Below are 72,089 nucleotides of genomic sequence, written 5' to 3'. Positions count from 1 at the left end.
AGGGTACCCTCCACCAGGCCCCCACTCATGTCCAACTCATGTCTCCCACCACCCCCACCCCCCAGCAGTGCAGGGCACCCTCCAACAGGCCCCCACTCATGTCCAAATCATGTCTCCCAGCACCCCCACCCCCCAGCAGTGCAGGGCACCCTCCACCAGGCCCCCACTCATGTCCAACTTATGTCTCCAACCACCCCCACCACCCAGCAGTGCAGGGTACCCTCCACCAGGCCCCCACTCATGTCTCCCATCACCCCCACCCCCCAGCATCCAGGGGCACCTTCCACCAGGCCCCCACTCATGTCTCCCATCACCCCCACCCCCAACAGTGCAGGGCACCCTCCACCAGGCCCCCACACATGTCTCCCAGCACCCCCACTCCCCAGCAGTGCAGGGCACCCTCCACCAGGCCCCCACTCATGTCTCCCATCACCCCCACCCCCAGCAGTCAGGGGCACCCTCCACCAGGCCCCCACTCATGTCCAACTCATGTCTCCCACCACCCCCACCCCCCAGCATCCAGGGGCACCCTCCACCAGGCCCCCACTCATGTCCAACTCATGTCTCCCACCACCCCCACCCCCAAGCAGTGCAGGGCACCCGCCACCAGGCCCCCACACATGTCTCCCATCACCCCCACTCCCCAGCAGTCAGGGGCACCCTCCTCCAGGCCCCCACTCATGTCTCCCATCACCCCACCCCCCAGCAGTGCAGGGCACCCTCCACCAGGCCCCCACTCATGTCCAACTCATGTCTCCCAGCACCCCCACCCCCCAGCAGTGTAGGGCACCCTCCACCAGGCACCCACTCGTGTCCAACTCATGTCCCCCTGCACCCCCACCCCCCAGCATCCAGGGGCATCCTCCGCCAGGCCCCCACACATGTCTCCCTTCACCCCCATCCCCCAGCATCCAGGGGCACCCTCCACCAGGCCCCCACTCATGTCTCCCATCACCCCCACCCCCCATCATCCAGGGGCACCCTCAACCAGGCCCCCACTCATGTCTCCCATCACCCCCACCCCCAGCATCCAGGGGCACCCTCCACCAGACCCCCACACATGTCTCCCAGAACCCCCACCCCACAGCAGTGCAGGGCACCCTCCACCAGGCCCCCACTCATGCCTTTCATCACCCCCACCCCCCAGCATCCAGGGGCACCCTCCACCAGGCCCCACTCATGTCTCCCATCACCCCCACCCCCCAGCAGTCAGGGGCACCCTCCACCAGGCCCCCACTCATGTCCAACCATGTCTCCCACCACCCCCACCCCCCAGCAGTGCAGGGCACCCTCCACCAGGCCCCCACTCATGTCTCCCAGCACCCCCAGCAGTGCAGGGCACCCTCCACCAGGCCCCACACATGTCTCCCAGCACCCCCACCCCCCAGCAGTGCAGGGTACCCTCCACCAGGCCCCCACTCATGTCCAACTCATGTCTCCCACCACCCCCACCCCCCAGTAGTGCAGGGCACCCTCCAACAGGCCCCCACTCATGTCCAACTCATGTCTCCCAGCACCCCCACCCCCCAGCAGTGCAGGGCACCCTCCACCAGGGCCCCACTCATGTCTCCCAGCACCCCCACCCCCCAGCAGTGCAGGGCACCCTCCACCAAGCCCCCACACATGTCTCCCAGCACCCCCACCCCCCAGTAGTGCAGGGCACCCTCCACCAGGCCCCACTTATGTCCAACTCATGTCTCCAACCACCCCCACCCCCCAGCAGTGCAGGGCACCCTCCACCAGGCCCCCACTCATGTCTCCCAGCACCCCCAGCAGTGCAGGGCACCCTCCACCAGGCCCCCACTCATATCTCCCAGCACCCCCAGCCCCCAGCAGTGCAGGGCACCCTCCACCAGGGCCCCACTCATGTCTCCCAGCACCCCCACCCCCCAGCAGTGCAGGGCACCCTCCACCAAGCCCCCACACATGTCTCCCAGCACCCCCACCCCCCAGTAGTGCAGGGCACCCTCCACCAGGCCCCACTTATGTCCAACTCATGTCTCCCACCACCCCCACCCCCCAGCAGTGCAGGGCACCCTCCACCAGGCCCCCACTCATGTCTCCCAGCACCCCCAGCAGTGCAGGGCACCCTCCACCAGGCCCCACACATGTCTCCCAGCACCCCCACCCCCCAGCAGTGCAGGGTACCCTCCACCAGGCCCCCACTCATGTCCAACTCATGTCTCCCACCACCCCCACCCCCCAGCAGTGCAGGGCACCCTCCAACAGGCCCCCACTCATGTCCAACTCATGTCTCCCAGCACCCCCACCCCCCAGCAGTGCAGGGCACCCTCCACCAGGCCCCCACTCATGTCCAACTCATGACTCCAACCACCCCCACCGCCCAGCAGTGCAGGGCACCCTCCACCAGGCCCCCACTCATGTCTCCAATCACCCCCTCCCCCCAACAGTGCAGGGCACCCTCACCAGGCCCCCACTCATGTCTCCCATCACCCCCACCCCCCAACAGTGCAGGGCACCCTCCACCAGGCCCCCACTCATGTCTCCCAGCACCCCCACTCCCCAGCAGTGCAGGGCACCCTCCACCAGGCCCCCACTCATGTCCAACTCATGTCTCCCACCACCCCCACCCCCCAGCAGTGCAGGGCACCCGCCACCAGGCCCCCACACATGTCTCCCATCACCCCCACTCCCCAGCAGTCAGGGGCACCCTCCTCCAGGCCCCCACTCATGTCTCCCATCACCCCCACCCCCCAGCAGTGCAGGGCACGCTCCACCAGGCCCCCACTCATGTCCAACTCATGTCTCCCAGCACCCCCACCCCCAGCAGTGTAGGGCACCCTCCACCAGGCACCCACTCGTGTCCAACTCATGTCCCCCTGCACCCCCACCCCCCAGAATCCAGGGGCACCCTCCACCAGGCCCCCACACATGTCTCCCTTCACCCCCATCCCCCAGCATCCAGGGGCACCCTCCACCAGGCCCCCACTCATGTCTCCCATCACCCCCACCCCCCAGCATCCAGGGGCACCCTCAACCAGGCCCCCACTCATGTCTCCCATCACCCCCACCCCCAGCATCCAGGGGCACCCTCCACCAGGCCCCCACACATGTCTCCCAGAACCCCCACCCCACAGCAGTGCAGGGCACCCTCCACCAGGCCCCCACTCATATCTTTCATCACCCCCACCCCCCAGCATCCAGGGGCACCCTCCACCAGGCCCCACTCATGTCTCCCATCACCCCCAGCCCCCAGCAGTCAGGGGCACCCTCCACCAGGCCCCCACTCATGTCCAACTCATGTCTCCCACCACCCCCACCCCCCAGCAGTGCAGAGCACCCTCCACCAGGCCCCCACTCATATCTCCCAGCACCCCCAGCCCCCAGCAGTGCAGGGCACCCTCCACCAGGGCCCCACTCATGTCTCCCAGCACCCCCACCCCCCAGCAGTGCAGGGCACCCTCCACCAAGCCCCCACACATGTCTCCCAGCACCCCCACCCCCCAGGAGTGCAGGGCACCCTCCACCAGGCCCCAATTATGTCCAACTCATGTCTCCCACCACCCCCACCCCCCAGCAGTGCAGGGCACCCTCCACCAGGCCCCCACTCATGTCTCCCAGCACCCCCAGCAGTGCAGGGCACCCTCCACCAGGCCCCACACATGTCTCCCAGCACCCCCACCCCCCAGCAGTGCAGGGTACCCTCCACCAGGCCCCCACTCATGTCCAACTCATGTCTCCCACCACCCCCACCCCCCAGCAGTGCAGGGCACCCTCCAACAGGCCCCCACTCATGTCCAACTCATGTCTCCCAGCACCCCCACCCCCCAGCAGTGCAGGGCACCCTCCACCAGGCCCCCACTCATGTCCAACTCATGACTCCAACCACCCCCACCGCCCAGCAGTGCAGGGCACCTCCACCAGGCCCCCACTCATGTCTCCCATCACCCCCTCCCCCCAACAGTGCAGGGCACCCTCCACCAGGCCCCCACTCATGTCTCCCATCACCCCCACCCCTCAACAGTGCAGGGCACCCTCCACCAGGCCCCCACTCATGTCTCCCAGCACCCCCACTCCCCAGCAGTGCAGGGCACCCTCCACCAGGCCCCCACTCATGTCTCCCATCACCCCCACCCCCCAGCATCCAGGGGCAACCTCCACCAGGCCCCCACTCATGTCTCCCATCACCCCAACCCCCCAGCAGTCAGGGGCACCCTCCACCAGGCCCCCACTCATGTCCAACTCATGTCTCCCAACACCCCCACCCCCCAGCATCCAGGGGCACTTTCCACCAGGCCCCCACTCATGTCCAACTCATGTCTCCCACCACCCCCACCCCCCAGCAGTGCAGGGCACCCGCCACCAGGCCCCCACACATGTCTCCCATCACCCCCACTCCCCAGCAGTCAGGGACATCCTCCACCAGGCCCCCACTCATGTCTCCCATCACCCCCACCCCCCAGCAGTGCAGGGCACCCTCCACCAGGCCCCCACTCATGTCTCCCAGCGCCCCCACCCCCCAGCAGTGCAGGGCACCCTCCACCAGGCCCCCACTCATGTCTCCCAGCACCCCCACCCCCCAGCAGTGCAGGGCACCCTCCACCAGGCCCCCACACATGTCTCCCAGCACCCCCACCCCCTAGCAGTGCAGGGCACCCTCCATGAGGCCCCCACTCATGTCCAACTCATGTCTCCCACCACCCCCACCCCCCAGCAGTGCAGGGCACCCTCCACCAGGCCCCCACTCATGTCTCCCAGCACCCCCAGCAGTGCAGGGCTCCCTACACCAGGCCCCCACACATGTCTCCCAGCACCCCCACCCCCCCAGCAGTGCAGGGCACCCTCCACCAGGCCCCCACTCATGTCCAACTCATGTCTCCAACCACCCCCACTGCCCAGCAGTGCAGGGCACCCTCCACCATGCCCCCACTCATGTCTCCCATCACCCCCACCCCCCAGCATCCAGGGGCACCCTCCACCAGGCCCCCACTCATGTCTCCCATCACCCCCACCCCCCAGCAGTGCAGGACACCCTCCAACAGGCCCCCACACATGTCTCCCAGCACCCCCACCCCCCAGCAGTGCAGGGCACCTTCCTCCAGGACCCCACTCATGTCTACTATCACCCCCACCCCCCAGCATCCAGGGGCACCCTCCACCAGACCCCCACTCATGTCTCCCATCACCCCCACCCCCGAGCATCCAGGGGCACCCTCCACCAGGCCCCCACTTATGTCTCCCAGCACCCCCACCCCCCAGCAGTGCAGGGCACCCTCCACCAGGCCCCCACTCGTGTCCAACTCATGTCCCCCTGCACCCCCACCCCTCAGCATCCAGGGCACCCTCCACCAGGCCCCGACACATGTCTCCCATCACCCCCATCCCCCAGCATCCAGGGGCACCCTCCACCAGGCCCCCACACATGTCTCCCAGCACCCCCACCCCCCAGCAGTGCAGGGCACCCTCCACCAGGCCCCCACTCATGTCTCCCATCACCCCCACCTCCCAGCATCCAAGGGCACCCTCCACCAGGCCCTCACTCATGTCTCCCATGACCCCCCCCAGCAGTCAGGGGCACCCTCCACCAGGCCCCCACTCATCTCCAACTCATGTCTCCCACCACCCCCACCCCCCAGCAGTGCAGGGCACCCTCCAACAGGCCCCCACTCATGTCTCCCAGCACCCCCACCCCCCAGCAGTGCAGGGTACCCTCCACCAGGCCCCCACTCATGTCTCCCAGCACCCCCACCCCCAGCAGTGCAGGGCACCCTCCACCAGGCCCCCGGGCCCCACTCATGTCCAACTCATGTCTCCCAGCACCCCCACCCCCCAGAAGTGCAGGTCACCCTCCACCAGGCCCCTACTCATGTCTCCCAGCACCCCCACCCCCCAGCAGTGCAGGGCACCCTCCACCAGACCCCCACACATGTCTCCCAGCACCCCCACCCTCCAGCAGTGCAGGGCACCCTCCACCAGGCCCCCACTCATGTCCAACTCATGTCTCCCACCGCCACCACCCCCCAGCAGTGCAGGGCACCCTCCACCAGGCCCCCACTCATGTCCAACTCATGTCTCCCACCACCCCCACTCCCCAGCAGTGCAGGGCACCCTCCACCAGGCCCCCACTCATGTCCAACTCATGTCTCCCACCACCCCCACCCCCCAGCAGTGCAGGGCACCTCCACCAGGCCCACACTCATGTCTCCCATCACCCCCACCCCCCAGCATCCAGGGGGACCCTCCACCAGGCCCCCACTAATGTCTCCCAGCACCCCCTCCCCCCAGCAGTGCAGGGCTCCCTCCGCCAGGCCCCCACTCATGTCTAACTCATGTCTCCCATCACCCCCACCCCCCAGCATCCAGGGGCACCCTCCACCAGGCCCCCACTCATGTCCCCCATCACCCCCACCCCCCCAGCATCCAGGGGCACCCTCCACCAGGCCCCCACACATGTCTCCCAGCACCCCCACACCCTGGCAGTGCAGGGCACCCCCCACCAGGCCCCCACTCATGTCTCCCATCACCCCCACCCCCCAGCATCCAGGGGCACCCTCCACCAGGCCCCCACTCATTTCTCCCATCACCCCCACCCCCCAGCATCCAGGGGCACCCTCTACCAAGCCCCCACTCATGTCTCCCGGCACCCTCACCCCCCAGCAGTGCAGGGCACCCTCCACCAGGCCCCCACGCATGTCCAACTCATGTCCCCCTGCACCCCCACCCCCCAGCATCCAGGGGCACCCTCCACCAGGCCCCCACTCATGTCTCCCATCACCCCCACCCCCAGCATCCAGGGGCACCCTCCACCAGGCCCCCACACATGTCTCCCAGCACCCCCACCCCCCAGCAGTGCAGGGCACCCTCCACCAAGCCCCCACACATGTCTCCCAGCACCCCCACCCCCAGTAGTGCAGGGCACCCTCCACCAGGCCCCACTTATGTCCAACTCATGTCTCCCACCACCCCCACCCCCCAGCAGTGCAGGGCACCCTCCACCAGGCCCCCACTCATGTCTCCCAGCACCCCCAGCAGTGCAGGGCACCCTCCACCAGGCCCCACACATGTCTCCCAGCACCCCCACCCCCCAGCAGTGCAGGGTACCCTCCACCAGGCCCCCACTCATGTCCAACTCATGTCTCCCACCACCCCCACCCCCCAGCAGTGCAGGGCACCCTCCAACAGGCCCCCACTCATGTCCAACTCATGTCTCCCAGCACCCCCACCCCCCAGCAGTGCAGGGCACCCTCCACCAGGCCCCCACTCATGTCCAACTCATGATTCCAACCACCCCCACCGCCCAGCAGTGCAGGGCACCCTCCACCAGGCCCCCACTCATGTCTCCAATCACCCCCTCCCCCCAACAGTGCAGGGCACCCTCACCAGGCCCCCACTCATGTCTCCCATCACCCCCACCCCCCAACAGTGCAGGGCACCCTCCACCAGGCCCCCACTCATGTCTCCCAGCACCCCCACTCCCCAGCAGTGCAGGGCACCCTCCACCAGGCCCCCACTCATGTCCAACTCATGTCTCCCACCACCCCCACCCCCCAGCAGTGCAGGGCACCCGCCAACAGGCCCCCACACATGTCTCCCATCACCCCCACTCCCCAGCAGTCAGGGGCACCCTCCTCCAGGCCCCCACTCATGTCTCCCATCATCCCCACCCCCCAGCAGTGCAGGGCACCCTCCACCAGGCCCCCACTCATGTCCAACTCATGTCTCCCAGCACCCCCACCCCCCAGCAGTGTAGGGCACCCTCCACCAGGCACCCACTCGTGTCCAACTCATGTCCCCCTGCACCCCCACCCCCCAGCATCCAGGGGCACCCTCCACCAGGCCCCCACACATGTCTCCCTTCACCCCCATCCCCCAGCATCCAGGGGCACCCTCCACCAGGCCCCCACTCATGTCTCCCATCACCCCCACCCCCCAGCATCCAGGGGCACCCTCAACCAGGCCCCCACTCATGTCTCCCATCACCCCCACCCCCAGCATCCAGGGGCACCCTCCACCAGGCCCCCACACATGTCTCCCAGAACCCCCACCCCACAGCAGTGCAGGGCACCCTCCACCAGGCCCCCACTCATATCTTTCATCACCCCCACCCCCCAGCATCCAGGGGCACCCTCCACCAGGCCCCACTCATGTCTCCCATCACCCCCAGCCCCCAGCAGTCAGGGGCACCCTCCACCAGCCCCCCACTCATGTCCAACTCATGTCTCCCACCACCCCCACCCCCCAGCAGTGCAGAGCACCCTCCACCAGGCCCCCACTCATATCTCCCAGCACCCCCAGCCCCCAGCAGTGCAGGGCACCCTCCACCAGGGCCCCACTCATGTCTCCCAGCACCCCCACCCCCCAGCAGTGCAGGGCACCCTCCACCAAGCCCCCACACATGTCTCCCAGCACCCCCACCCCCCAGGAGTGCAGGGCACCCTCCACCAGGCCCCACTTATGTCCAACTCATGTCTCCCACCACCCCCACCCCCCAGCAGTGCAGGGCACCCTCCACCAGGCCCCCACTCATGTCTCCCAGCACCCCCAGCAGTGCAGGGCACCCTCCACCAGGCCCCACACATGTCTCCCAGCACCCCCACCCCCCATAAGTGCAGGGTACCCTCCACCAGGCCCCCACTCATGTCCAACTCATGTCTCCCACCACCCCCACCCCCCAGCAGTGCAGGGCACCCTCCAACAGGCCCCCACTCATGTCCAACTCATGTCTCCCAGCACCCCCACCCCCCAGCAGTGCAGGGCACCCTCCACCAGGCCCCCACTCATGTCCAACTCATGACTCCAACCACCCCCACCGCCCAGCAGTGCAGGGCACCTCCACCAGGCCCCCACTCATGTCTCCCATCACCCCCTCCCCCCAACAGTGCAGGGCACCCTCCACCAGGCCCCCACTCATGTCTCCCATCACCCCCACCCCCCAACAGTGCAGGGCACCCTCCACCAGGCCCCCACTCATGTCTCCCAGCACCCCCACTCCCCAGCAGTGCAGGGCACCCTCCACCAGGCCCCCACTCATGTCTCCCATCACCCCCACCCCCCAGCATCCAGGGGCAACCTCCACCAGGCCCCCACTCATGTCTCCCATCACCCCAACCCCCCAGCAGTCAGGGGCACCCTCCACCAGGCCCCCACTCATGTCCAACTCATGTCTCCCAACACCCCCACCCCCCAGCATCCAGGGGCACTTTCCACCAGGCCCCCACTCATGTCCAACTCATGTCTCCCACCACCCCCACCCCCCAGCAGTGCAGGGCACCCGCCACCAGGCCCCCACACATGTCTCCCATCACCCCCACCCCCCAGCATCCAGGGGCAACCTCCACCAGGCCCCCACTCATGTCTCCCATCACCCCAACCCCCCAGCAGTCAGGGGCACCCTCCACCAGGCCCCCACTCATGTCCAACTCATGTCTCCCAACACCCCCACCCCCCAGCATCCAGGGGCACTTTCCACCAGGCCCCCACTCATGTCCAACTCATGTCTCCCACCACCCCCACCCCCCAGCAGTGCAGGGCACCCGCCACCAGGCCCCCACACATGTCTCCCATCACCCCCACCCCCCAGCATCCAGGGGCAACCTCCACCAGGCCCCCACTCATGTCTCCCATCACCCCAACCCCCCAGCAGTCAGGGGCACCCTCCACCAGGCCCCCACTCATGTCCAACTCATGTCTCCCAACACCCCCACCCCCCAGCATCCAGGGGCACTTTCCACCAGGCCCCCACTCATGTCCAACTCATGTCTCCCACCGCCCCCACCCCCCAGCAGTGCAGGGCACCCGCCACCAGGCCCCCACACATGTCTCCCATCACCCCCACTCCCCAGCAGTCAGGGACATCCTCCACCAGGCCCCCACTCATGTCTCCCATCACCCCCACCCCCCAGCAGTGCAGGGCACCCTCCACCAGGCCCCCACTCATGTCTCCCAGCGCCCCCACCCCCCAGCAGTGCAGGGCACCCTCCACCAGGCCCCCACTCATGTCTCCCAGCACCCCCACCCCCAGCAGTGCAGGGCACCCTCCACCAGGCCCCCACACATGTCTCCCAGCACCCCCACCCCCTAGCAGTGTAGGGCACCCTCCACGAGGCCCCCACTCATGTCCAACTCATGTCTCCCACCACCCCCACCCCCCAGCAGTGCAGGGCACCCTCCACCAGGCCCCCACTCATGTCTCCCAGCACCCCCAGCAGTGCAGGGCTCCCTCCACCAGGCCCCCACACATGTCTCCCAGCACCCCCACCCCCCCAGCAGTGCAGGGGACCCTCCACCAGGCCCCCACTCATGTCCAACTCATGTCTCCAACCACCCCCACTGCCCAGCAGTGCAGGGCACCCTCCACCATGCCCCCACTCATGTCTCCCATCACCCCCACCCCCCAGCATCCAGGGGCACCCTCCACCAGGCCCCCACTCATGTCTCCCATCACCCCCACCCCCCAGTAGTGCAGGACACCCTCCAACAGGCCCCCACACATGTCTCCCAGCACCCCCACCCCCCAGCAGTGCAGGGCACCTTCCTCCAGGACCCCACTCATGTCTACTATCACCCCCACCCCCCAGCATCCAGGGGAACCCTCCACCAGACCCCCACTCATGTCTCCCATCACCCCCACCCCCGAGCATCCAGGGGCACCCTCCACCAGGCCCCCACTTATGTCTCCCAGCACCCCCACCCCCCAGCAGTGCAGGGCACCCTCCACCAGGCCCCCACTCGTGTCCAACTCATGTCCCCCTGCACCCCCACCCCTCAGCATCCAGGGCACCCTCCACCAGGCCCCCACACATGTCTCCCATCACCCCCATCCCCCAGCATCCAGGGGCACCCTCCATCAGGCCCCCACACATGTCTCCCAGCACCCCCACCCCCCAGCAGTGCAGGGCACCCTCCACCAGGCCCCCACTCATGTCTCCCATCACCCCCACCTCCCAGCATCCAAGGGCACCCTCCACCAGGCCCTCACTCATGTCTCCCATGACCCCCCCCAGCAGTCAGGGGCACCCTCCACCAGGCCCCCACTCATCTCCAACTCATGTCTCCCACCACCCCCACCCCCCCAGCAGTGCAGGGCACCCTCCAACAGGCCCCCACTCATGTCTCCCAGCACCCCCACCCCCCAGCAGTGCAGGGTACCCTCCACCAGGCCCCCACTCATGTCTCCCAGCACCCCCACCCCCAGCAGTGCAGGGCACCCTCCACCAGGCCCCCGGGCCCCACTCATGTCCAACTCATGTCTCCCAGCACCCCCACCCCCCAGAAGTGCAGGTCACCCTCCACCAGGCCCCTACTCATGTCTCCCAGCACCCCCACCCCCCAGCAGTGCAGGGCACCCTCCACCAAACCCCCAAACATGTCTCCCAGCACCCCCACCCTCCAGCAGTGCAGGGCACCCTCCACCAGGCCCCCACTCATGTCCAACTCATGTCTCCCACCGCCACCACCCCCCAGCAGTGCAGGGCACCCTCCACCAGGCCCCCACTCATGTCCAACTCATGTCTCCCACCACCCCCACTCCCCAGCAGTGCAGGGCACCCTCCACCAGGCCCCCACTCATGTCCAACTCATGTCTCCCACCACCCCCACCCCCCAGCAGTGCAGGGCACCCTCCACCAGGCCCACACTCATGTCTCCCATCACCCCCACCCCCCAGCATCCAGGGGGACCCTCCACCAGGCCCCCACTAATGTCTCCCAGCACCCCCTCCCCCCAGCAGTGCAGGGCTCCCTCCACCAGGCCCCCACTCATGTCTAACTCATGTCTCCCATCACCCCCACCCCCCAGCATCCAGGGGCACCCTCCACCAGGCCCCCACTCATGTCCCCCATCACCCCCACCCCCCCAGCATCCAGGGGCACCCTCCACCAGGCCCCCACACATGTCTCCCAGCACCCCCACACCCCGGCAGTGCAGGGCACCCCCCACCAGGCCCCCACTCATGTCTCCCATCACCCCCACCCCCCAGCATCCAGGGGCACCCTCCACCAGGCCCCCACTCATTTCTCCCATCACCCCCACCCCCCAGCATCCAGGGGCACCCTCTACCAAGCCCCCACTCATGTCTCCCGGCACCCTCACCCCCCAGCAGTGCAGGGCACCCTCCACCAGGCCCCCACGCATGTCCAACTCATGTCCCCCTGCACCCCCACCCCCCAGCATCCAGGGGCACCCTCCACAAGGCCCCCACTCATGTCTCCCATCACCCCCACCCCCAGCATCCAGGGGCACCCTCCACCAGGCCCCCACACATGTCTCCCAGCACCCCCACCCCACAGCAGTGCAGGGCACCCTCCACCAGGCCCCCACTCATGTCTCCCATCACCACCATCCCCCAGCATCCAGGGGCACCCTCCACCAGGCCCCACTCATGTCTCTCATCACCCCCACCCCCCGGCAGTCAGGGGCACCCTCCACCAGGCCCCCACTCATGTCCAACTCATGTCTCCCACCACCCCCACCCCCCAGCAGTGCAGGGCACCCTCCACCAGGCCCCCACTCATGTCTCCAAGCACCCCCAGCCCCCAGCAGTGCAGGGCACCCTCCACCAGGCCCCCACTCATGTCTCCCAGCACCCCAACCCCCCAGCAGTGCAGGGCACCCTCCACCAAGCCCCCACACATGTCTCCCAGCACCCCCACCCCCCAGGAGTGCAGGGCACCCTCCACCAGGCCCCACTTATGTCCAACTCATGTCTCCCACCACCCCCACCCCCAGCAGTGCAGGGCACCCTCCACCAGGCCCCCACTCATGTCTCCCAGCACCCCCAGCAGTGCAGGGCACCCTCCACCAGGCCCACACATGTCTCCCAGCACCCCCACCCCCCAGCAGTGCAGGGTACCCTCCACCAGGCCCCCACTCATGTCCAACTCATGTCTCCCACCACCCCCACCCCCCAGCAGTGTAGGGCACCCTACAACAGGCCCCCACTCATGTCCAACTCATGTCTCCCAGCACCCCCACCCCCCAGCAGTGCAGGGCACCCTCCACCAGGCCCCCACTCATGTCCAACTTATGTCTCCAACCACCCCCACCGCCCAGCAGTGCAGGGTACCCTCCACCAGGCCCCCACTCATGTCTCCCATCACCTCCACCCCCCAGCATCCAGGGGCACCTTCCACCAGGCCCCCACTCATGTCTCCCATCACCCCCACCCCCAACAGAGCAGGGCACCCTCCACCAGGCCCCCACACATGTCTCCCAGCACCCCCACTACCCAGCAGTGCAGGGCACCCTCCACCAGGCCCCCACTCATGTCCAACTTATGTCTCCAACCACCCCCACCGCCCAGCAGTGCAGGGTACCCTCCACCAGGCCCCCACTCATGTCTCCCATCACCTCCACCCCCCAGCATCCAGGGGCACCTTCCACCAGGCCCCCACTCATGTCTCCCATCACCCCCACCCCCAACAGAGCAGGGCACCCTCCACCAGGCCCCCACACATGTCTCCCAGCACCCCCACTACCCAGCAGTGCAGGGCAACCTCCACCAGGCCCCCACTCATGTCTCCCATCACCCCCACACCCCAGCAGTCAGGGGCACCCACCACCGGGCCCCCACTCATGTCCAACTCATGTCTCCCACCACCCCACCCCCCAGCATCCAGGGGCACCCTCCACCAGGCCCCCACTCATGTCCAACTCATGTCTCCCACCACCCCCACCCCCCAGCAGTGCAGGGCACCCGAAACCAGGCCCCCACACATGTCTCCCATCACCCCCACTCCCCAGCAGTCAGGGGCACCCTCCACCAGGCCCCCACTCATGTCTCCCATCACCCCCACCCCCAGCAGTGCAGGGCACCCTCCACCAGGCCCCCACTCATGTCTCCCAGCACCCCCAATCCCCATCAGTGCAGGGCACCCTCCACCAGGCCCCCACACATGTCTCCCAGCACCCCCACCCCCCAGCAGTGCAGGGCACCCTCCACCAGGCCCCCACTCATGTCCAACTCATGTCTCCCAGCACCCCCACCCCCCAGCAGTGCAGGGCACCCTCCACCAGGCCCCCACTCATGTCCAACTCATGACTCCAACCACCCCCACCGCCCAGCAGTGCAGGGCACCCTCCACCAGGCCCCCACTCATGTCTCCCATCACCCCCTCCCCCCAACAGTGCAGGGCACCCTCCACCAGGCCCCCACTCATGTCTCCCATCACCCCACCCCCCAACAGTGCAGGGCACCCTCCACCAGGCCCCCACTCATGTCTCCCAGCACCCCCACTCCCCAGCAGTGCAGGGCACCCTCCACCAGGCCCCCACTCATGTCTCCCATCACCCCCACCCCCCAGCATCCAGGGGCAACCTCCACCAGGCCCCCACTCATGTCTCCCATCACCCCAACCCCCCAGCAGTCAGGGGCACCCTCCACCAGGCCCCCACTCATGTCCAACTCATGTCTCCCAACACCCCCACCCCCCAGCATCCAGGGGCACTTTCCACCAGGCCCCCACTCATGTCCAACTCATGTCTCCCACCCCCCAGCAGTGCAGGTCACCCGCCACCAGGCCCCCACACATGTCTCCCATCACCCCCACTCCCCAGCAGTCAGGGACATCCTCCACCAGGCCCCCACTCATGTCTCCCATCACCCCCACCCCCCAGCAGTGCAGGGCACCCTCCACCAGGCCCCCACTCATGTCTTCCAGCGCCCCCACCCCCCAGCAGTGCAGGGCACCCTCCACCAGGCCCCCACTCATGTCTCCCAGCACCCCCACCCCCCAGCAGTGCAGGGCACCCTCCACCAGGCCCCCACACATGTCTCCCAGCACCCCCACCCCCTAGCAGTGCAGGGCACCCACCACGAGGCCCCCACTCATGTCCAACTCATGTCTCCCACCACCCCCACCCCCCAGCAGTGCAGGGCACCCTCCACCAGGCCCCCACTCATGTCTCCCAGCACCCCCAGCAGTGCAGGGCTCCCTCCACCAGGCCCCCACACATGTCTCCCAGCACCCCCACCCCCCAGCAGTGCAGGGCACCCTCCACCAGGCCCCCACTCATGTCCAACTCATGTCTCCAACCACCCCCACCGCCCAGCAGTGCAGGGCACCCTCCACCATGCCCCCACTCATGTCTCCCATCACCCCCACCCCCCAGCATCCAGGGGCACCCTCCACCAGGCCCCCACTCATGTCTCCCATCACCCCCACCCCCCAGCAGTGCAGGACACCCTCCAACAGGCCCCCACACATGTCTCCCAGCACCCCCAACCCCCAGCAGTGCAGGGCACCTTCCTCCAGGACCCCACTCATGCCTACTATCACCCCCCCCCCCAGCATCCAGGGGCACCCTCCACCAGGCCCCCACTCATGTCTCCCATCACCCCCACCCCCCAGCATCCAGGGGCACCCTCCACCAGGCCCCCACTTATGTCTCCCAGCACCCCCACCCCCCAGCAGTGCAGGGCACCCTCCACCAAGCCCCCACACATGTCTCCCAGCACCCCCACCCCCCAGGAGTGCAGGGCACCCTCCACCAGGCCCCACTTATGTCCAACTCATGTCTCCCACCACCCCCACCCCCAGCAGTGCAGGGCACCCTCCACCAGGCCCCCACTCATGTCTCCCAGCACCCCCAGCAGTGCAGGGCACCCTCCACCAGGCCCACACATGTCTCCCAGCACCCCCACCCCCCAGCAGTGCAGGGTACCCTCCACCAGGCCCCCACTCATGTCCAACTCATGTCTCCCACCACCCCCACCCCCCAGCAGTGTAGGGCACCCTACAACAGGCCCCCACTCATGTCCAACTCATGTCTCCCAGCACCCCCACCCCCCAGCAGTGCAGGGCACCCTCCACCAGGCCCCCACTCATGTCCAACTTATGTCTCCAACCACCCCCACCGCCCAGCAGTGCAGGGTACCCTCCACCAGGCCCCCACTCATGTCTCCCATCACCTCCACCCCCCAGCATCCAGGGGCACCTTCCACCAGGCCCCCACTCATGTCTCCCATCACCCCCACCCCCAACAGAGCAGGGCACCCTCCACCAGGCCCCCACACATGTCTCCCAGCACCCCCACTACCCAGCAGTGCAGGGCACCCTCCACCAGGCCCCCACTCATGTCTCCCATCACCCCCACCCCTCAGCATCCAGGGGCAACCTCCACCAGGCCCCCACTCATGTCTCCCATCACCCCCACACCCCAGCAGTCAGGGGCACCCACCACCGGGCCCCCACTCATGTCCAACTCATGTCTCCCACCACCCCCACCCCCCAGCATCCAGGGGCACCCTCCACCAGGCCCCCACTCATGTCCAACTCATGTCTCCCACCACCCCCACCCCCCAGCAGTGCAGGGCACCCGAAACCAGGCCCCCACACATGTCTCCCATCACCCCCACTCCCCAGCAGTCAGGGGCACCCTCCACCAGGCCCCCACTCTAGTCTCCCATCACCCCCACCCCCAGCAGTGCAGGGCACCCTCCACCAGGCCCCCACTCATGTCTCCCAGCACCCCCAATCCCCATCAGTGCAGGGCACCCTCCACCAAGCCCCCACACATGTCTCCCAGCACCCCCACCCCCCAGCAGTGCAGGGCACCCTCCACCAGGCCCCCACTCATGTCCAACTCATGTCTCCCAGCACCCCCACCCCCCAGCAGTGCAGGGCACCCTCCACCAGGCCCCCACTCATGTCCAACTCATGACTCCAACCACCCCCACCGCCCAGCAGTGCAGGGCACCCTCCACCAGGCCCCCACTCATGTCTCCCATCACCCCCTCCCCCCAACAGTGCAGGGCACCCTCCACCAGGCCCCCACTCATGTCTCCCATCACCCCACCCCCCAACAGTGCAGGGCACCCTCCACCAGGCCCCCACTCATGTCTCCCAGCACCCCCACTCCCCAGCAGTGCAGGGCACCCTCCACCAGGCCCCCACTCATGTCTCCCATCACCCCCACCCCCCAGCATCCAGGGGCAACCTCCACCAGGCCCCCACTCATGTCTCCCATCTCCCCAACCCCCCAGCAGTCAGGGGCACCCTCCACCAGGCCCCCACTCATGTCCAACTCATGTCTCCCAACACCCCCACCCCCCAGCATCCAGGGGCACTTTCCACCAGGCCCCCACTCATGTCCAACTCATGTCTCCCACCCCCCAGCAGTGCAGGTCACCCGCCACCAGGCCCCCACACATGTCTCCCATCACCCCCACTCCCCAGCAGTCAGGGACATCCTCCACCAGGCCCCCACTCATGTCTCCCATCACCCCCACCCCCCAGCAGTGCAGGGCACCCTCCACCAGGCCCCCACTCATGTCTTCCAGCGCCCCCACCCCCCAGCAGTGCAGGGCACCCTCCACCAGGCCCCCACTCATGTCTCCCAGCACCCCCACCCCCCAGCAGTGCAGGGCACCCTCCACCAGGCCCCCACACATGTCTCCCAGCACCCCCACCCCCTAGCAGTGCAGGGCACCCACCACGAGGCCCCCACTCATGTCCAACTCATGTCTCCCACCACCCCCACCCCCCAGCAGTGCAGGGCACCCTCCACCAGGCCCCCACTCATGTCTCCCAGCACCCCCAGCAGTGCAGGGCTCCCTCCACCAGGCCCCCACACATGTCTCCCAGCACCCCCACCCCCCAGCAGTGCAGGGCACCCTCCACCAGGCCCCCACTCATGTCCAACTCATGTCTCCAACCACCCCCACCGCCCAGCAGTGCAGGGCACCCTCCACCATGCCCCCACTCATGTCTCCCATCACCCCCACCCCCCAGCATCCAGGGGCACCCTCCACCAGGCCCCCACTCATGTCTCCCATCACCCCCACCCCCCAGCAGTGCAGGACACCCTCCAACAGGCCCCCACACATGTCTCCCAGCACCCCCACCCCCCAGCAGTGCAGGGCACCTTCCTCCAGGACCCCACTCATGCCTACTATCACCCCCACCCCCCAGCATCCAGGGGCACCCTCCACCAGGCCCCCACTCATGTCTCCCATCACCCCCACCCCCCAGCATCCAGGGGCACCCTCCACCAGGCCCCCACTTATGTCTCCCAGCACCCCCACCCCCCAGCAGTGCAGGGCACCCTCCACCAGGCCCCCACTCGTGTCCAACTCATGTACCCCTGCACCCCCACCCCTCAGCATCCAGGGGCACCCTCCACCAGGCCCCCACACATGTCTCCCATCACCCCCATCCCCCAGCATCCAGGGGCACCCTCCACCAGGCCCCCACACATGTCTCCCAGCACCCCCACCCCCCAGCAGTGCAGGGCACCCTCCACCAGGCCCCCACTCATGTCTCCCATCACCCCCACCTCCCAGCATCCAAGGGCACCCTCCACCAGGCCCTCACTCATGTCTCCCATGACCCCCACCCCCCAGCAGTCAGGGGCACCCTCCACCAGGCCCCCACTCATCTCCAACTCATGTCTCCCACCACCCCCACCCCCTAGCAGTGCAGGGCACCCTCCAACAGGCCCCCACTCATGTCTCCCAGCACCCCCACCCCCCAGCAGTGCAGGGCACCCTCCACCAGGCCCCCACTCATGTCTCCCAGCACCCCCACCCCCAGCAGTGCAGGGCACCCTCCACCAGGCCCCCGGGCCCCACTCATGTCCAACTCATGTCTCCCAGCACCCCCACCCCCCAGAAGTGCAGGTCACCCTCCACCAGGCCCCTACTCATGTCTCCCAGCACCCCCACCCCCCAGCAGTGCAGGGCACCCTCCACCAGACCCCCACACATGTCTCCCAGCACCCCCACCCTCCAGCAGTGCAGGGCACCCTCCACCAGGCCCCCACTCATGTCCAACTCATGTCTCCCAACACCCCCACCCCCCAGCAGTGCAGGGCACCCTCCACCAGGCCCCCACTCATGTCCAACTCATGTCTCCCACCACCCCCACTCCCCAGCAGTGCAGGGCACCCTCCACCAGGCCCCCACTCATGTCCAACTCATGTCTCCCACCACCCCCACCCCCCAGCAGTGCAGGGCACCCTCCAACAGGCCCACACTCATGTCTCCCATCACCCCCACCCCCCAGCATCCAGGGGGACCCTCCACCAGGCCCCCACTAATGTCTCCCAGCACCCCCTCCCCCCAGCAGTGCAGGGCTCCCTCCACCAGGCCCCCACTCATGTCTAACTCATGTCTCCCACCACCAACACCCCCCAGCAGTGCAGGGCACCCTCCACCAGGCCCCCACTCATGTCTCCCATCACCCCCTCCCCCCAACAGTGCAGGGCACCCTCCACCAGGCCCCCACTCATGTCTCCCATCACCCCCACCCCCCAACAGTGCAGGGCACCCTCCACCAGGCCCCCACTCATGTCTCCCAGCACCCCCACTCCCCAGCAGTGCAGGGCACCCTCCACCAGGCCCCCACTCATGTCTCCGATCACCCCCACCCCCCAGCATCCAGGGGCAACCTCCACCAGGCCCCCACTCATGTCTCCCATCACCCCAACCCCCCAGCAGTCAGGGGCACCCTCCACCAGGCCCCCACTCATGTCCAACTCATGTCTCCCAACACCCCCACCCCCCAGCATCCAGGGGCACCCTCCACCAGGCCCCCACTCATGTCTCCCATCACCCCCACCCCCAGCATCCAGGGGCACCCTCCACCAGGCCCCCACACATGTCTCCCAGCACCCCCACCCCACAGCAGTGCAGGGCACCCTCCACCAGGCCCCCACTCATGTCTCCCATCACCCCCACCCCCCAGCATCCAGGGGCACCCTCCACCAGGCCCCACTCATGTCTCTCATCACCCCCACCCCCAGGCAGTCAGGGGCACCCTCCACCAGGCCCCCACTCATGTCCAACTCATGTCTCCCACCACCCCCACCCCCCAGCAGTGCAGGGCACCCTCCACCAGGCCCCCACTCATGTCTCCAAGCACCCCCAGCCCCCAGCAGTGCAGGGCACCCTCCACCAGGCCCCCACTCATGTCTCCCAGCACCCCAACCCCCCAGCAGTGCAGGGCACCCTCCACCAAGCCCCCACACATGTCTCCCAGCACCCCCACCCCCCAGGAGTGCAGGGCACCCTCCACCAGGCCCCACTTATGTCCAACTCATGTCTCCCACCACCCCCACCCCCAGCAGTGCAGGGCACCCTCCACCAGGCCCCCACTCATGTCTCCCAGCACCCCCAGCAGTGCAGGGCACCCTCCACCAGGCCCACACATGTCTCCCAGCACCCCCACCCCCCAGCAGTGCAGGGTACCCTCCACCAGGCCCCCACTCATGTCCAACTCATGTCTCCCACCACCCCCACCCCCCAGCAGTGTAGGGCACCCTACAACAGGCCCCCACTCATGTCCAACTCATGTCTCCCAGCACCCCCACCCCCCAGCAGTGCAGGGCACCCTCCACCAGGCCCCCACTCATGTCCAACTTATGTCTCCAACCACCCCCACCGCCCAGCAGTGCAGGGCACCCTCCACCAGGCCCCCACTCATGTCTCCCATCACCTCCACCCCCCAGCATCCAGGGGCACCTTCCACCAGGCCCCCACTCATGTCTCCCATCACCCCCACCCCCAACAGAGCAGGGCACCCTCCACCAGGCCCCCACACATGTCTCCCAGCACCCCCACTACCCAGCAGTGCAGGGCACCCTCCACCAGGCCCCCACTCATGTCTCCCATCACCCCCACCCCTCAGCATCCAGGGGCAACCTCCACCAGGCCCCCACTCATGTCTCCCATCACCCCCACACCCCAGCAGTCAGGGGCACCCACCACCGGGCCCCCACTCATGTCCAACTCATGTCTCCCACCACCCCCACCCCCCAGCAGTGCAGGGCACCCTCCACCAGGCCCCCACTCATGTCTCCCAGCACCCCCAGCAGTGCAGGGCACCCTCCACCAGGCCCCACACATGTCTCCCAGCACCCCCACCCCCCAGCAGTGCAGGGTACCCTCCACCAGGCCCCCACTCATGTCCAACTCATGTCTCCCACCACCCCCACCCCCCAGCAGTGCAGGGCACCCTCCAACAGGCCCCCACTCATGTCCAACTCATGTCTCCCAGCACCCCCACCCCCCAGCAGTGCAGGGCACCCTCCACCAGGCCCCCACTCATGTCCAACTCATGACTCCAACCACCCCCACCGCCCAGCAGTGCAGGGCACCTCCACCAGGCCCCCACTCATGTCTCCCATCACCCCCTCCCCCCAACAGTGCAGGGCACCCTCCACCAGGCCCCCACTCATGTCTCCCATCACCCCCACCCCCCAACAGTGCAGGGCACCCTCCACCAGGCCCCCACTCATGTCTCCCAGCACCCCCACTCCCCAGCAGTGCAGGGCACCCTCCACCAGGCCCCCACTCATGTCTCCCATCACCCCCACCCCCCAGCATCCAGGGGCAACCTCCACCAGGCCCCCACTCATGTCTCCCATCACCCCAACCCCCCAGCAGTCAGGGGCACCCTCCACCAGGCCCCCACTCATGTCCAACTCATGTCTCCCAACACCCCCACCCCCCAGCATCCAGGGGCACTTTCCACCAGGCCCCCACTCATGTCCAACTCATGTCTCCCACCACCCCCACCCCCCAGCAGTGCAGGGCACCCGCCACCAGGCCCCCACACATGTCTCCCATCACCCCCACTCCCCAGCAGTCAGGGACATCCTTCACCAGGCCCCCACTCATGTCTGCCAGCGCCCCCACCCCCCAGCAGTGCAGGGCTTCCTCCACCAGGCCCCCACTCATGTCTCCCAGCACCCCCACCCCCAGCAGTACAGGGCACCCTCCACCAGGCCCCCACACATGTCTCCCAGCACCCCCACCCCCTAGCAGTGCAGGGCACCCTCCACGAGGCCCCCACTCATGTCCAACTCATGTCTCCCACCACCCCCACCAACCAGCAGTGCAGGGCACCCTCCACCAGGCCCCCACTCATGTCTCCCAGCACCCCCAGCAGTGCAGGGCTCCCTCCACCAGGCCCCCACACATGTCTCCCAGCACCCCCACCCCCCCAGCAGTGCAGGGCACCCTCCACCAGGCCCCCACTCATGTCCAACTCATGTCTCCAACCACCCCCACCGCCCAGCAGTGCAGGGCACCCTCCACCATGCCCCCACTCATGTCTCCCATCAGCCCCACCCCCCAGCATCCAGGGGCACCCTCCACCAGGCCCCCACTCATGTCTCCCATCACCCCCACCCCCCAGCAGTGCAGGACACCCTCCAACAGGCCCCCACACATGTCTCCCAGCACCCCCACCCCCCAGCAGTGCAGGGCACCTTCCTCCAGGACCCCACTCATCATGTCTACTATCACCCCCACCCCCCAGCATCCAGGGGCACCCTCCACCAGGCCCCCACTCATGTCTCCCATCACCCCCACCCCCCAGCATCCAGGGGCACCCTCCACCAGGCCCCCACTTATGTCTCCCAGCACCCCCACCCCCCAGCAGTGCAGGGCACCCTCCACCAGGCCCCCACTCGTGTCCAACTCATGTCCCCCGCACCCCCACCCCTCAGCATCCAGGGGCACCCTCCACCAGGCCCCCACACATGTCTCCCATCACCCCCATCCCCCAGCATCCAGGGGCACCCTCCACCAGGCCCCCACACATGTCTCCCAGCACCCCCACCCCCCAGCAGTGCAGGGCACCCTCCACCAGGCCCCCACTCATGTCTCCCATCACCCCCACCTCCCAGCATCCAAGGGCACCCTCCACCAGGCCCTCACTCATGTCTCCCATGACCCCCCCCAGCAGTCAGGGGCACCCTCCACCAGGCCCCCACTCATCTCCAACTCATGTCTCCCACCACCCCCACCCCCCAGCAGTGCAGGGCACCCTCCAACAGGCCCCCACTCATGTCTCCCAGCACCCCCACAGCCCCAGCAGTGCAGGGCACCCTCCACCAGGCCCCCACTCATGTCTCCCAGCACCCCCACCCCCAGCAGTGCAGGGCACCCTCCACCAGGCCCCCGGGCCCCACTCATATCCAACTCATGTCTCCCAGCACCCCCACCCCCCAGAAGTGCAGGTCACCCTCCACCAGGCCCCTACTCATGTCTCCCAGCACCCCCACCCCCCAGCAGTGCAGGGCACCCTCCACCAGACCCCCACACATGTCTCCCAGCACCCCCACCCTCCAGCAGTGCAGGGCACCCTCCACCAGGCCCCCACTCATGTCCAACTCATGTCTCCCACCACCCCCACCCCCCAGCAGTGCAGGGCACCCTCCACCAGGCCCCCACTCATGTCCAACTCATGTCTCCCACCACCCCCACTCCCCAGCAGTGCAGGGCACCCTCCACCAGGCCCCCACTCATGTCCAACTCATGTCTCCCACCACCCCCACCCCCCAGCAGTGCAGGGCACCCTCCACCAGGCCCACACTCATGTCTCCCATCACCCCCACCCCCCAGCATCCAGGGGGACCCTCCACCAGGCCCCCACTAATGTCTCCCAGCACCCCCTCCCCCCAGCAGTGCAGGGCTCCCTCCACCAGGCCCCCACTCATGTCTAACTCATGTCTCCCATCACCCCCACCCCCCAGCATCCAGGGGCACCCTCCACCAGGCCCCCACTCATGTCCCCCATCACCCCCACCCCCCCAGCATCCAGGGGCACCCTCCACCAGGCCCCCACACATGTCTCCCAGCACCCCCACACCCCGGCAGTGCAGGGCACCCCCCACCAGGCCCCCACTCATGTCTCCCATCACCCCCACCCCCCAGCATCCAGGGGCACCCTCCACCAGGCCCCCACTCATTTCTCCCATCACCCCCACCCCCCAGCATCCAGGGGCACCCTCTACCAAGCCCCCACTCATGTCTCCCGGCACCCTCACCCCCCAGCAGTGCAGGGCACCCTCCACCAGGCCCCCACGCATGTCCAACTCATGTCCCCCTGCACCCCCACCCCCCAGCATCCAGGGGCACCCTCCACCAGGCCCCCACTCATGTCTCCCATCACCCCCACCCCCAGCATCCAGGGCCCCCTCCACCAGGCCCCCACACATGTCTCCCAGCACCCCCACCCCACAGCAGTGCAGGGCACCCTCCACCAGGCCCCCACTCATGTCTCCCATCACCCCCACCCCCCAGCATCCAGGGGCACCCTCCACCAGGCCCCACTCATGTCTCTCATCACCCCCACCCCCCGGCAGTCAGGGGCACCCTCCACCAGGCCCCCACTCATGTCCAACTCATGTCTCCCACCACCCCCACCCCCCAGCAGTGCAGGGCACCCTCCACCAGGCCCCCACTCATGTCTCGAAGCACCCCCAGCCCCCAGCAGTGCAGGGCACCCTCCACCAGGCCCCCACACATGTCTCCCAGCACCCCAACCCCCCAGCAGTGCAGGGCACCCTCCACCAAGCCCCCACACATGTCTCCCAGCACCCCCACCCCCCAGGAGTGCAGGGCACCCTCCACCAGGCCCCACTTATGTCCAACTCATGTCTCCCACCACCCCCAGCAGTGCAGGGCACCCTCCACCAGGCCCCCACTCATGTCTCCCAGCACCCCCAGCAGTGCAGGGCACCCTCCACCAGGCCCACACATGTCTCCCAGCACCCCCACCCCCCAGCAGTGCAGGGTACCCTCCACCAGGCCCCCACTCATGTCCAACTCATGTCTCCCACCACCCCCACCCCCAGCAGTGTAGGGCACCCTACAACAGGCCCCCACTCATGTCCAACTCATGTCTCCCAGCACCCCCACCCCCCAGCAGTGCAGGGCACCCTCCACCAGGCCCCCACTCATGTCCAACTCATGTCTCCCACCACCCCCACCCCCCAGCAGTGCAGGGCACCCTCCACCAGGCCCCCACTCATGTCTCGAAGCACCCCCAGCCCCCAGCAGTGCAGGGCACCCTCCACCAGGCCCCCACTCATGTCTCCCAGCACCCCAACCCCCCAGCAGTGCAGGGCACCCTCCACCAAGCCCCCACACATGTCTCCCAGCACCCCCACCCCCCAGGAGTGCAGGGCACCCTCCACCAGGCCCCACTTATGTCCAACTCATGTCTCCCACCACCCCCAGCAGTGCAGGGCACCCTCCACCAGGCCCCCACTCATGTCTCCCAGCACCCCCAGCAGTGCAGGGCACCCTCCACCAGGCCCACACATGTCTCCCAGCACCCCCACCCCCCAGCAGTGCAGGGTACCCTCCACCAGGCCCCCACTCATGTCCAACTCATGTCTCCCACCACCCCCACCCCCAGCAGTGTAGGGCACCCTACAACAGGCCCCCACTCATGTCCAACTCATGTCTCCCAGCACCCCCACCCCCCAGCAGTGCAGGGCACCCTCCACCAGGCCCCCACTCATGTCCAACTTATGTCTCCAACCACCCCCACCGCCCAGCAGTGCAGGGCACCCTCCACCAGGCCCCCACTCATGTCTCCCATCACCTCCACCCCCCAGCATCCAGGGGCACCTTCCACCAGGCCCCCACTCATGTCTCCCATCACCCCCACCCCCAACAGAGCAGGGCACCCTCCACCAGGCCCCCACACATGTCTCCCAGCACCCCCACTACCCAGCAGTGCAGGGCACCCTCCACCAGGCCCCCACTCATGTCTCCCATCACCCCCACCCCTCAGCATCCAGGGGCACCCTCCAACAGGCCCCCACTCATGTCTCCCAGCACCCCCACCCCCCAGCAGTGCAGGGCACCCTCCACCAGGCCCCCACTCATGTCTCCCAGCACCCCCACCCCCAGCAGTGCAGGGCACCCTCCACCAGGCCCCCGGGCCCCACTCATGTCCAACTCATGTCTCCCAGCACCCCCACCCCCCAGAAGTGCAGGTCACCCTCCACCAGGCCCCTACTCATGTCTCCCAGCACCCCCACCCCCCAGCAGTGCAGGGCACCCTCCACCAGACCCCCACACATGTCTCCCAGCACCCCCACCCTCCAGCAGTGCAGGGCACCCTCCACCAGGCCCCCACTCATGTCCAACTCATGTCTCCCACCACCCCCACCCCCCAGCAGTGCAGGGCACCCTCCACCAGGCCCCCACTCATGTCCAACTCATGTCTCCCACCACCCCCACTCCCCAGCAGTGCAGGGCACCCTCCACCAGGCCCCCACTCATGTCCAACTCATGTCTCCCACCACCCCCACCCCCCAGCAGTGCAGGGCACCCTCCACCAGGCCCACACTCATGTCTCCCATCACCCCCACCCCCCAGCATCCAGGGGGACCCTCCACCAGGCCCCCACTAATGTCTCCCAGCACCCCCTCCCCCCAGCAGTGCAGGGCTCCCTCCACCAGGCCCCCACTCATGTCTAACTCATGTCTCCCATCACCCCCACCCCCCAGCATCCAGGGGCACCCTCCACCAGGCCCCCACTCATGTCCCCCATCACCCCCACCCCCCCAGCATCCAGGGGCACCCTCCACCAGGCCCCCACACATGTCTCCCAGCACCCCCACACCCCGGCAGTGCAGGGCACCCCCCACCAGGCCCCCACTCATGTCTCCCATCACCCCCACCCCCCAGCATCCAGGGGCACCCTCCACCAGGCCCCCACTCATTTCTCCCATCACCCCCACCCCCCAGCATCCAGGGGCACCCTCTACCAAGCCCCCACTCATGTCTCCCGGCACCCTCACCCCCCAGCAGTGCAGGGCACCCTCCACCAGGCCCCCACGCATGTCCAACTCATGTCCCCCTGCACCCCCACCCCCCAGCATCCAGGGGCACCCTCCACCAGGCCCCCACTCATGTCTCCCATCACCCCCACCCCCAGCATCCAGGGGCACCCTCCACCAGGCCCCCACACATGTCTCCCAGCACCCCCACCCCACAGCAGTGCAGGGCACCCTCCACCAGGCCCCCACTCATGTCTCCCATCACCCCCACCCCCCAGCATCCAGGGGCACCCTCCACCAGGCCCCACTCATGTCTCTCATCACCCCCACCCCCCGGCAGTCAGGGGCACCCTCCACCAGGCCCCCACTCATGTCCAACTCATGTCTCCCACCACCCCCACCCCCCAGCAGTGCAGGGCACCCTCCACCAGGCCCCCACTCATGTCTCGAAGCACCCCCAGCCCCCAGCAGTGCAGGGCACCCTCCACCAGGCCCCCACTCATGTCTCCCAGCACCCCAACCCCCCAGCAGTGCAGGGCACCCTCCACCAAGCCCCCACACATGTCTCCCAGCACCCCCACCCCCCAGGAGTGCAGGGCACCCTCCACCAGGCCCCACTTATGTCCAACTCATGTCTCCCACCACCCCCAGCAGTGCAGGGCACCCTCCACCAGGCCCCCACTCATGTCTCCCAGCACCCCCAGCAGTGCAGGGCACCCTCCACCAGGCCCACACATGTCTCCCAGCACCCCCACCCCCCAGCAGTGCAGGGTACCCTCCACCAGGCCCCCACTCATGTCCAACTCATGTCTCCCACCACCCCCACCCCCAGCAGTGGAGGGCACCCTACAACAGGCCCCCACTCATGTCCAACTCATGTCTCCCAGCACCCCCACCCCCCAGCAGTGCAGGGCACCCTCCACCAGACCCCCACTCATGTCCAACTTATGTCTCCAACCACCCCCACCCCCCAGCAGTGCAGGGCACCCTTCACCAGGCCCCCACTCATGTCTCCCATCACCTCCACCCCCCAGCATCCAGGGGCACCTTCCACCAGGCCCCCACTCATGTCTCCCATCACCCCCACCCCCAACAGAGCAGGGCACCCTCCACCAGGCCCCCACACATGTCTCCCAGCACCCCCACTACCCAGCAGTGCAGGGCACCCTCCACCAGGCCCCCACTCATGTCTCCCATCACCCCCACCCCTCAGCATCCAGGGGCAACCTCCACCAGGCCCCCACTCATGTCTCCCATCACCCCCACACCCCAGCAGTCAGGGGCACCCACCACCGGGCCCCCACTCATGTCCAACTCATGTCTCCCACCACCCCCACCCCCCAGCATCCAGGGGCACCCTCCACCAGGCCCCCACTCATGTCCAACTCATGTCTCCCACCACCCCCACCCCCCAGCAGTGCAGGGCACCCGACACCAGGCCCCCACACATGTCTCCCATCACCCCCACTCCCCAGCAGTGCAGGGCACCCTCCACCAGGCCCCCACACATGTCTCCCAGCACCCCCACCCCCCATCAGTGCAGGGCACCCTCCACCAGGCCCCCACACATGTCTCCCAGCACCCCCACCCCCCAGCAGTGCAGTACACCCTCCACCAGGTCCCCACTCATGTCCAACTCATGTCTCCCAGCACCCCCACCCCCCAGCAGTGCAGGGCACCCTCCACCAGGCCCCCACTCATGTCTCCCATCACCCCCTCCCCCAACAGTGCAGGGCACCCTCCACCAGGCCCCCACTCATGTCTCCCATCACCCCCACCCCCCAACAGTGCAGGGCACCCTCCACCAGGCCCCCACTCATGTCTCCCAGCACCCCCACTCCCCAGCAGTGCAGGGCACCCTCCACCAGGCCCCCACTCATGTCTCCCATCACCCCCACCCCCCAGCATCCAGGGGCAACCTCCACCAGGCCCCCACTCATGTCTCCCATCACCCCAACCCCCCAGCAGTCAGGGGCACCCTCCACCAGGCCCCCACTCATGTCCAACTCATGTCTCCCAACACCCCCACCCCCCAGCATCCAGGGGCACTTTCCACCAGGCCCCCACTCATGTCCAACTCATGTCTCCCACCACCAACACCCCCCAGCAGTGCAGGGCACCCTCCACCAGGCCCCCACTCATGTCTCCCATCACCCCCTCCCCCCAACAGTGCAGGGCACCCTCCACCAGGCCCCCACTCATGTCTCCCATCACCCCCACCCCCCAACAGTGCAGGGCACCCTCCACCAGGCCCCCACTCATGTCTCCCAGCACCCCCACTCCCCAGCAGTGCAGGGCACCCTCCACCAGGCCCCCACTCTTGTCTCCCATCACCCTCACCCCCCAGCATCCAGGGGCAACCTCCACCAGGCCCCCACTCATGTCTCCCATCACCCCAACCCCCCAGCAGTGCAGGGCACCCTCCACCAGGCCCCCACTCATGTCCAACTCATGTCTCCCACCACCCCCACTCCCCAGCAGTGCAGGGCACCCTCCACCAGGCCCCCACTCATGTCCAACTCATGTCTCCCACCACCCCCACCCCCCAGCAGTGCAGGGCACCCTTCACCAGGCCCACACTCATGTCTCCCATCACCCCCACCCCCCAGCATCCAGGGGGACCCTCCACCAGGCCCCCACTAATGTCTCCCAGCACCCCCTCCCCCCAGCAGTGCAGGGCTCCCTCCACCAGGCCCCCACTCATGTCTAACTCATGTCTCCCATCACCCCCACCCCCCAGCATCCAGGGGCACCCTCCACCAGGCCCCCACTCATGTCCCCCATCACCCCCACCCCCCCAGCATCCAGGGGCACCCTCCACCAGGCCCCCACACATGTCTCCCAGCACCCCCACACCCCGGCAGTGCAGGGCACCCCCCACCAGGCCCCCACTCATGTCTCCCATCACCCCCACCCCCCAGCATCCAGGGGCACCCTCCACCAGGCCCCCACTCATTTCTCCCATCACCCCCAACCCCCAGCATCCAGGGGCACCCTCTACCAAGCCCCCACTCATGTCTCCCGGCACCCTCACCCCCCAGCAGTGCAGGGCAGCCTCCACCAGGCCCCCACGCATGTCCAACTCATGTCCCCCTGCACCCCCACCCCCCAGCATCCAGGGGCACCCTCCACCAGGCCCCCACTCATGTCTCCCATCACCCCCACCCCCCAGCATCCAGGGGCACCCTCCACCAGGCCCCCACTCATGTCTCCCATCACCCCCACCCCCAGCATCCAGGGGCACCCTCCACCAGGCCCCCACACATGTCTCCCAGCACCCCCACCCCACAGCAGTGCAGGGCACCCTCCACCAGGCCCCCACTCATGTCTCCCATCACCCCCACCCCCCAGCATCCAGGGGCACCCTCCACCAGGCCCCACTCATGTCTCTCATCACCCCCACCCCCCGGCAGTGCAGGGCACCCCCCACCAGGCCCCCACTCATGTCTCCCATCACCCCCACCCCCCAGCATCCAGGGGCACCCTCCACCAGGCCCCCACTCATGTCCCCCATCACCCCCACCCCCCCAGCATCCAGGGGCACCCTCCACCAGGCCCCCACACATGTCTCCCAGCACCCCCACACCCCGGCAGTGCAGGGCACCCCCCACCAGGCCCCCACTCATGTCTCCCATCACCCCCACCCCCCAGCATCCAGGGGCACCCTCCACCAGGCCCCCACTCATTTCTCCCATCACCCCCACCCCCCAGCATCCAGGGGCACCCTCTACCAAGCCCCCACTCATGTCTCCCGGCACCCTCACCCCCCAGCAGTGCAGGGCACCCTCCACCAGGCCCCCACGCATGTCCAACTCATGTCCCCCTGCACCCCCACCCCCCAGCATCCAGGGGCACCCTCCACCAGGCCCCCACTCATGTCTCCCATCACCCCCACCCCCAGCATCCAGGGGCACCCTCCACCAGGCCCCCACACATGTCTCCCAGCACCCCCACCCCACAGCAGTGCAGGGCACCCTCCACCAGGCCCCCACTCATGTCTCCCATCACCCCCACCCCCCAGCATCCAGGGGCACCCTCCACCAGGCCCCACTCATGTCTCTCATCACCCCCACCCCCCGGCAGTCAGGGGCACCCTCCACCAGGCCCCCACTCATGTCCAACTCATGTCTCCCACCACCCCCACCCCCCAGCAGTGCAGGGCACCCTCCACCAGGCCCCCACTCATGTCTCGAAGCACCCCCAGCCCCCAGCAGTGCAGGGCACCCTCCACCAGGCCCCCACTCATGTCTCCCAGCACCCCAACCCCCCAGCAGTGCAGGGCACCCTCCACCAAGCCCCCACACATGTCTCCCAGCACCCCCACCCCCCAGGAGTGCAGGGCACCCTCCACCAGGCCCCACTTATGTCCAACTCATGTCTCCCACCACCCCCAGCAGTGCAGGGCACCCTCCACCAGGCCCCCACTCATGTCTCCCAGCACCCCCAGCAGTGCAGGGCACCCTCCACCAGGCCCACACATGTCTCCCAGCACCCCCACCCCCCAGCAGTGCAGGGTACCCTCCACCAGGCCCCCACTCATGTCCAACTCATGTCTCCCACCACCCCCACCCCCAGCAGTGGAGGGCACCCTACAACAGGCCCCCACTCATGTCCAACTCATGTCTCCCAGCACCCCCACCCCCCAGCAGTGCAGGGCACCCTCCACCAGACCCCCACTCATGTCCAACTTATGTCTCCAACCACCCCCACCCCCCAGCAGTGCAGGGCACCCTTCACCAGGCCCCCACTCATGTCTCCCATCACCTCCACCCCCCAGCATCCAGGGGCACCTTCCACCAGGCCCCCACTCATGTCTCCCATCACCCCCACCCCCACCCCCAACAGAGCAGGGCACCCTCCACCAGGCCCCCACACATGTCTCCCAGCACCCCCACTACCCAGCAGTGCAGGGCACCCTCCACCAGGCCCCCACTCATGTCTCCCATCACCCCCACCCCTCAGCATCCAGGGGCAACCTCCACCAGGCCCCCACTCATGTCTCCCATCACCCCCACACCCCAGCAGTCAGGGGCACCCACCACCGGGCCCCCACTCATGTCCAACTCATGTCTCCCACCACCCCCACCCCCCAGCATCCAGGGGCACCCTCCACCAGGCCCCCACTCATGTCCAACTCATGTCTCCCACCACCCCCACCCCCCAGCAGTGCAGGGCACCCGACACCAGGCCCCCACACATGTCTCCCATCACCCCCACTCCCCAGCAGTGCAGGGCACCCTCCACCAGGCCCCCACACATGTCTCCCAGCACCCCCACCCCCCATCAGTGCAGGGCACCCTCCACCAGGCCCCCACACATGTCTCCCAGCACCCCCACCCCCCAGCAGTGCAGTACACCCTCCACCAGGTCCCCACTCATGTCCAACTCATGTCTCCCAGCACCCCCACCCCCCAGCAGTGCAGGGCACCCTCCACCAGGCCCCCACTCATGTCTCCCATCACCCCCTCCCCCAACAGTGCAGGGCACCCTCCACCAGGCCCCCACTCATGTCTCCCATCACCCCCACCCCCCAACAGTGCAGGGCACCCTCCACCAGGCCCCCACTCATGTCTCCCAGCACCCCCACTCCCCAGCAGTGCAGGGCACCCTCCACCAGGCCCCCACTCATGTCTCCCATCACCCCCACCCCCCAGCATCCAGGGGCAACCTCCACCAGGCCCCCACTCATGTCTCCCATCACCCCAACCCCCCAGCAGTCAGGGGCACCCTCCACCAGGCCCCCACTCATGTCCAACTCATGTCTCCCAACACCCCCACCCCCCAGCATCCAGGGGCACTTTCCACCAGGCCCCCACTCATGTCCAACTCATGTCTCCCACCACCAACACCCCCCAGCAGTGCAGGGCACCCTCCACCAGGCCCCCACTAATGTCTCCCATCACCCCCTCCCCCCAACAGTGCAGGGCACCCTCCACCAGGCCCCCACTCATGTCTCCCATCACCCCCACCCCCCAACAGTGCAGGGCACCCTCCACCAGGCCCCCACTCATGTCTCCCAGCACCCCCACTCCCCAGCAGTGCAGGGCACCCTCCACCAGGCCCCCACTCTTGTCTCCCATCACCCTCACCCCCCAGCATCCAGGGGCAACCTCCACCAGGCCCCCACTCATGTCTCCCATCACCCCAACCCCCCAGCAGTGCAGGGCACCCTCCACCAGGCCCCCACTCATGTCCAACTCATGTCTCCCACCACCCCCACTCCCCAGCAGTGCAGGGCACCCTCCACCAGGCCCCCACTCATGTCCAACTCATGTCTCCCACCACCCCCACCCCCCAGCAGTGCAGGGCACCCTTCACCAGGCCCACACTCATGTCTCCCATCACCCCCACCCCCCAGCATCCAGGGGGACCCTCCACCAGGCCCCCACTAATGTCTCCCAGCACCCCCTCCCCCCAGCAGTGCAGGGCTCCCTCCACCAGGCCCCCACTCATGTCTAACTCATGTCTCCCATCACCCCCACCCCCCAGCATCCAGGGGCACCCTCCACCAGGCCCCCACTCATGTCCCCCATCACCCCCACCCCCCCAGCATCCAGGGGCACCCTCCACCAGGCCCCCACACATGTCTCCCAGCACCCCCACACCCCGGCAGTGCAGGGCACCCCCCACCAGGCCCCCACTCATGTCTCCCATCACCCCCACCCCCCAGCATCCAGGGGCACCCTCCACCAGGCCCCCACTCATTTCTCCCATCACCCCCACCCCCCAGCATCCAGGGGCACCCTCTACCAAGCCCCCACTCATGTCTCCCGGCACCCTCACCCCCCAGCAGTGCAGGGCAGCCTCCACCAGGCCCCCACGCATGTCCAACTCATGTCCCCCGGCACCCCCACCCCCCAGCATCCAGGGGCACCCTCCACCAGGCCCCCACTCATGTCTCCCATCACCCCCACCCCCCAGCATCCAGGGGCACCCTCCACCAGGCCCCCACTCATGTCTCCCATCACCCCCACCCCCAGCATCCAGGGGCACCCTCCACCAGGCCCCCACACATGTCTCCCAGCACCCCCACCCCACAGCAGTGCAGGGCACCCTCCACCAGGCCCCCACTCATGTCTCCCATCACCCCCACCCCCCAGCATCCAGGGGCACCCTCCACCAGGCCCCACTCATGTCTCTCATCACCCCCACCCCCCGGCAGTGCAGGGCACCCCCCACCAGGCCCCCACTCATGTCTCCCATCACCCCCACCCCCCAGCATCCAGGGGCACCCTCCACCAGGCCCCCACTCATGTCTCCCATCACCCCCACCCCCAGCATCCAGGGGCACCCTCCACCAGGCCCCCACACATGTCTCCCAGCACCCCCACCCCACAGCAGTGCAGGGCACCCTCCACCAGGCCCCCACTCATGTCTCCCATCACCCCCACCCCCCAGCATCCAGGGGCACCCTCCACCAGGCCCCACTCATGTCTCTCATCACCCCCACCCCCCGGCAGTCAGGGGCACCCTCCACCAGGCCCCCACTCATGTCCAACTCATGTCTCCCACCACCCCCACCCCCCAGCAGTGCAGGGCACCCTCCACCAGGCCCCCACTCATGTCTCGAAGCACCCCCAGCCCCCAGCAGTGCAGGGCACCCTCCACCAGGCCCCCACTCATGTCTCCCAGCACCCCAACCCCCCAGCAGTGCAGGGCACCCTCCACCAAGCCCCCACACATGTCTCCCAGCACCCCCACCCCCCAGGAGTGCAGGGCACCCTCCACCAGGCCCCACTTATGTCCAACTCATGTCTCCCACCACCCCCAGCAGTGCAGGGCACCCTCCACCAGGCCCCCACTCATGTCTCCCAGCACCCCCAGCAGTGCAGGGCACCCTCCACCAGGCCCACACATGTCTCCCAGCACCCCCACCCCCCAGCAGTGCAGGGTACCCTCCACCAGGCCCCCACTCATGTCCAACTCATGTCTCCCACCACCCCCACCCCCAGCAGTGTAGGGCACCCTACAAAAGGCCCCCACTCATGTCCAACTCATGTCTCCCAGCACCCCCACCCCCCAGCAGTGCAGGGCACCCTCCACCAGGCCCCCACTCATGTCCAACTTATGTCTCCAACCACCCCACCCCCCAGCAGTGCAGGGCACCCTCCACCAGGCCCCCACTCATGTCTCCCATCACCTCCACCCCCCAGCATCCAGGGGCACCTTCCACCAGGCCCCCACTCATGTCTCCCATCACCCCCACCCCCAACAGAGCAGGGCACCCTCCACCAGGCCCCCACACATGTCTCCCAGCACCCCCACTACCCAGCAGTGCAGGGCACCCTCCACCAGGCCCCCACTCATGTCTCCCATCACCCCCACCCCTCAGCATCCAGGGGCAACCTCCACCAGGCCCCCACTCATGTCTCCCATCACCCCCACACCCCAGCAGTCAGGGGCACCCTCCACCAGGCCCCCACTCATGTCCAACTCATGTCTCCCACCACCCCCACCCCCCAGCAGTGCAGGGCACCCGACACCAGGCCCCCACACATGTCTCCCATCACCCCCACTCCCCAGCAGTCAGGGGCACCCTCCACCAGGCCCCCACTCATGTCTCCCGTCACCCCCACCCCCCAGCAGTGCAGGGCACCCTCCACCAGGCCCCCACTCATGTCTCCCAGCACCCCCAATCCCCATCAGTGCAGGGCACCCTCCACCAGGCCCCCACACATGTCTCCCAGCACCCCCACCCCCCATCAGTGCAGGGCACCCTCCACCAGGCCCCCACACATGTCTCCCAGCACCCCCACCCCCCTGCAGTGCAGTACACCCTCCACCAGGTCCCCACTCATGTCCAACTCATGTCTCCCAGCACCCCCACCCCCCAGCAGTGCAGGGCACCCTCCACCAGGCCCCCACTCATGTCTCCCATCACCCCCTCCCCCAACAGTGCAGGGCACCCTCCACCAGGCCCCCACTCATGTCTCCCATCACCCCCACCCCCCAACAGTGCAGGGCACCCTCCACCAGGCCCCCACTCATGTCTCCCAGCACCCCCACTCCCCAGCAGTGCAGGGCACCCTCCACCAGGCCCCCACTCATGTCTCCCATCACCCCCACCCCCCAGCATCCAGGGGCAACCTCCACCAGGCCCCCACTCATGTCTCCCATCACCCCAACCCCCCAGCAGTCAGGGGCACCCTCCACCAGGCCCCCACTCATATCCAACTCATGTCTCCCAACACCCCCACCCCCCAGCATCCAGGGGCACTTTCCACCAGGCCCCCACTCATGTCCAACTCATGTCTCCCACCACCAACACCCCCCAGCAGTGCAGGGCACCCTCCACCAGGCCCCCACTCATGTCTCCCATCACCCCCTCCCCCCAACAGTGCAGGGCACCCTCCACCAGGCCCCCACTCATGTCTCCCATCACCCCCACCCCCCAACAGTGCAGGGCACCCTCCACCAGGCCCCCACTCATGTCTCCCAGCACCCCCACTCCCCAGCAGTGCAGGGCACCCTCCACCAGGCCCCCACTCATGTCTCCCATCACCCCCACCCCCCAGCATCCAGGGGCAACCTCCACCAGGCCCCCACTCATGTCTCCCATCACCCCAACCCCCCAGCAGTGCAGGGCACCCTCCACCAGGCCCCCACTCATGTCCAACTCATGTCTCCCACCACCCCCACTCCCCAGCAGTGCAGGGCACCCTCCACCAGGCCCCCACTCATGTCCAACTCATGTCTCCCACCACCCCCACCCCCCAGCAGTGCAGGGCACCCTCCACCAGGCCCACACTCATGTCTCCCATCACCCCCACCCCCCAGCATCCAGGGGGACCCTCCACCAGGCCCCCACTAATGTCTCCCAGCACCCCCTCCCCCCAGCAGTGCAGGGCTCCCTCCACCAGGCCCCCACTCATGTCTAACTCATGTCTCCCATCACCCCCACCCCCCAGCATCCAGGGGCACCCTCCACCAGGCCCCCACTCATGTCCCCCATCACCCCCCACCCCCTCAGCATCCAGGGGCACCCTCCACCAGGCCCCCACACATGTCTCCCAGCACCCCCACACCCCGGCAGTGCAGGGCACCCCCCACCAGGCCCCCACTCATGTCTCCCATCACCCCCACCCCCCAGCATCCAGGGGCACCCTCCACCAGGCCCCCACTCATTTCTCCCATCGCCCCCACCCCCCAGCATCCAGGGGCACCCTCTACCAAGCCCCCACTCATGTCTCCCGGCACCCTCACCCCCCAGCAGTGCAGGGCACCCTCCACCAGGCCCCCACGCATGTCCAACTCATGTCCCCCTGCACCCCCACCCCCCAGCATCCAGGGGTACCCTCCACCAGGCCCCCACTCATGTCTCCCATCACCCCCACCCCCAGCATCCAGGGGCACCCTCCACCAGGCCCCCACACATGTCTCCCAGCACCCCCACCCCACAGCAGTGCAGGGCACCCTCCACCAGGCCCCCACTCATGTCTCCCATCACCCCCACCCCCCAGCATCCAGGGGCACCCTCCACCAGGCCCCACTCATGTCTCTCATCACCCCCACCCCCCGGCAGTCAGGGGCACCCTCCACCAGGCCCCCACTCATGTCCAACTCATGTCTCCCACCACCCCCACCCCCCAGCAGTGCAGGGCACCCTCCACCAGGCCCCCACTCATGTCTCGAAGCACCCCCAGCAGTGCAGGGCACCCTCCACCAGGCCCCCACTCATGTCTCCCAGCACCCCAACCCCCCAGCAGTGCAGGGCACCCTCCACCAAGCCCCCACACATGTCTCCCAGCACCCCCACCCCCCAGGAGTGCAGGGCACCCTCCACCAGGCCCCACTTATGTCCAACTCATGTCTCCCACCACCCCCACCCCCAGCAGTGCAGGGCACCCTCCACCAGGCCCCCACTCATGTCTCCCAGCACCCCCAGCAGTGCAGGGCACCCTCCACCAGGCCCACACATGTCTCCCAGCACCCCCACCCCCCAGCAGTGCAGGTTACCCTCCACCAGGCCCCCACTCATGTCCAACTCATGTCTCCCACCACCCCCACCCCCAGCAGTGTAGGGCACACTACAACAGGCCCCCACTCATGTCCAACTCATGTCTCCCAGCACCCCCACCCCCCAGCAGTGCAGGGCACCCTCCACCAGGCCCCCACTCATGTCCAACTTATGTCTCCAACCACCCCCACCGCCCAGCAGTGCAGGGCACCCTCCACCAGGCCCCCACTCATGTCTCCCATCACCTCCACCCCCCAGCATCCAGGGGCACCTTCCACCAGGCCCCCACTCATGTCTCCCATCACCCCCACCCCCAACAGAGCAGGGCACCCTCCACCAGGCCCCCACACATGTCTCCCAGCACCCCCACTACCCAGCAGTGCAGGGCACCCTCCACCAGGCCCCCACTCATGTCTCCCATCACCCCCACCCCTCAGCATCCAGGGGCAACCTCCACCAGGCCCCCACTCATGTCTCCCATCACCCCCACACCCCAGCAGTCAGGGGCACCCACCACCAGGCCCCCACTCATGTCTCGAAGCACCCCCAGCCCCCAGCAGTGCAGGGCACCCTCCACCAGGCCCCCACTCGTGTCTCCCAGCACCCCAACCCCCCAGCAGTGCAGGGCACCCTCCACCAAGCCCCCACACATGTCTCCCAGCACCCCCACCCCCCAGGAGTGCAGGGCACCCTCCACCAGGCCCCACTTATGTCCAACTCATGTCTCCCACCACCCCCACCCCCAGCAGTGCAGGGCACCCTCCACCAGGCCCCCACTCATGTCTCCCAGCACCCCCAGCAGTGCAGGGCACCCTCCACCAGGCCCACACATGTCTCCCAGCACCCCCACCCCCCAGCAGTGCAGGGTACCCTCCACCAGGCCCCCACTCATGTCCAACTCATGTCTCCCACCACCCCCACCCCCAGCAGTGTAGGGCACCCTACAACAGGCCCCCACTCATGTCCAACTCATGTCTCCCAGCACCCCCACCCCCCAGCAGTGCAGGGCACCCTCCACCAGGCCCCCACTCATGTCTCCCATCACCTCCACCCCCCAGCATCCAGGGGCACCTTCCACCAGGCCCCCACTCATGTCTCCCATCACCCCCACCCCCAACAGAGCAGGGCACCCTCCACCAGGCCCCCACACATGTCTCCCAGCACCCCCACTACCCAGCAGTGCAGGGCACCCTCCACCAGGCCCCCACTCATGTCTCCCATCACCCCCACCCCTCAGCATCCAGGGGCAACCTCCACCAGGCCCCCACTCATGTCACCCATCACCCCCACACCCCAGCAGTCAGGGGCACCCACCACCGGGCCCCCACTCATGTCCAACTCATGTCTCCCACCACCCCCACCCCCCAGCATCCAGGGGCACCCTCCACCAGGCCCCCACTCATGTCCAACTCATGTCTCCCACCACCCCCACCCCCCAGCAGTGCAGGGCACCCGACACCAGGCCCCCACACATGTCTCCCATCACCCCCACTCCCCAGCAGTCAGGGGCACCCTCCACCAGGCCCCCACTCATGTCTCCCGTCACCCCCACCCCCCAGCAGTGCAGGGCACCCTCCACCAGGCCCCCACTCATGTCTCCCAGCACCCCCAATCCCCATCAGTGCAGGGCACCCTCCACCAGGCCCCCACACATGTCTCCCAGCACCCCCACCCCCCATCAGTGCAGGGCACCCTCCACCAGGCCCCCACATATGTCTCCCAGCACCCCCAACCCCCAGCAGTGCAGGGCACCCTCCACCAGGCCCCCACTCATGTCCAACTCATGTCTCCCAGCACCCCCACCCCCAGCAGTGCAGGGCACCCTCCACCAGGCCCCCACTCATGTCTCCCATCACCCCCTCCCCCAACAGTGCAGGGCACCCTCCACCAGGCCCCCACTCATGTCTCCCATCACCCCCACCCCCCAACAGTGCAGGGCACCCTCCACCAGGCCCCCACTCATGTCTCCCAGCACCCCCACTCCCCAGCAGTGCAGGGCACCCTCCACCAGGCCCCCACTCATGTCTCCCATCACCCCCATCCCCCAGCATCCAGGGGCAACCTCCACCAGGCCCCCACTCATGTCTCCCATCACCCCAACCCCCCAGCAGTCAGGGGCACCCTCCACCAGGCCCCCACTCATGTCCAACTCATGTCTCCCAACACCCCCACCCCCCAGCATCCAGGGGCACTTTCCACCAGGCCCCCACTCATGTCCAACTCATGTCTCCCACCACCAACACCCCCCAGCAGTGCAGGGCACCCTCCACCAGGCCCCCACTCATGTCTCCCATCACCCCCTCCCCCCAACAGTGCAGGGCACCCTCCACCAGGCCCCCACTCATGTCTCCCATCACCCCCACCCCCCAACAGTGCAGGGCACCCTCCACCAGGCCCCCACTCATGTATCCCAGCACCCCCACTCCCCAGCAGTGCAGGGCACCCTCCACCAGGCCCCCACTCATGTCTCCCATCACCCCCACCCCCCAGCATCCAGGGGCAACCTCCACCAGGCCCCCACTCATGTCTCCCATCACCCCAACCCCCCAGCAGTCAGGGGCACCCTCCACCAGGCCCCCACTCATGTCCAACTCATGTCTCCCAACACCCCCACCCCCCAGCATCCAGGGGCACCCTCCACCAGGCCCCCACTCATGTCTCCCATCACCCCACCCCCAGCATCCAGGGGCACCCTCCACCAGGCCCCCACACATGTCTCCCAGCACCCCCACCCCACAGCAGTGCAGGGCACCCTCCACCAGGCCCCCACTCATGTCTCCCATCACCCCCACCCCCCAGCATCCAGGGGCACCCTCCACCAGGCCCCACTCATGTCTCTCATCACCCCCACCCCCCGGCAGTCAGGGGCACCCTCCACCAGGCCCCCACTCATGTCCAACTCATGTCTCCCAACACCCCCACCCCCCAGCAGTGCAGGGCACCCTCCACCAGGCCCCCACTCATGTCTCCAAGCACCCCCAGCCCCCAGCAGTGCAGGGCACCCTCCACCAGGCCCCCACTCATGTCTCCCAGCACCCCAACCCCCCAGGAGTGCAGGGCACCCTCCACCAGGCCCCACTTATGTCCAACTCATGTCTCCCACCACCCCCACCCCCAGCAGTGCAGGGCACCCTCCACCAGGCCCCCACTCATGTCTCCCAGCACCCCCAGCAGTGCAGGGCAACCTCCACCAGGCCCACACATGTCTCCCAGCACCCCCACCCCCCAGCAGTGCAGGGTACCCTCCACCAGGCCCCCACTCATGTCCAACTCATGTCTCCCACCACCCCCACCCCACAGCAGTGTAGGGCACCCTACAACAGGCCCCCACTCATGTCCAACTCATGTCTCCCAGCGCCCCCACCCCCCAGCAGTGCAGGGCACCCTCCACCAGGCCCCCACTCATGTCCAACTTATGTCTCCAACCACCCCCACCGCCCAGCAGTGCAGGGCACCCTCCACCAGGCCCCCACTCATGACTCCCATCACCTCCACCCCCCAGCATCCAGGGGCACCTTCCACCAGGCCCCCACTCATGTCTCCCATCACCCCCACCCCCAACAGAGCAGGGCACCCTCCACCAGGCCCCCACACATGTCTCCCAGCACCCCCACTACCCAGCAGTGCAGGGCACCCTCCACCAGGCCCCCACTCATGTCTCCCATCACCCCCACCCCTCAGCATCCAGGGGCAACCTCCACCAGGCCCCCACTCATGTCTCCCATCACCCCCACACCCCAGCAGTCAGGGGCACCCACCACCGGGCCCCCACTCATGTCCAACTCATTTCTCCCACCACCCCCACCCCCCAGCATCCAGGGGCACCCTCCACCAGGCCCCCACTCATGTCCAACTCATGTCTCCCACCACCCCCACCCCCCAGCAGTGCAGGGCACCCGACACCAGGCCCCCACACATGTCTCCCATCACCCCCACTCCCCAGCAGTCAGGGGCACCCTCCACCAGGCCCCCACTCATGTCTCCCATCACCCCCACCCCCCAGCAGTGCAGGGCACCCTCCACCAGGCCCCCACTCATGTCTCCCAGCACCCCCAATCCCCATCAGTGCAGGGCACCCTCCACCAGGCCCCCACACATGTCTCCCAGCACCCCCACCTCCCATCAGTGCAGGGCACCCTCCACCAGGCCCCCACACATGTCTCCCAGCACCCCCACCCCCCAGCAGTGCAGGGCACCCTCCACCAGGCCCCCACTCATGTCCAACTCATGTCTCCCAGCACCCCCACCCCCCAGCAGTGCAGGGCACCCTCCACCAGGCCCCCACTCATGTCTCCCATCACCCCCTCCCCCCAACAGTGCAGGGCACCCTCCACCAGGCCCCCACTCATGTCTCCCATCACCCCCACCCCCCAACAGTGCAGGGCACCCTCCACCAGGCCCCCACTCATGTCTCCCAGCACCCCCACTCCCCAGCAGTGCAGGGCACCCTCCACCAGGCCCCCACTCATGTCTCCCATCACCCCCACCCCCCAGCATCCAGGGGCAACCTCCACCAGGCCCCCACTCATGTCTCCCATCACCCCAACCCCCCAGCAGTCAGGGGCACCCTCCACCAGGCCCCCACTCATGTCCAACTCATGTCTCCCAACACCCCCACCCCCCAGCATCCAGGGGCACTTTCCACCAGGCCCCCACTCATGTCCAACTCATGTCTCCCACCACCCCCACCCCCCAGCAGTGCAGGGCACCCGCCACCAGGCCCCCACACATGTCTCCCATCACCCCCACTCCCCAGCAGTCAGGGACATCCTCCACCAGGCCCCCACTCATGTCTCCCATCACCCCCACCCCCCAGCAGTGCAGGGCACCCTCCACCAGGCCCCCACTCATGTCTCCCAGCGCCCCCACCCCCCAGCAGTGCAGGGCACCCTCCACCAGGCCCCCACTCATGTCTCCCAGCACCCCCACCCCCCAGCAGTGCAGGGCACCCTCCACCAGGCCCCCACACATGTCTCCCAGCACCCCCACCCCCTAGCAGTGCAGGGCACCCTCCACGAGGCCCCCACTCATGTCCAACTCATGTCTCCCACCACCCCCACCCCCCAGCAGTGCAGGGCACCCTCCACCAGGCCCCCACTCATGTCTCCCAGCACCCCCAGCAGTGCAGGGCTCCCTCCACCAGGCCCCCACACATGTCTCCCAGCACCCCCACCCCCCCAGCAGTGCAGGGCACCCTCCACCAGGCCCCCACTCATGTCCAACTCATGTCTCCAACCACCCCCACCACCCAGCAGTGCAGGGCACCCTCCACCATGCCCCCACTCATGTCTCCCATCACCCCCACCCCCCAGCATCCAGGGGCACCCTCCACCAGGCCCCCACTCATGTCTCCCATCACCCCCACCCCCCAGCAGTGCAGGACACCCTCCAACAGGCCCCCACACATGTCTCCCAGCACCCCCACCCCCCAGCAGTGCAGGGCACCTTCCTCCAGGACCCCACTCATGTCTACTATCACCCCCACCCCCCAGCATCCAGGGGCACCCTCCACCAGGCCCCCACTCATGTCTCCCATCACCCCCACCTCCCAGCATCCAGGGGCACCCTCCACCAGGCCCCCACTTATGTCTCCCAGCACCCCACCCCCCAGCAGTGCGGGCACCCTCCACCAGGCCCCCACTCGTGTCCAACTCATGTCCCCCTGCACCCCCACCCCTCAGCATCCAGGGGCACCCTCCACCAGGCCCCCACACATGTCTCCCATCACCCCCATCCCCCAGCATCCAGGGGCACCCTCCACCAGGCCCCCACACATGTCTCCCAGCACCCCCACCCCCCAGCAGTGCAGGGCACCCTCCACCAGGCCCCCACTCATGTCTCCCATCACCCCCACCTCCCAGCATCCAAGGGCACCCTCCACCAGGCCCTCACTCATGTCTCCCATGACCCCCACCCCCCAGCAGTCAGGGGCACCCTCCACCAGGCCCCCCCCCTCATCTCCAACTCATGTCTCCCACCACCCCCACCCCCTAGCAGTGCAGGGCACCCTCCAACAGGCCCCCACTCATGTCTCCCAGCACCCCCACCCCCCAGCAGTGCAGGGCACCCTCCACCAGGCCCCCACTCATGTCTCCCAGCACCCCCACCCCCAGCAGTGCAGGGCACCCTCCACCAGGCCCCCGGGCCCCACTCATGTCCAACTCATGTCTCCCAGCACCCCTACCCCCCATAAGTGCAGGTCACCCTCCACCAGGCCCCTACTCATGTCTCCCAGCACCCCCACCCCCCAGCAGTGCAGGGCACCCTCCACCAGACCCCCACACATGTCTCCCAGCACCCCCACCCTCCAGCAGTGCAGGGCACCCTCCACCAGGCCCCCACTCATGTCCAACTCATGTCTCCCACCACCCCCACCCCCCAGCAGTGCAGGGCACCCTCCACCAGGCCCCCACTCATGTCCAACTCATGTCTCCCACCACCCCCACTCCCCAGCAGTGCAGGGCACCCTCCACCAGGCCCCCACTCATGTCCAACTCATGTCTCCCACCACCCCCACCCCCCAGCAGTGCAGGGCACCCTCCACCAGGCCCACACTCATGTCTCCCATCACCCCCACCCCCCAGCATCCAGGGGGACCCTCCACCAGGCCCCCACTAATGTCTCCCAGCACCCCCTCCCCCCAGCAGTGCAGGGCTCCCTCCACCAGGCCCCCACTCATGTCTAACTCATGTTTCCCATCACCCCCACCCCCCAGCATCCAGGGGCACCCTCCACCAGGCCCCCACTCATGTCCCCCATCACCCCCACCCCCCAGCATCCAGGGGCACCCTCCACCAGGCCCCCACACATGTCTCCCAGCACCCCCACACCCCGGCAGTGCAGGGCACCCCCCACCAGGCCCCCACTCATGTCTCCCATCACCCCCACCCCCCAGCATCCAGGGGCACCCTCCACCAGGCCCCCACTCATTTCTCCCATCACCCCCACCCCCCAGCATCCAGGGGCACCCTCTACCAAGCCCCCACTCATGTCTACCGGCACCCTCACCCCCCAGCAGTGCAGGGCACCCTCCACCAGGCCCCCACGCATGTCCAACTCATGTCCCACTGCACCCCCACCCCCCAGCATCCAGGGGCACCCTCCACCAGGCCCCCACTCATGTCTCCCATCACCCCCACCCCCAGCATCCAGGGGCACCCTCCACCAGGCCCCCACACATGTCTCCCAGCACCCCCACCCCACAGCAGTGCAGGGCACCCTCCACCAGGCCCCCACTCATGTCTCCCTTCACCCCCACCCCCCAGCATCCAGGGGCACCCTCCACCAGGCCCCACTCATGTCTCTCATCACCCCCACCCCCCGGCAGTCAGGGGCACCCTCCACCAGGCCCCCACTCATGTCCAACTCATGTCTCCCACCACCCCCACCCCCCAGCAGTGCAGGGCACCCTCCACCAGGCCCCCACTCATGTCTCCAAGCACCCCCAGCCCCCAGCAGTGCAGGGCACCCTCCACCAGGCCCCCACTCATGTCTCCCAGCACCCCAACCCCCCAGCAGTGCAGGGCACCCTCCACCAAGCCCCCACACATGTCTCCCAGCACCCCCACCCCCCGGAGTGCAGGGCACCCTCCACCAGGCCCCACTTATGTCCAACTCATGTCTCCCACCACCCCCACCCCCAGCAGTGCAGGGCACCCTCCACCAGGCCCCCACTCATGTCTCCCAGCACCCCCAGCAGTGCAGGGCACCCTCCACCAGGCCCACACATGTCTCCCAGCACCCCCACCCCCCAGCAGTGCAGGGTACCCTCCACCAGGCCCCCACTCATGTCCAACTCATGTCTCCCACCCCCCCCACCCCCCAGCAGTGTAGGGCACCCTACAACAGGCCCCCACTCATGTCCAACTCATGTCTCCCAGCACCCCCACCCCCCAGCAGTGCAGGGCACCCTCCACCAGGCCCCCACTCATGTCCAACTTATGTCTCCAACCACCCCCACCGCCCAGCAGTGCAGGGCACCCTCCACCAGGCCCCCACTCATGTCTCCCATCACCTCCACCCCCCAGAATCCAGGGGCACCTTCCACCAGGCCCCCACTCATGTCTCCCATCACCCCCAAGCCCCAACAGAGCAGGGCACCCTCCACCAGGCCCCCACACATGTCTCCCAGCACCCCCACTACCCAGCAGTGCAGGGCACCCTCCACCAGGCCCCCACTCATGTCTCCCATCACTCCCACCCCTCAGCATCCAGGGGCAACCTCCACCAGGCCCCCACTCATGTCTCCCATCACCCCCACACCCCAGCAGTCAGGGGCACCCACCACCGGGCCCCCACGCATGTCCAACTCATGTCTCCCACCACCCCCACCCCCCAGCATCCAGGGGCACCCTCCACCAGGCCCCCACTCATGTCCAACTCATGTCTCCCACCACCCCCACCCCCCAGCAGTGCAGGGCACCCGACACCAGGCCCCCACACATGTCTCCCATCACCCCCACTCCCCAGCAGTCAGGGGCACCCTCCACCAGGCCCCCACTCATGTCTCCCATCACCCCCACCCCCCAGCAGTGCAGGGCACCCTCCACCAGGCCCCCACTCATGTCCAACTCATGTTTCCCAGCACCCCCACCCCCCAGCAGTGCAGGGCACCCTCCACCAGGCCCCCACTCATGTCCAACTCATGTCTCCCACCACCCCCACCCCCCAGCAGTGCAGGGCACCCACCACCAGGCCCCCACACATGTCTCCCATCACCCCCACCCCCCAGCAGTCAGGGGCACCCTCTGCCAGGCCCCACTCATGTCTCCCATCACCCCCAGCCCCCAGCAGTGCAGGGCACCCTCCACCAGGCCCCCACTCATGTCTCCCATCACCCGCACCCCCCAGCAGTCAGGGGCACCCTCCACCAGGCCCCCACTCATGTCTACCAGCACCCCCACCCCCCAGCAGTGCAGGGCACCCTCCACCAGGCCCCCACTCATGTCCCCCAGCCAACATGTCATCACAATCTAGATCCCTGGCCCTTATGGTCAGCCTCCAAATCCCAAACACCCACCCGAGTATTACATCCACCCACTTAGAAATGGCAATAACATGATAGACCCCAATTGCAAGTTTGGAAATGAACACATGTCCCTCACATACACCCAATGCTTGTCAGTGAATGTCAAAACCCATACCATGATATGCATGAAACCAATGAGATGATACTACACATTGAAGTTTGAAGAAAAAATATGTATTAAAAGCAACATAAATTGAATCAAAAATAAACAAACAATAATGGAAATTAAAAAAAAATAAACCAGCATGTCCGTGAAATAATGCAAAACCACAAATCATAATCCAAAGGAAAGGTGTCCAAAGTCACAGTCCACAAAAGTAAATCCAAAGGAAAATTAAAATCGAAAACCATTGCTCCATGGATAAATCATAAAAAAAAATGAAAATCCAACAGTCAACTATATACAGATAAACAATCCAGGGTCCATGATCCCAACAGAAGAAATGAAACCTATCTAATAACACTACCTAAAAAAAAAAAATATACAAAAATGTGGCCCATTGTCCAAAAGGTAAAAAAAAATGACTAAACCAAAGGAAACCTAACACTAACTACAGAACTATTTACAAGGGCAGCCGGCTAGTCCGACGGCTCACTTCGGGATGTTCCGGGCCAGGGCATCATCGAACTCCTGCTCAATGTCCCGGAGGCGGTCCTCCTCCATGGCCCCGAGGGTCCGCAGGGCCGTCGACATGTTCACCCCCAACTCCCTGCGGATTGCCTCGAGGCACTCGGCCCGCCTCAGGGACCTCGGCATGGAGTTCTCCGCCCTGACCTTCGTGAGCCGTGCCTCTTCCGCCCGCTGCCGCTCCGCATCTATGGCGTGGCCCAACCGCTGCCACACGGAAGACACTTCCCGTCCTGGGTCCTCCTGCCCTCCGGCCGATGCCTGCCCCTCCGATGTCGAAGGCCCTGAGCCATCATGGCTCCCACCACGTTGCTGCTGCTTCTGTGCCTCTGCCCGTGCACTGCCTCCTGCTGCCTGCACATCCTCCGCTGGCTGGGGTGCAGTCGTTGATGTGGCCACCCCTGCTGGACGTCCGACTGTGGCAGGGATGCCTCCTCCACCAGCAAGACCGCACCGTCAGAGGCAGCTCCACAGGGCACCCAGGTGTCTAATGGGTGGGAAGATGGCACGGAGGACGACTGGCACATAGGGGGTTCAGTTGAGGAGGGGGTCTGAGCAAGCCCCATCAAACGGAGGAATCCGGCCTGGGTGACCTGTCCCAGTAGGCCGACGCGGTCAACGAGCCATTCGAGATGACGTGTAGTCTCCTCATGAAAAGACTGCAGGTTACCTCGCATGGCCCGTTGATGCAACGCCACACCAGTCAGGACAGGCTCAACCCAGACCCGGATAGCCATGTCCGCAGGGAGAGGAAGGCCAGTTGTCGTGAGCTCATCCCCTGCCTGAAAACGGGTCTGGACGTAGGCATCCCTGCTGGTGCAAGATGATGCAGTGACAGGATCAGTGACAGGATTGCACACAGGCACCTCCGCGGCGACCTGTGCTGCCTCCTGTCCCTGGTCCTGCACTGCACCACTAGCACCAGTGGAATCCCCACCTCCAGACCCCGTCTCTGTTGCTTACACGGCCTCCTCCTCCACCAAACCCCCCACCAACCTGGATGACTCCGTGTCATCTTCCCCCGTTGGGCCCTGTGGGGTCCCAGCTGCCCCTTCTGCTGCCGAGGAGTCCAACTCCGACCTCCGCCTCTTGGACCTCCCCCCAGCAGCTGCGGCCTGGGACGCGGCACCAGACTCCTCACTCCCCGACGAGATCACAACCTGGGAGGGGAGCCAGGCCTTGCGTCTCCGGCTGGCGGTGCGATCCCCGCCGCTGTGCTCCACAGCACCTTCTCCACCCTCTTCATCAGTTGACGCTGCAGACAGGGAGAAATAAAACACAGGCATCAGGGCACTGCACAATGGACACATACACACATGACAGTTGCACATGAGTGGCATTGGCAAACCTCAGACATGGCATCACAATCGGCAACACACATGTCATTTCAACTTGCACACATGAGCCATACCACAGCCATATCGCAACTGCCAGCACCATCTATACACATACAAAAGCACGAGTAGGCAAAGGTGAGCCAGACATCACATGCAACACAGGGAGTGCACAACACATGCACGCACACACCACCACAATTGCATGCATGTGTACACCTCAGCCAACTGTCGCAGTGTTTCGATGGGCATCCATGTCACATCTGCCAATCAGGCTTCCACATCCCGCTGTCACATGCATCCATGTTGCATCACTGTTGCACCCTTGTCAAATACACACACATGCACATGTACACAGTGCTGATACATGCAGCTGAAAACAACATACATGCGTGACATCACGAACAGGCCTATTTACATACACATTCATCCAAACATGTGTGCCCACACAACTGCATTTGGCATGCAAGCCTACACACACAAGCACCATCCATGTCTCACACATGACAGCCCTCGCATGTGTTAGCCTCACGGCCCTGTACACCCCCACCCATACTTGGCCCCATACAAACAGATGTGCAACCTGCACACTACTGCCACATCACCACACGCACAGCTTACAATCATGATGCATGTACACTTACCGCTGAACTCCAGACGGGTCTGCCTCTGAAGGACCTGGACGTGGAGCGCTGGGGATATGCGTTCCAGGACCCTCATTTGATCTTCCGACAAGAGGCCCCGGCGCCCCTTAGCATCCGCTGCCTTCAAGAGGCGCCGGGCCTTGTTGAGGGTCCTGGACCTGAAGTACCCCCAGCGCTTCTTGACATGTTGGAAGTCGCGGACTGCCACCCCTTCCGCGTTGATGGCAGTCACAATGTCCGTCCAGATCCGAGTCCGTCCTTCCTTGTCGGCGCGCACACTTCTGAAGAGGGCATCATACTGCCCCAGGACTTGCTCCACCAGAACACCAACTTCGGTGGCAGTGAAGCTGGTGCCCCTCTGCCTCTCTGGCCGGGGGTTGCCAGTGGTGCCAGATGTTCCAGTGCCCGACATGACAACCCCAGAGGCAGGAGTGGGTGGGCAACTGGGTCCTGGAGCTGGGCTGTGGAGCGATGGAATCCCAGTCGGGAGTCTTCGGTTCTAGCAGGGGTGGTCACAGCAACAACACCCCTGGCTGATGTGCAGGCAGCAAATGGCAGGGCACGTGGGCAGGAGGCAGTCAGGCAGCAGCAGATGGCAGGTGGGAGCGTGCTCGGGGCTCTGGGGGGCAGTAAATCGGCTTTCTGGGCAGGAGCGTGGTCTTCCGTGTGCTTACGCATGGCCAGCTTGATACGGAGTGATTTGGCATGTGAAAATCCTGCACGTCTGCGTGTAATTTGAGGAAAGGCCCTTAGCACGTAAGCGCGTCTGCACGCATACGTGATTTCTTTGGCCCAAAGGCCCCCAAGCGCATCTATGACGTCACGCGCATGGCCGTAGAGAATGGCGCGTGTAAAAAAAAATGATACACGTCTGAGTGTCAAAGCATGTAATTGGTGGAAATGGCCTCATCGCGTATGCACGTCTGTGACGTGTGTATAAAAGGTACGTGTAGAACGCCATTTCCTTGTAGGTGCTTTTCGTGGAGAGTGAATGGGTGAAATCTGTACTTCTTGTCGGTTCACACGCGATTTACTTCACGGCGTTTCAAGTTCATACTCCCTGTTACCTCTGACAGCTTTTTCTCTTTTCCTCTTTTTCCTGGGCCTGTTTCCTCAAGCAGCGTTCCCTTCTACTGTTGTCCTGTCTCCTCAGACAGCGTACAATTCTTCTTTTGGCGGGGGTGTTGCCAACGCGCACACGCGCATATTTTTCACGCTTTTGTTCCTGGCAGACGGTGAGTCGCGCACATATTTAACATCTGTGCTTGCCCCGTGTGTTGCATACCCCTTCAGAGGTCATTCTAGGCTGCGTGTGACATGCATACGTTCATTCTTGTGTTTCTGGGTGCCACAGCGTAGTGCAGGTTTATTTTTCCACACACGTGGTCTAGGAGGGGTTGCGTGCACCTTACTTCCCTTTTTTGGGGTGCCTGTGCGTTGCGTGACCCGTCATCTTTCCCCAGGGGTGACATACAGCCTTGCTAGAGCACTAGGGTACGATTACCATCTGGTACCCAACCCCTTTGACCCCCAATTGCCCAGGACAATAGTTCACAGCAACTCCCATACGCACAATAACATCAGTGCCATGGCTGGGAGGCGAACAAGCCGTAAGGGTGGCAAAGGTGGCCGAGCCCCAAGTGTTGGCCGTGGTGGATCCGGGAGGGGACGTGGCCGTGACTTGCAGGGTGCCCCTAGCCCCCCATGTGTGGAGGAGCAGTCAGGGATACCCATGCCCACCCCGGTTGAGGGTAACGTGGCTGACACCATCCATGCTCAGCCCTTGTTGACCAGCCAACTGTGGAACCAGACCTGGCACAGGGTGACTCCATGGCTGACTTCCAGGTCAGCAGGTCTAGGCCACGTGCGCCAGTGCACGTTGGTGTCATCAGGCCACGTGGATCAGGGGCAGCTAGGTCATCTGCTGCCCCGTGTAGGCAGGCTGGGGAGGCTGCAGGGGCAGCTGCGGCTCCATCCACCCCACCTCTCACACACCCAGCCAGGACAGTGTCGGTCCAAGTCCATCCTGCTGACATTCCCCCTGACACCATCACACTTGAGCTAATGCCTGCACCAACTCCCATGCTGAGTGTGCAATCCCACACTCCTAGTACAGAGTCCACCGGGGCTCCTGCCCCTAGTATCCAGAGTGGTGTAGGACACTCAGGATCCCCACCACCTTCCAAGCGGAAGAGGAAGAGTGCTCGTCCAGTAGAGGCTGTTGCCCCAGACACGGCTAAACAGTCCGGCCCGTCAAGGAAGCCCAGCTTCAATGAGGCCGAACTGAATGCACTTGTAGAGTATGTGTCCGCACATGACCGCGAAATGGTGATTGTTGCAGGCTCCAAGACCACACCTGCACAACGTCTGGCACACTGGCAGACCATTGCAGACACCATAAGTGCCCTTGGAATCGTGAGGCGCACAGCTAATGAATGCTACAAGCGCTGGAATGACCTGAAGCGCAGGGCAAAGAATAAGCTGGCCTCAAGTCATGCCGCTACTCTAGTGACTGGAGGTGGGTCTCCAGCAGAGGACATAGAACTCACTCCACATGAGCATGTTGCTGCGACCTACGTCACGGAGGAACAGATCCAAGGCGTGGGAGAACTGGCAGATTACGAGGCATTGTCCGGTGAGTGCACATGCATGTGTGTGTCATCCATGTGCATGGTGTGTGTGTGAGAGCTTCTGTTTGGGTGCCAGGTGAGGGTGTGTGTGCCTGAGTGGTTTGGGTCACCCATGTGCCTCATCCAATACATTCTGCGCACAAGCATTTAGGTATAGCAGTATCCCTTCTGCCAACATTAGACATCTAGCCCAACACCACGCCAGTTGCCCTTGAAGTGTCATCTTGCCACAACATTGTTGCTTATTTATCTCTGTTTATTCAGGCAGATTGTTTGCATACCACCACTTTTACTAGGCATTTCTCAGTCCTATTGTCACATGTCTGACATGGCTATGGTACAGTGGACTGGCTTTGTTTCCTGATTTGTTTAGACATGTCCCTGTGCTATAGGACCATTTTGGACTGGCAGCTCCAGGTTAAACATTTGAACCATTTCAATGAAAATATCAATTTCATGAGCAAACTAGACTGAATGAACAATTGGTGCCCTCCTCTCCCTCTTCACTTTATGGCTAGGGTACATGCCATCTGTGTGATGGTATGTGTATTTGACCTGCTAATCACATGCCAATGTGTGATGCCACTGCTAGGCAGCATGCAGCAAATGTGTTCATCTTCCATCTTGGTGTCATCAATGTGTGCCATTTGCCTCCCCTTCACACGCAGTGACGGTGCATGGATGGGAGGGTTTTAGTCCAATGGGACATGTGCCAATCAAGTACTGTTTCTGTAGCTTCTCAGCCCTAATTGTGTGCCATAGTGCTAATGCCTGTTTCCATTTGTTTTCTTTTATGTCTTTGCAGGGGATGACACACTTGATACTACTGGGGTTGTGGAGATGGTGCAGACCCAGGAGGGGTCTCAGGCCTGACCGACCACCAGTGAGGGACGTGGTGTGGTGGTGGGTGAGAACCCACAACTGCTGCAGGTCGTGCTCTCAAGGGGTGTCTCTGGCTGCACCTCCCCCGAGCTGTATTCAGGTGTCGATTCGGATGATGAGACCTATGTGCCATCGTAAGTGAGTGTTCCTGGGAGGGATTCTGTTCTGTCTGACCCACCTGCACCAGGGTTAGAACCCTGAATGGGGATGTCAGTGTTGGCAGGTACGCCTTTGGTGGTTACGGATGCAGGGTCACACTCTGCAACATCTGATCCTGTTCCTGGGCCAGCAGATCAGAGGGGGAATGCATTCCTGCAGCCTCAGGCAGTGCCGGCACAGCAAGGCGCAGTTCGCCTTGCCCCAGACAGGTGTGGTTCCCGCCGATGTGGTGGCCCTACGCCACCTGGCAATACCGCATGGGAGCAATCCATATACGGTATGGCAACCCAACAGGCAGCATCTTCAGAGATGATGGCTCAGGCCATGGATAGGGTGGCCGCTTCCATTGTCCCCCCGAAAGGCTGATGGAGCGACTACAGCAGGCAACAGACTTCATCTGCCAGTCACACAGGGAGGACATGTTGGCGTCCGACAGGGACAGGCGGGCGGCACTGGCGACTCTGCGGGAAGCCATTTCCATAGAGTCCCAGGGCTACAGGGAAGCCCTTAGGGTGGAACTCCTTAACCTCAGGACGACTCTTGTTGAGCTTGAGGCTTCAACAAACAGAAGGACAGAACAGCAGCTGGAGCGTCTCACACGTACGCTCTCAGCTGAGATGCAGGCAACTAGGGCGGAGGTCTGGGCATCCCGTGAGTTGTTGCATGGGGACCTACGCACAATTATCCTCCAGAACAAGACCTTCCACACCCGCATGCTTGCTGCCATGGAGGACCAGACTAGGGCTTTGCGGGGCTGCCTCCCATAGTGCCACCACCTCCTGATGCAGCTGCAGAGGGTGAGGAGAGCGACAGCAGTGATTCTCTCACAATAGGGTAGCCGTGCAGGCCATGAGCCCATGGAGGTGTTTTTTTTTCGCAAGATCCACACAGGTGGGTTTTGGTGTGCACCCTGTCCTCGGACCTCATGGGTGGCCTCCCCCACCCCACCGGGCCCATTAATGGCCATTTTTTATTTTTATTTTTTATTTTTATTTTATTTTTTTATTTTTTGGACAGTGTGTTGCCTTGTGTGGCTCCCGTGGGCATACGCTGTATTGTGGCTGGGCACATGCAGGCTTGTCATGAATTTGGTTCAGATGCTTGGGTTTGTGTGACACACACCCCTCCTGCTTCCCGTTTCCATGGGCTTGCAAAGGGTGTGCCCAAGTGACATTGACGTACATGGTGACGTTGAACTCCCATTTGATGTGTGGGCAGTCTGTAGTCAATACTGTGTATACATTCATAGTGCATATTGTTGTATTGTACACTGCATGGTGTATTGATATGTGCCTCTGCATCCATCTCATCCTCCTAATTTGCAGGTCCATTTCTCATGTCTTCACAAGGCGGTCTACCTTGGAACTGGAGTCCATATTGTAAGCAGTGCACCTACACTCTTGCGTGGCGCTAACACTGTATACTTGGAAGTGTTCAAAGTGCTGGCATTATCAGGTAGTGAGGCTACCAATTTTTTAAGTCTGTAATGTCATGTTTAAGGTAGGTTGGAGGTTGTGTAGGTGATTGGTATTCTTGGTAAGTATTTGGTAATGTGTGTTGTAGGTCCTGCATTACTGTGAGCATTTCATGTGTGGCCAGTTTCCATTAGGGACACTGTAGTTGGTGACACTTGGGGCATGTTGTGGGGATTAATTTGTTTGCTCTCACATTGCATGACATGCCATGGTGTGTTGTGTGGCCGTGCCGGGGAGGGATTGGGTGACATGGCACTGTTCTCATGTAGTATTTTGCAAGTGGGTATTCATTTCTGCAGCATGGAAGTGTGTCTTTTGATGACACTGCATTGGTGGTGTTTGTGTAGGTAGGGATGCACACATTCTGACACTTCCACATGAACAATCCCAGGCTGCTATGGTTCTGACAGTTGACTGTCCCTTTGTTCGTCATAATTGTCAGGTCGAGTCATCATTGCTTATCAGATGGTATGTGCCAGGGCTGTGTGCACTCCACAGGGGTATGATTTCTATGTGAAGTAATTAGCCACAAGCTGCGTACGGGCTGCCTCACCCGTGCCCTTTCCCCTCCCATGCGCAGCGGGCGTGCATGTGGTTGGGGATGTGGGGGCACCACCATGTCCACAGCCAGGCCCCGGCGTGTTGCAACATTGTGCAGGACACATGCTGCCACTATGATCCTGCACACTACTGGGGGCGCATATAACAGCTGCCTGCCAGAATGGTCAAGGGAGCGAAAGCGTGACTTGAGCACTCCGAATGTGCGCTCCACTATGCCCCGGGTTGCAATATGGGCTGTGTTGTATCTTACCTCGGGAGGCGTGATGGGGTTCCGAATCGGCGTCATCATGTGGGTGCTCAGAGGGTAGGCAATGTCCCCTGGTGAGGAGGTGATGGGTATCATTAGTGGGGTAGTGACATAACTCTGCATCTGACATGCATGCATGTGCAGTGGCATTCATACTCACCAAGCAGCCATGTATCGCCATGCCGCCCAGCTTCTAGGTCCCGACTTAGGGTAGACATTCGGTAAATGAAGCTGTCATGGGTGGACCCTGGATAGTTGGCATATACTGAGGTGATGATTCCCTTGGCATTACATACTACCTGCACGCTGATGGAATGCCAGTGCTTGCGGTTCCTATAGATGTGCTCAGATGCCCTGGGGGGACGTAGTGCCACATGGGTGCTGTCAATGCCACCTAGCACTTTGGGGAATTGTGCCACACCATAGAAATCCAGGGCGGCAACCTGCCTTTCTGCAGGTGTCCTGGGCAGGTATATGTGCCTGCGTACTGATGGGCGTGCAGTGATGATGTTCTAGACCTGGTGTAGGCAGCATGACTGCGTGGCCTGTGACACACCACCCACTATGGCACTTGTCCGCTGAAATGATCCAGTGGCCAAGAAGTGCAGTACATTAAGGACCTTCTCCAGGGGGCTGAGTGATTGGGAGCACAGGGTGGGTGATGTGAGGTCATCCTCCCACTCACTGACCAAGTCCAGTATTATGTGTGGTGGAAACCTTTACCTCCCATACACCTGGTCATCAGGCATCCCAAAAAGGCTGGTTCTTGGAGTGAAAATTTGGGCCCTCACTATCCTCCTCCTCCTCCTTTGGTAACCCACGGCCACTACTGCTAGGAACGGTATATTCATCCTGGCGTCTGAGCTTGTTTGTTGCTTGCACGCACTTTTATGCTGCGCGGGTCGACGTACGCCTGCTTCATGCTGGCATACATGTTTCAGGATTGGACCATTTATATTTTGGCGCGTTGTAGGCGACCGTGTGAATCTTCCCGCCCACCCCAGAAATACACGTAACACGCTCTCCCAGGCCCAGTCGCGAGTAATTATTCCCGCCCACCCCTGGAATACACGTACCCCACTCTCACAGGCCCAGTCGCGTGTGGAACTTCACGCGCACACCGAAATACACGTACCCTGCAAAATCGCGTGTGAAACTTCACACGCACCCCGAAATACACGTACCCAGGGCAATCGCGTGTGGAACTTCCTGCGAACCCTGTAATACACATAGCCTGCTGGTATCGCGTGTGGAAGTTCACGTGGACCCAAAATACACGTGCCCTGATGGTATCGCATGTGAGACTACCTGCGCACCCCAGGAATACACGTACCCAGGCAAATCGCACAGCTGGGGGGTGGAGGTGCTGGGAGACAGGAGTCGAGGCCTGGTGGAGGGTGCCCCTGGATGCTGGGGGGTGGGGGTGCAGGGGAACATGAGTGGGGGCCTGGTGGAGGGTGCTCTGCACTGCTGGGGGGTGGGGGTGATGGGAGACATGAGTGGGGGCCTGGTGGATGGTGCCCCTGGATGCTGGGGGGTGGGGGTGCTGGGAGACATGAGTGGGGGCCTGGTGGAGGGAGCCCTGACTGGTGGGGGTTGGGGGTGCAGGGAGACATGAGTGGGGGCCTGGTGGAGGGTGCCCTGCACTGCTCAGGGTGGGGGTGCTGGGAGACATGAGTTGGACATGAGTGGGGGCCTGGTGGAGGGGGCCCTGCACTGCTGGGGGGGTGGGGGTGATGGAAAACATGAGTGGGAAACTGGTGGAGGGTGCCCCTGGATGCTGGGGGTGGGGGTGCTGGGAGACACGAGTGGGGGCCTGGTGGAGGGTGCCCCTGGATGCTGGTGGGTGGGTGTGCAGGGGGACATGAGTGGGGGCCTGGTGGAGGGTGCCCCACAGTGCTGGGGGGTGGGGGTGATGGGAGACATGAGTTGGACATGAGTGGGGGCCTGCTGGAGGGTGCCCCTGACTGGTGGGGAGTGGGGGTGCAGGGAGACATGAGTGGGGGCCTGGTGGACGGTGACCCTGGATGCTGAGGGTTGGAGTGCAGGGGGACTTGAGTGGGGGCCTGGTGGAGGGTGCCCCTGGATGCTGGGGGGTGGGGGTGCAGGAGGACATGAGTTGGACATGAGTGGGGGCCTGGTGGAGGGTGCCCCTGGATGCTGGGGGGTGGGGGTGCAGGGGGACATGAGTTGGACATGAGTGCGGGCCTGGTGGAGGGTGCCCTGCACTGCTGGGGGGTGGGGGTGCTGGGAGACATGAGTTGGACATTAGTGGGGGCCTAGTGGAGGGTGCCCTGCACTGCTGGGGGGTGGGGGTGATGGGAGACATGAGTCGGGGCCTGGTGGAGGGTGCCCCTGGATTCTGGGGGTTGGGGGTGCAGGGGGACATGAGTGGGGGCCTGGTGGAGGGGGCCCTGCACTGCTGGGGGGTGGGGGTGATGGAAAACATGAGTGGGAAACTGGTGGAGGGTGCCCCTGGATGCTGGGGGTGGGGGTGCTGGGAGACACGAGTGGGGGCCTGGTGGAGGGTGCCCCTGGATGCTGGTGGGTGGGGGTGCAGGGGGACATGAGTGGGGGCCTGGTGGAGGGTGCCCCACAGTGCTGGGGGGTGGGAGTGCTGGGAGACATGTGTTGGACATGAGTGGGGGCCTGGTGGAGGGTGCCCTGCACTGCTGGGGGGTGGGGGTGATGGGAGACATGAGTGGGGACCTGGTGGACGGTGACCCTGGATGCTGGGGGTTGGGGTGCAGGGGGACTTGAGTGGGGGCCTGGTGGAGGGTGCCCCTGGATGCTGGGGGGTGGGGGTGCAGGGGGACATGAGTTGGACATGAGTGGGGGCCTGGTGGAGGGTGCCCTGCACTGCTGGGGGGTGGGGGTGCTGGGAGACATGAGTTGGACATTAGTGGGGGCCTAGTGGAGGGTGCCCTGCACTGCTGGGGGGTGGGGGTGATGGGAGACATGAGTCGGGGCCTGGTGGAGGGTGCCCCTGGATTCTGGGGGTTGGGGGTGCAGGGGGACATGCGTGGGGGCCTGGTGGAGGGTGCCCCTGGATGCTGGGGGGTGGGGGTGCAGGGGGACATGACTGGGGGCCTGGTGGAGGGTGCCCCTGGATGCTGGGGGCTGGGGGTGCAGGGGGACATGAGTGGGGGCCTGGTGCAGGGTGCCCTGCACTGCTGGGGGGTGGGGGTGCAGGGAGACATTAGTTGGACATGAGTGGGTGCCTGGTGGAGGGTGCCCTGCACTGCTGGGGGGTGGGTGTGATGGGAGACATGAGTGGGGGCCTGGTGGAGGGTGTCCCTGGATGCTGGGGGGTGGGGGTACAGGGGGACATTAGTGGGGGCCTGGTGGAGGGTGCCCCTGGATGCTGGGGGGTGGGGGTGCAGGGGGACATGAGTGGGGGCCTGGTGGAGGGTGCCCTGCACTGCTGGGGGGTGGGGGTGCAGGGGGACATGAGTGGGGGCCTGGTGGAGGGTGCCCTGCACTGATAGGGGATGGGGGTGCAGGGGGACATGAGTGGGGGCCTGGTGGAGGGTGCCCTGCACTGATGAGGGATGGGGGTGCAGGGGGATATGAGTGGGGGCCTGGTGGAGGGTGCCCCTGGATGCTGGGGGGTGGGGTGCAGGGGGACATGAGTGGGGGCCTGGTGGAGGGTGCCCTGCACTGCTGGGGGGTGGGGGTGATGGGAGACATGAGTTGGACATGAGTGGGGGCCTGGTGGAGGGTGCCCTTCACTGCTGGGGGTTGGGGGTGATGGGAGACATGAGTGGGGGCCTGGTGGATGGTGCCCCTGGATGCTGGGGGGTGGGGGTGCAGGGGGACATGAGTGGGGGCCTGGTGGAGGGTGCCCTGCACTGCTGGGGGGTGGGGGTGATGGGAGACATGGGTGGGGGCCTGGTGGAGGGTACCCCTGGATGCTGGGAGGTGGGGGTGCAGGGGGACATGAGTGGGGGCCTGATGGAGGGTGCCCCACAGTGCTGGGGGGTGGGGTGATGGGAGACATGAGTTGGACATGAGTGGGGGCCTGGTGGAGGGTGCTCCTGGATGCTGGGGGGTGGGGGTGCAGGGGGACATGAGTTGGACATGAGTGGGGGCCTGGTGGAGGGTGCCCTGCACCTCTGGGCACCCTCCACCAGGCCCCCACTCATGTCCCCCTGCACCCCCACCTCCCAGCATCCAGGGGCTGTGTGGTGTGTGGTTCACGTGCGTGTGGGCGTTCCGTCTGCTTCCCAGCAGTACATCCCAGTTACGCCCTTATTTTCGCGCGTTGTTCCCCATTCCGCGCGTTACGCCCCGTGTTCCGCCCCCTTTTTGGTGTGTGCGCCGAGGTTGTGCGCTTTCACTGTGCGCGTCGCGCACGCCGTTCGGGATGTTTCAGTGACGTGTGTGCCATGCACGGGTTTGGCGCACATCCCGAGGAAAACACTCGCAGGTACTTCCATGAATCGCACGTGTGCGCGTGCGCCTGTTTTTTCGCGCTTGCGCCTGCTTGCGCCTGCTTGCGCATAGATTTTCAGTGCACGTTTGTTCCATGAATCGGCCCCTCAGTGTCCTTGTCTTTGAATTCAAGATCCCTATTCTTGAGTTCCACTTGCTGTGCCAGCTTCTCTTTCTTAAGCTCAGCTTCTATTTCCAACTTGAGGTATTCAAAGTCCTTAATAACTCAAGTTCTACGGAATTGCTGGGGGTTGGATCAGAGGCAGCAGGAATGGTGGCATTCCCAGAAACAGATTCAGAAACAACCCCCGGGGCAGAGACCTCATTGGTTGCATCCCCCCTTCAAGAGTTTCACCATCAGTCTGGTAGTCCACCAGGGCAGCTATCAGCTCAGCCCTAGACTTATCCACAAAGTCTAACTCCCTGGCTTCACAAGCACTCTGGAGAGCCTCTAAGCTCATCCTAGTCAATTTACCATTTGCAATAGGCTCTATTGCTTGTAATGCAGTTATGTTGTACACAACTAAACCTCAATTTAACAAAGTGCAGATATTTTGTAAGTGGCACGGTTATACACTGATTCTTAAAACCATAAGCATCCCACCGCTGCCACCGGTGTAAAGACTGGAGGGGGGGTCTGTACCTTTGCTTTCTATATGGTAGAGGAGAGGCACAGAGGACCCCAGCCAAGATTCTCTATTACAGTAGCAATGGACGAGCAATCAAGGCTTAGCTTCTCAGGAGGTGATGCAGGCTGGTTTTTAAGTACAGTGTAGTCCCCAAGCCCCCAAAAAGGAATGTCTACACACTGTATTAGTTAAAACAAAGGCTTTATATAATTAAGTTCAATGTTATGTACACTATCACAATAACTCACTTTGTGCTCAGTAAATCTACAATGGCAAATATATGCAGTTCTATGTGGTACAACAATTATTATTAGATTTCATTAGAGTGCATCAACTGTATTCTGGTTAAATGTCACACAAATCACTTAATAAGAGTAACCAACAAAAGACATAGGAGGAAAGCAGTTGGTTAGAACAATTGGCAGAATACTGGCCCCGTTACCTAGACACAGTTCTGTGTGGAGATCCCCCCATCTGGGCAACCTGTAAAGTAAAGATATATCACAAGCCCAGTCCATATATTGCTCTATAAGTCTTATTTCCTTCTGTAATGTTTCTACCACCGCAGTGTATCTGGAACAGCAGAGTTTGACGACAAGTCGTGGGCGAATCCTTCTTGAGCGGCTCCCTTTAAAGCAGGAGCCAAGCATCACCAAGATCTCTCAAAGAAGGTGAACTCAGCGTCGAGCCGGCACCTTTGGTCCCAGCGGTGCTCGTGGACAACGGAGCATAGGCGTCCTGCAAGGAAGAGGCGTGCGGGGCACCTCGATGTCGATAGTTCAGGACCGCAAAGAGTTTGTGAAGAACTATGGCCCAGCAAGGGTGTTGAGCCGTCTGGCATCTCTGCGGTCATTGGGTGGCGGGAAATCTACCAGCGGATGCTCCTCGGCGCGTCGACAGTCTGGCCTTCTCCGGTGGGAAAAGGCGGGCGGCAGTACAGACAAGCGCGTCCGTGAATCAAAAAGTCTTAGGCAAAGGAGCGTTTTGCTTCTGTCGTCGGCAGCACGACGTCAACCGGTCCCCTCTTTCAGGCAAGATGGCTTCGACTGGCCTCCAGAGGTTACAGCAAACTTGCGAACCCTGGTCGACGACAGTGGACGGAATGTCCGGTGCTGGTCTTCGTTCTCCTTGGCCGTCCCAGTCTCCGGTCGGCAGCCCCTCGAGGTTCTGACTTCCATGGAGCTTCGACGAAGGTTAGCTGTGCTTGATGGTCCCTCGGAGAACGGGAAGAGGGCGCCTAATCAGGTCCTCTCTTGGATCAGTCTGGACAGCATTTGGCTTTCGGATTTCGACGAAGGGAGACAGCAGTCAAACTTCTTCTTCAGGCTCGGCTTTGAGATTAAGCATCAGTTTCAACTTACGCTTCTGAACGATTTCTAGCAGTGAAAGGCCCCCAGATATACTAGTTGATCTCCCATTCATTCTGCTGGGTCACACTCAGGCAGCCAATCACTCAGAAGGGCATTCAGCAGTCAGTCAGCCAATCAGGCACACAGTGCATTAGGCCATTCTCCTCCCTCTCAGATACTCACAACAAGGAATGTGTATTTGGATAAGTACCCAGCCATTCAACACTTCACACTGCATTCATACCAGTTTCGGGGAGGGATGTCACAGTCATTGTGTCAAACACCAGAAACCAGACATCCACAACAAAAAGTGCATATTGGTCACACACTCCATTTACCCAGGTCCTACCCACAGGGTGTACCCACAACATACAGTCACTGGGAAGGCTCCAGCCAGTCTGGCCTGGACTCCACAACAACACCATATATGGAACTTCCACCCAACAGCCAGTCAGGGGGAAGGGACAGAGTCAGGGCTTCCCAGGACTTTGGGAAAACAAGGTAACAGGCAATAGAAAGCAAGAGGCCACAGGGGCCATCTTGTTTCCTATCAGGAATCAACTGATTCCAATGGCAGGGCCTGGGTATCCCAAAATGGAGGAAACTCAGAGCACCTGTCAAATTCAGCATGGAGCTGCCACCAGCCCATAACCTGCTCTGTGGGCCACACACAGGTGCCCAAAACATACACTAGGGTCACAGGGTTGTACCCCCACCCATGGGTGCCATACGGGTATCCCATGGGTCTGTACACCAAACCAAAAACAGGAAGAGCTGCACTGCCAGGAGTCCCAAATGGACTCCTGGGCAGAAAATAATACAGAACATAAATGAAAAAGGACTACAGGACAAGTACAGGGAGACCCTGTTCGTCCTGAGGGTAACTGCCTTATAGATGATGCAGCAAGTCTTGAAGGTGATTTGTGCGTGCAGTGGGAGCCAGTGAAGGTCGATGAGGGCCAAGATAATTTGGTCATATCTGCATAGACCTTTGATGAAGTGTGCTGCCGTGTGTAGGACACTTCTCAGTGGCACAAGGGAGGACGATGGGAGACCTTCGAGGAGGGAATTGCACCCATCCAGGTGGGATAGGATTAGTGGATCTAAACCTGTATGGAGGGAGGAAGGGTTTAATTTCTGCAGGAGGGACAGCTGATACCAACCTGTCTGGGTTTTCTTAGCTATAGATGTCTTGTAGGAGGGGTATTTGTAATGTGGAACCTGAGGGACTTGGCACAGGAGGTGAGCTTGGGTGTGAAGACCTCAGGGTTCATGGTTGATAGCCACGTCTGTATGTTTAGGTGTTCAGTTCTGTTGGTGAGGTGCAGGAATTCAGACTTGGAGGGGTTGAGCTTCAAATATGCACTGGACTTCCACGAATGGATCAGGGAGAGGCAGGTTTCGATCCTGTGAAAGTCCTTGATGGAGTCCATCTTGAGCTTTTGCTGCGTGTCTTTGGTATAGTGGCGGATATGGATGTAGTGTGAGGCTAGGATGGCTCCCAGTTGATCCATGGATAGATTGAAGAACACTGGGGAGAGCATGTAACCCTGCAGGACTCCACAGGTAACGAATAGCATTGGCGATCTAGTGGAGTCCATCTGAACAAACTGCTGGGAGGATAGCTCAGCAGCAACGTGCTCGCCTTGGAAGCAAGACGACACAAAACAACACAGGTTCGATCCACGGGTCCGTGATTAGAAACCTCTGGATATTAAGCACGTTATAAATAACCTATCATATCATATTAACCATTGTAGGACAAGGTTGCTGATCACCATGCGCCAATGTAGGGTGTCTGTGAGCGTCTCGTGATCTACTGTGTCGAAAGCGGCTGAGAGGTTGAGTCAAACCAGGAGGCAGGGGTGGCTTGTCAAGGATGTTGAGGGTGTCGTCGACCACCCGTATGGTTGCCGTCTCCATGCTGCATCTGAGTCTAAAGCTGAATTGGTAGGTTTGGAGCATATAATTGGCGTCAATGTGTTGCTGCAGTTGTGTGGCTACTGCTTTCTTGATGATCCTACCTAGGAAAGGAAGATAGGTGATGGGGCAATAATTACCTAAGTTGTTGCGATCCAGGGAGGGTTTATTTAATAGTGGGAGGATTTGTCCTTTTTTTAGGGTTGATGGGAAGGTGCCTTGAGTTAGGGAGCCGTTGATGATCTCCAGGTAGGAAAGGAGAGCATCTGTGCGGAGGATCTTGAGGATGGGTGCTGGGAGGATGTTGTCTGTATATTTTGTGGCTTTGCGGAAAGCAAGGGTTTCTACCAGATCCTCTGTAAGGAGTGTCTTGAAGGTGTCCAGGGTGTGGAGATTTTACAAGTAGGGACGTAAGCTGGGTCTGTGGATGCAGAGCTGATGTCTATGTGCTTGTGAATCTTGCTGACGATGAAAGTGTTGATGGCTGTGGATTTTCTGATGAAGTGAGGTATGGAAGGTTTGGTTGATGCCCTGCTTGACCAATTTGAAGAGGGCTCTATTGTCGACTTCTGCTATGGTGTTCTGATAGTAGGAGGCCTTGTTTGTGTTAAATGGGTGTTGGCGGGTTACTCAGAGTTCCTTGAGGAGCTTCAGGTAGCATGCGGTTCTGGAGTGGCACCAGGTCATCTCTTGTTTCCTGATGACTATTTTGCTGAGATTGAGTTCTTGCATGTACCTGGGTGTTGGCAATTTCAGTTTTGACAATTTCAGTTTTGTTTCAGAGGGCCACGTTTGTTGGATGTAGGCTGGCAGGTGGTGTTGAATGCAGTGGAGAGACGCAGTTCGGTTTGGGGGTTTCTGTCCATATAAGGTGGGGGTTGGCAAGGTCTCCGTGAGGGTTTCCACAGGGAAGCTCTGTAAAGGACCTGAACGTTTGTCTGCTGGGCTTCTGCTGGGTGTGCTTGACTATTGTGGTGTGCAGGATGTTTTTAAGGCATGGCCAGGTGGTCACACCAGTCAACCGGAGAGGAGAGCTTTAGTGGAGGGAAGGCAGTGTGGTGATGATTACGTTGAAGATGTTATCTTTCTCATGTTTTGGATCTTTCATGTGCTGAGTGAAGCTGAGGGTGTTGAGAAGGCCGAAGAGAGCTTCCTTCATCAGTTTGCTGGCCTTGTTGCCTCGGAGGTTGAAATCACCTATTGAAGATCTGCTGGGCAGGTGTAAGGGACATGGGGGAGACCAGGTTGGTGAAGTCTCAGATGAAGGCGCTGTTGAGGTTGGGTGGTCTGTAGAGGAGATGGAAGGTGACTGTGGCTGTCGGGGTGAGTGGGAAGTAGCAGCAGAGGACTTTGAAGGTGACAATATTGTTGACGTCAAGTCTGGCGCAGGGCCACAAGGTCTTGTGGATGACTGCAAGGGCTCCTCCTATCTTGTTTGGCCAGTCTCTGTGTTGAATACTGTAGCTGTCGGGGACAAGGACGTCTAGGATGTAGGTGGAGGCGGGTGACAGCCAGGTCACAGTGATCAAGATGGCATCAAGGTAATGTGTAGTGATGAGGTCGTCAATTTCTGCTGCATGGGTGATAGATGAGCATATGTTGGCAAGCATCAACTTCTGCAATGTCATTGGTGAGGGGGTAATGATGGGTTTGAGGCTTCTGTGGGTGAGATTGCTGCATGGCGAAGTCCATGCCTTGGAAGGGCGATGTTGTTGATGTTGACATTGGCTGATGATGGTGGTGATGGTTTGTTTGGAAAGAGGGAGAAAACACATGTTAGCACATTCTTACATGTTTTCGGAGAAGGGGTTCAGTGTGTTTAGTGATGCCTCAGGCTGGCTAATTGCTGCCTCCCTTATTTCACGCATACCCACTGTAGGTACAGGGTCTGTAATCCCGGCTAATGATGTTGTAGAATATTCTGTGTTCTGTCGAAGGGCGGAAACAAAATATTAATGCAACGGTACACATTAGTGCTGATATATTTTCCAAGCTTCCCTTTGCTAATATAGATCTTGCTTGTGATGAAATGGGTGAACCTGATGTGGAGTATCTCAGTAAACTCATGGAGATATCATCTATAGAGGTGTCCTCAACTCCAAAAACTCATGGTTAAACTGTCTCCAGAATCAACTAAGAGGTCAGGTGCATTCTCTGCCGAAGACCTGCCCTCCTTGGTAGTAAATGTTGAACAAAAGGGAGAACTTGTACCTTGTGATTTTGTGATAGACAATGTTAATTTGAGCCATGTCAATATGAATGATAATAATGATGAGAAGTTTAAGGTGTTGCATGACCCCAGTGATTGTGTAAACATAAGCTTAAATTAGGCTATCTCTGCTAGCATGGCATCTAGCAATAAAACTTGCTAAAATTAATAATAGCAAAGTATGAACGACTAGAAAGTAAGCTAGACATACAATCTCTCTTATTATACAAGAATATTTATTGTGGCCGTAAGTCAGTTTGCAATCAATGTACCAGTATGTCTCCAACTAAATCAGTAACTCATGAAATAATTGATACTCATTTAGGTGATGTTGAAGGAAATACTAAAAAGAAAGGTATTAGACCCATAACAGCATAACACAAGACTAAACCCATCCGGCAGGCGTTTATGTACAATAACCAGACAAAACTATGTAAACATGTGAATACTGTGAAGAAAGTGGACAAAATGAATGAGATAGTTGAGGAGAGCACAGAGTCTGTTCCCACTAATCTATCCGCCGAGCAGTCTGCATCTACCTCAGCTACCTCACCTACCTCAGTTGGGGAGATGGTTCCTCAGTAGCAAATTAGTGCCAATGTGGAGCATAATGAGAATCAACATATTGTTGAATCACTATCTTCAGCAGTAGGTGTGTCTGTTTCGCGCAATGCCTCTTGCACACTAGCAGGTTGCCCGGCTCTGCCTGATATAAATTTCAAGCCACAAAGCACATTGCCTGGCCTATGGAATATCAATATTAGGAGCATCACAACTATAGCCAGTGTGAATGAGAATGAGCTCCCTGTAAATAGTGTGCTAGTTAAGGCGTTGCAACTGCAACAGGTCTGTCAGGATCCTAACCGGGCACCGCTGAATAGAGCTGCCGTCTTGTGTATCCTGCACATGATAGTTCCACTTAGAGTAATTACATCCAGAGATAGTAGGATCGTAGATCAAGTTGAATCGATTGCTGAGTTTGTTACAAATGTGTGGTTTAACTCTGTATCAACTCTGGATTATATATTCCACTATGAAGAGGAACTCTTTAGATTAAATTACTTATGAAAGGTTGTTTTTATACCCGTCATAAAGCCACAATCCATCATTAAAGGGTTGATCTAGTATGAGAGCTACAGCTGTACGAACTGAAGAAGCGCCTGATCAAGAAAAGGGTGTGACTCCTAACGTGCAAGGTGGAAGTGTAATTGGGAAGATAGTACCCATGCACTTGGTGCCTACTGTGAATGTGTGCAGTAGGCCAGTGGTTAATGTAAATGATGTACCCAGTAATGGTTACTGGCAGTGGCTTCTTGTAGCCTTTAAACAACATTTTATGTCTGGCATCGATGATGCAGTTTTAATGTACACATGGAACACTAGGGGGTACTCCCATTTGTTTAGCGAGGAGTGTCTTGTTCCTATGTTAGATACCTTCTTGTTCATTGTGCTGCAGGAAACCTGGCCAGCCAATCCTGTCCAATTTGATGGCCACAGCACTGTGCAGAAGGTGGCCACACAAGGGAAAAGAGAGAGGCTGAAAGGTGGATTATTAATCTCGGCTAGATTACCTTGGATTGTATCTGTGTTAAAAGAATCTACTATTAATGTCCAGGCTGTAAGGTTACTGCATCTGAAGACACCAATAGTATTCTTAAATATCTATGACACTGCTAACATGATGGCCACACAAGGAATTTTTTAAATAGTCAGTGAAATCATCCATGTCTCTAATCATAGATATCCGGTATGGATCGTAGGAGAACTAAACACAAGAATTGGGGCTACATCATTTGGTGGGTTGAAGCCTCAAATGGGCAAATCCTCACTAGCTAAGAGCTTTTAAACTAACAGACAAGGAAAACCGTGGTTAATAGTTTTAGATCAACACAGATTTTCTAAAATAAATGAAAGTTCCCCCAGTGATACAAAAATGGCATTTACATGAGTGGATTGGAGATCAGCATCTACAATTGATTATGTATTTTCTAATACCAAGGGTCTTGGATATATACAGGATATGGGCATAGTGATTAGGGACGAGAGTGACCATTTTCCTCTTTGTACACTCCTGGCTCTGCCTGTGGTCGGTAGAAATTCCAACATGTATGACAATAATGGGCAAATCTATATCAATGAGTGACATAATCATATTCATTGGCATCGAAAGAACCTAGAAACTGCAAAGGGAGTAATAGAGAAAATTGTACCCGATTTTACAGCAAAAGGTATGACAGGGAATTTAAATATTGGAAATATTCTTGTCCCGCAATTCACAGATATGATGGCCAATATTGGTAAACAAGTTCAAGAGAACTGTGGTTACAAATCAGCACATGAAAGATCTAATAAGGACATGTGCAGTAGGCAATTTAAGGACAAATGTATTAGTGCAGCAAAAAAGACTGCACTGTGAAATAGCTGCTGTAATATCCTTATCAGATGGGCTTCTAACTGCTGGCCTCGTTTCTGCTGATATCAAAGTGATTAAGAATAGATAATGACGATGGCTGAAAAATCACAAGATGTGCCATGAAATCATAAGATGGCAACAGATAGCCAATCTCGCTGTCTCTAAAAAGTCGACTGCAATAGGGGAAGTTATCCGTGGCTCCAAAAAAGGGACCTGTCTATTAATAGCATATTTGAAGAGACATGGTGCATACACATAAACTCCACATTGGGTTGTAAAGATAGAAAAGGTGGTAGTATTGCCTTTGGCAACTGACATCTCGGTGTACAAAGCATCTGACCGAGACATTGTATTGATTATAGAGCCCCTGAACAACTCTCGTGCAGCAGGCCCCAACGGTGTATGTAACAACTTATTAAAACTGTCACCTGAGTTATGGGCTGCTGCCCTCCATATGCTCCTTAATGAAGTTGGTGCCACTGGTATAATCCCGAACACGTGGAAGATGAGCACTATACTAACAGTATATTAAAAGGGAGCCTGGGATAACCCCATGAATTACCGGATGTTAGCTATGTTAGATAAATTATTGGATATCTATTAATAACATCCTACTCTCCAACCAGACTGGGTGTAGGCCTAGTTCAAGTGCTTCACATAATTTGGTAAAACTCACATCAGCTATAGAGTATGCATGGAAAAGGAAGGAGTCAAATGTCTATTGTGAATTCATTGACTTCTCTGCAGCCTTTGGGGTAAGTTAAGCTCGTGGAATATACCAGCGGACCTCATAAGAATGCTTATGTTGCTGTACTCTGACACTTCTGTTAGCATTCGATTAGATGCTCCAGGAACTGTCTGCACCAATTCCTACTTGTTGTGGAGTTAAACAGGGCTGCATTGTGGCAGCAACCCTGTTTAACCTATACTTGGTTGATATGCTGCAGAGTTTCATGAATTTGGCAACATTACCCGTTAAGGTAGGCTCTTCATCTGTGGGATGGTGAGCCTATGCAAATTATTTGTTGTTGATGGACCATAACCCCAATGGTACTACAGAGGATGCTGGACGCGTTGGCTGAGTAGTCTAATAAAAATGGGCTGCAAATCAACATTGGAAAAGTAAGATAATGTTTTTTCCCGCTAAAACCCCCCCAAAAAATGTGTGTGAAAAATTAATACTGATGTTCTTGAACAAGTCTACCACTATAAGTATCTGGATGTGTTAGTGGACAACAAGCTCAGATGGGACAAGTGCTGGATGTCTATAAAAGCAAGGTGCTTGATATCAGCCAGCGCAATCAGCATGTTCATCGTTAGAAATGTCGGATATTTGGCTAATGCAGTATTGATGTTGTACACTGCGAAAATAAGAGCATTGTTGTTATATGCTATTGAAATATGGGGACAAAAATATCAGTTGCTCTTGACAAAGTTTGAAAACATGCTCATTCGCAAGCTTATGCGGTTTCCCCACAATATCACAGTAGAATATATGTATCTTGAATTTTACATGATATGTATAGTATCTGAGTGCACAAGTAGGTCTGTAATGTGCTATGAAAATCTTATGGCGCTGGATAATAAGACTATTATTGTAGTATAAGGCCAAGCCTTCTTAAGAACTGATGGTTGTACCACTAGGGGTACATTTGGAGCCATGAAAACAATGCATGACCAAAGGGCAGCTAGGTTTGTGAATACCCCTGGGCGAAGTTTTCATAAAAATTGCAAAGGCTAGCTAAAAAAAAAACTGCAATATATAGCTATGAATGTCATGTTTTCAAGCTGGCAACAAAAAAACCCACAGTAGCCCATTTTGTCAATACAGGATGACATATGAATTTAAGCCTATGTACATAAAGGCCTATCCCAGGCCAAAGACATGTGGATATTATCTCATGATGAAGTTCAACCACGGTGAGGCACTTGAGATAAAAGGGGCAAGAATGGCTATGTGTCGAGGCGCGAGAATGTGTCGACTATGTGGTTGTCTGGTTCTTGAATCCTAAGTGCACTGTGACAGTCTTTTTGCATTGCGCAAAATGTTTTAAAAGTCTTATAACAACCTGATTGATCCAAGTAACGTCTCTGACTTATGGATGAATTTTATCAAAGGAGTTGACATTAATTTTATCTATTTTATGGTGTCATTTTATCTGAAAATTTTAGACATTTAAAATTGATTAGGATAACTGTTAGTAAATCTGTGTTATTTATTGTAAAGTGATAGTGACTGTAATATATAATGTGCTCCCTTTAATACTTAGATTGTTGTGTGTATGTAAAATGTTATGTGTTGTACATACAAAGCCATAAGGCTAAAGGCCCGACGTTGGACTAATAAAACAACCATCAGAAACTTGATCTTAACAGGACACTACACAGATGCCCACAACCACTTGATTCCTACATGGTCACGTGGAAAGGCAGCCGCAATAATTGACTACATCTACATATCTGCTCGACTGAGTACTGCACTAAAGCAATCAGAAGCGATTCCAATCATAAAACGTGATCACCATTTGCTAACAATAAGTGGTCTTGGCCTTTTCGACCAGGAAAGGAACCAGCCCGTCCCTTTGTTGGAAATCACGGGAAAAAATTGAATACTAAGACTAAGCAACAGCCAAATTATTCAGCTGCCAGAGCTTTTCCAACAAGCACCTATGAAGGACACTGATAAACTGAACTATAACTGGCTCCTGATTCTGCACACAGATAAGAGGCCTACCATACAGAAAATGACTCATAAACACCGCTTTAACTCAGCATTGGCAGATAAAAAGAAAGCCCTATGGAAAAATGTACGCTTGCTCAGGAAAAACATTAACGAAGAAAATATTCAAAAAATTAAACAAGCTAAACAAAACTATATAAACTGGAGAAAAAAAACACATCATGACATTACAACAAACTGATGCTCAAGCCATCCTAACGACATTCAAAAATCACAACTTGAGAGATCTGTGGAATCTCTCAAAATCAACAGCAACTTGGGTCGAACATGTCTGAAAACAAATGGATTAAACACTTCTATGCCTTATATAAACTCCGACCCTCAGACAACGTTCCCATTGCTATACCCCATTCTGAGAAATGGAACCTAGTCTGTGCTAAACAAGACTTTCTGGAGATGATCAGAAAACATAATGCTTCTCATGCTCCTGGCCCAGATAGCTTATCCCACACCATTATTAAACAACCACCTGATACCTGGGCGAACGTGATGTACCATCTGCTCACCCTAATTAAAAAACCCAAGCAGATACCCAGTACAAGGAAAATGGCAACGCTCATAACGATTTTCAAACAAGGTGAACGGGGCGAACCATCAAACTACCAACCCATCGCCCTTCTCGATCCTCTCGGCAAATTGTTTGCCACATACTTATTGCAAAAACTCACAGTGTGGGCCTCCCAAGAGAATATATTTGCAACTTGCTAATCAGGATTCACACCAAACGTTGGAACCAATGTAAACCTCTTGCTACTAAACCTAATAAAACAAAAAGCAATACGAAATAAAACCCAGGTGTATATAGCTTTTGTGGAGCTTCACATGGCTTTTGACGCCATAAACAGGCACAAATTGTGGAACAAACTCGTGGCTTGGTAATGGCCCACCCCAAGATCATCGAGCCGATCAAACTTTTATATTCAAATACCTCAGTTACTATCAGACTCTTAAAAGATGGTGCCAGTACTACCCCAATCAAGATGTGGAATGGACTGACGCAAGGATGTCCCCTTGCAACACCCCTCTATATTATCTACACAGCTGACTTTGAAAACTGCATAGGAACTAACCTACTGAATCCACCAAAGATTAACTCTGTCCAGGTTCCGGCCATGATGTACGCTGACAACATTGTGCTACTAGACAAAACAACATTTGGCCTACAGAACATCTTGCAAATGATGGACGAATACATGCAATCGAATGAATTACAAATCCATTTTTTAAAAAACAGGATAATGAAACTAACAAAACATACACCCAAATCAGCCAGGAGAATAACTTTTACCCTCGAAAATAAAAAACTATCAGAAATAAACACCTTCAAATAGCTGGGAATTCTGGGAGGGAACCCTTTCACTGGGAT

The sequence above is a fragment of the Ambystoma mexicanum genome, chromosome 5p (genome assembly GCF_040938575.1).
Source record: "Ambystoma mexicanum isolate Mex_15411 chromosome 5p, UKY_AmexF1_1, whole genome shotgun sequence".
Taxonomy (NCBI): domain Eukaryota; kingdom Metazoa; phylum Chordata; class Amphibia; order Caudata; family Ambystomatidae; genus Ambystoma; species Ambystoma mexicanum.
This window is presented reverse-complemented; position numbering follows the sequence as displayed.